The 72089-nt window shown below is 33.9% G+C and overlaps 5 protein-coding genes across 6 annotated transcripts; 3 read left to right on the top strand and 2 right to left on the bottom strand.

Annotated features, from left to right (window-relative positions):
• Nucleotides 1-447: 447 nt before the first annotated feature.
• LOC120196632 (mannose-6-phosphate isomerase 2-like) lies at nt 448-4383 on the top strand. The gene is made up of 5 exons (XM_039198392.1): nt 448-954; nt 2641-2808; nt 2896-3114; nt 3243-3509; nt 3977-4383. The coding sequence occupies exons 1-5, from the start codon at nt 643-645 to the stop codon at nt 4292-4294; spliced, it is 1284 nt and encodes a 427-aa protein (XP_039054323.1). The 5' UTR covers nt 448-642; the 3' UTR covers nt 4295-4383.
• Nucleotides 4384-16395: 12012 nt separating this feature from the next.
• Nucleotides 16396-30595, top strand: LOC120196621. The gene is made up of 4 exons (XM_039198382.1): nt 16396-16416; nt 29010-29253; nt 29376-29439; nt 29906-30595. Exons 2-4 carry the CDS (start codon nt 29114-29116, stop codon nt 30194-30196), a joined length of 495 nt encoding a protein of 164 aa, XP_039054313.1. The 5' UTR covers nt 16396-16416; nt 29010-29113; the 3' UTR covers nt 30197-30595.
• A 1822-nt stretch (nt 30596-32417) lies between these two features.
• LOC120196765 (KH domain-containing protein HEN4-like) lies at nt 32418-46596 on the top strand. 2 transcript variants are annotated; one of them, XM_039198490.1, is made up of 8 exons: nt 32418-32483; nt 32663-33431; nt 35911-36378; nt 36525-36770; nt 36895-37104; nt 45298-45362; nt 45445-45544; nt 45941-46596. In XM_039198490.1, exons 2-8 carry the CDS (start codon nt 32784-32786, stop codon nt 46334-46336), a joined length of 2133 nt encoding a protein of 710 aa, XP_039054421.1. In that variant the 5' UTR covers nt 32418-32483; nt 32663-32783; the 3' UTR covers nt 46337-46596. The 2 variants fall into 2 exon arrangements, with proteins under 2 accessions (XP_039054421.1, XP_039054422.1); XM_039198491.1 differs by lacking the exon at nt 32418-32483 and having other exon boundaries at nt 32606-33431.
• Nucleotides 46597-57904: 11308 nt separating this feature from the next.
• Nucleotides 57905-60996, bottom strand: LOC120196744 (cytokinin hydroxylase-like). Its single transcript, XM_039198474.1, has 5 exons — nt 60591-60996; nt 60255-60481; nt 59850-60091; nt 59258-59642; nt 57905-58404 (listed from the first exon to the last, which is right to left on the bottom strand). The coding sequence occupies exons 1-5, from the start codon at nt 60874-60876 to the stop codon at nt 57979-57981; spliced, it is 1566 nt and encodes a 521-aa protein (XP_039054405.1). The 5' UTR covers nt 60877-60996; the 3' UTR covers nt 57905-57978.
• Nucleotides 60997-68194: 7198 nt separating this feature from the next.
• On the bottom strand, nt 68195-69119 carry LOC120196414 (30S ribosomal protein 3-2, chloroplastic-like). Its single transcript, XM_039198224.1, has 2 exons — nt 68877-69119; nt 68195-68633 (listed from the first exon to the last, which is right to left on the bottom strand). The coding sequence occupies exons 1-2, from the start codon at nt 69102-69104 to the stop codon at nt 68352-68354; spliced, it is 510 nt and encodes a 169-aa protein (XP_039054155.1). The 5' UTR covers nt 69105-69119; the 3' UTR covers nt 68195-68351.
• Between the last annotated feature and the right edge of the window lie 2970 nt (nt 69120-72089).

Here is a 72089-nt window from a genome sequence, read left to right as displayed (position 1 = left end):
AAAAATAAGGAAAATATTTTCTAAAAATCCTTTTTATAAATTTAAAGGGACAAAACATCCTAAAATATATTTTAAGAGATAACTCGATAAAAGAAATATAATTTAGGGGTCAATAATTTTTTTAGAATAAGATGTTAATTCATGAAATAAATTGAAAATATATTATTTTAAGTATTAACTTTTTTAATTTGATAAAAATATCATAAAATATAATGTTAAAAATGTAAGCGATTCCGTTAATAGTATGGCACATTAATAAAAAAAAAGAAGGGCATGGAAATTTCGTGGGAAGATAAGAATAAGACGAGGAAGTGATGGTATAGAGTCCCCACAGCTCTTCTTCTTCTTCCCATCACATCTCGAATCCGGATATTACTAGCTAAAACCTCCATCGATTTCGTCTATCAAAACATTTGTACGCATTATGCCTACTAGTTTCCTCTTCCCTCCCCATCTCCGTATCCGATATTCCCAGTTCTCCACCTCACCAAACGATTACTATTGAAAATTTCCTCCGTTATCTGAATTTGTTTTTCAAGTACCCCTTTCCAACTCTTTAAATACCACTAAACACTCCCAACTTCCCTTAATCCTAATCGATCTCCTCTATTCTTTTTCCTGCTTGTTTTTTGGGCTTCAACAATGGCGAAAGCTAATGTTGATCAGAAGCTGAAGAGGCTAAGAGCATGGGTTCAAAACTATGAGTGGGGAAGAAGTGGGGCGGAGGCGGAGGTGGCGAGGCTCATGGCTTTGAATTCGGGGGCTGAGATTGACCCAAACAAGCCCTATGCGGAGCTTTGGGTGGGAACCCATGAATCGGGGCCTAGTGTTTTGGTTGACGATGATGAACAGAATGTGGGTTTAACATTGAAAGAGTGGACAGAGAAGAATCCAAATGTGCTTGGTGCTAAAGTTTTGGAAAAATGGGGCTCTCATCTTCCTTTCTTGTTCAAGGTTTGTTCATTCTCTGCTTCTTTTAGTACAGACACTTCTGTATAATTACATTGAATTTCGATTATTTTTTTTTTCATTCACAATATTTAAATATTAAACCAAAGAGGTATTGATTTAAATTTACTGAAATTCAATTTTTAGTGTAGTGTTTTGAGGATTTTTTTAAAAATGTTTATAATATTATATTTTTGGGCGGTTTTAATCTTCGGAAAAGATTTGTTCTTCTTTACCGGAAAATACTCCGTCGAAATTAATTTCAACAGCCTTACGAAATTTTCGTCCAATATAATAATTTCTAATATTTCCCCTGCAATTTTATTTTTTTTGAAGGAATTTTTTTTATAAAAGATAAGTATATAATTTAAATATTCATATTTGATTTATTGATGTAATTTAGTATTTCCAATTTTTATTGTTCAGATAGATATTTAAACCTATATTCGATGTGCACTTTATTTTAAAGTATTAATTTAAACTAAAAGTTAAAATTAAAACAAATTCAATAACCAATTTTAAATAATTAGTAAAATAATATATTTTTTAAAAATACATTTGATTATTAGATATAGAAATTTATTTTCAAATATGAAAATAGTGAGATGGGTTTAAACTTTTAGTATATAGTTTTTTAAATAATAATGAATAAATAATTATTACATAATTGAAGTAAAGTATAATTAATAAAAATGTTATAATAATAATAATAATAAGAGTTAATTACATCATATGTCCCCAAATTATAACTCTCATTTTAAACTGGTTATTAAACTTTTAAATATTCTAATTTTATCCTTAAATAATGACTCTCATTCAAAATTAGTCTTTAAGCTTTTGAACTTTCTAATTTTATCCCTAAACTATGACCCTCTTTCTAAATTGCTTTCCAAACTTTTGAATATTCTAATTTCATCCTCAAATCCATCCAAATATGTAATTAGTTTCAATCATAGTTTAACCCAAATTTTGTTTTTCTTCAAACATATAGTAATATAACTTGGTTAACGATTTTATTAACAAGGGATGTAATTAGTATATATGTATAGTTTGTGATGAAATTGAAATGTTCTAAAAGTTTGAAAACCAATTTAGAATGAAAGTCATAGTTTAGAGATGAAATTAAAATGTTCAAAAGTTTGATGATCAATTTAAAACGATATTCACAGTTTAGAGATGAAATTAGAATATTTAAAAATTTAGGGACCAATTAAAAATGATGGTCATACTTTGAGGAAATGTGATGTAATTAACTATAATAATAAATAAAATAAGATTAAACAAATCAAAGTTTTAAAATCAATAAAGAGGAAACAATTGAAAAATTGCTTTTACAAGAGTTTGCATGTGTTAAAACAAAAGGGTTAGATGTCGTTAAAATAAATGAATTGCTTTTGGACGAATTTTATTTTATGTAAATTTAGTTATAGTGTTCAGAACCTTATTCTAATTAATATTTTAAAAAACAGTGAAAGGATTTTTTTCATTGTAAATCTTTTTCGTATTTGATTCAAATTAATTAATTATTTTAAATTATATTTTAAAAACAGTGAAAAAGCTTTTAAGCTGAGTCGAAGCTTATTCTATTCGATTTTGAACATATAATTTCAAAAATCGAAATATTGAATCCATGAACGAATCTTATTATTATTATGGTGATGATGAAGAAAGAAGAAATGTGGTGTAAAATAGGTACTGTCAGTGGGGAAAGCACTGTCCATACAGGCGCATCCAGATAAAGAAATGGCCAAAGAGTTGCATAAGATGAACCCTAATCTCTATAAAGATGATAATCACAAACCCGAGATGGCTCTGGCTATTACTCCCTTCACCTCCCTTTGTGGTTTCATTTCCCTCCACGTAAGTATTCCAATCCTTCCTATTCAACTTAATTGTACACGCACTCTCATATTTGAACTAAATACCTATCCATTTGGTTCTGTTCAGGAGCTTAAGCAAGTGCTTGAAGATGTTCCCGAGATAGTACAAGTGATCGGCATTCCATCAGCAAAGCAAGTCATGGATATTCAGGAGCATGGTGGCGCTGCCACCGAAGAAATTAAATCTGCTCTGCGCTCGGTCTTCACGCAGCTTATGTCTGCGAGCAAGGAGATGACGACCAATGCTATATCGAAACTTAAAACTCGGCTTCTCATAGAACGTCAGGTCAGTAGTAATTTGATCATCATCGAGTTAAATCCGTTTGAAGCTCGAACTCGAATATCGAACTGCATCAGTTAATTGGCTCCAATTCTTAACCATTTGCGGGGGGTTTTGTTTTTTGGATGCATCAGTTGAGGAGTCTGAGGGAGAAAGAAGAGTTGGTGTTGGAGTTGGAAAAGCAATACCCCGGAGACATCGGAGTGTTATCGGCGTTTCTGTTGAATTACGTGAAACTGAAGGCGGGGGAAGCTTTGTATGTGGCGGCGAATGAGCCTCACGCGTATTTACGTGGGGACTGCATCGAGTGCATGGCAACCTCAGACAATGTTGTCCGGGCTGGTCTCACTCCCAAGCATCGTGATGTCCAAATCCTTTGTTCCATGCTCACCTATAACCAGGTACAATTCCCATCTAATCAAGGATCCCATTTCTATGGATTTAAATTGTGGTCGCAACCACATTTTCAGTTGCACTATATTTATCGACATCGCAGACATAACATATATATTATTGTGGGTATCACAATCGTAGAATAATAATTTCATATGACACCATTACCACTATATAACGATTGTTATTCTGACAATGAATCTCTATTTAAATCCTTGGTTAAGGTATCCATATCTTAGGAATTAATATATTTATATTAAATAAAATATTTCTACCCAACATTCTCATATAAATTTAAATTATATAATTATTTTCAATGCTCTTATAATATTATAAGTTGATATTCATTTTATTAGCTTTTAAACCATACTGTTCCAACTCTTCTTATTATAAAATTATTCATATTTTTATAACATGTTAGCATTCATTTTTCTTTTAAAAAAGTTGAATATACCGTATATAATTTCTGTTTTAGGGGTACCCTGAAATCCTTGCGGGACTTCCATTGAGTCCTTACATAACAAGGTACCTCCCACCGTTTGACGAGTTCGAGGTCGATCGTTGCGTTCTTCCGAAAGGGTCATCGGCGGTTTTTCCGGCTGTCCCGGGCCCTTCCGTCTTCCTCGCCTTCGCAGGGGAAGGAACATTCAAAACCGGATCTTGTGGAGGCATTGTTACCGAAGGAGATGTGATGTTTGGACCAGCCAATACTGAGATCACCATTACTGCAACTGCAAGAGAGCTGCAAATTTATAGGGCGGGGATCAACAGCAGGTTCTTTCATAGCTTATGAATTTGAGAACAGTGCCGCCGGCAGCCATTATCATTTTTCAGCCTTAGTGAGCAAATAAATTATTTGTTTTATTTATTTTGCATGTATTTATGCAGCTTTTGCTGTCATTCAATACTTGTAAGGTAATTTTGGGACTTACAGATATAATATAAGTAAACAATTGGATTTATTGCCAATTTGGAGCTGGAATTTATATTAGGCTTTTTTTTTGGCACAAAAGACGTCTTCTAGAGAGAGAACATGTTGCAGAAATGTTCCAAGCGAGTCCAGTGATGCAATTTATAATATAAGAAGTACCTTTCTGTTTTTCAGGGTCCTGCCCTCTTATTGTACCCCAAAAAATTCAATCTAAAAACCAATATACCACTAACATAACTGGAAATAAAATAAAGTATATATATATGTATATATATATTTGGTATAATTAATTTATTGATTAAGTAATTTGGAGTGAGTATAGTAGAGATCTTCAATTCAAGTTATTTTATTCATGATATAAAAATCAAACTTTTAATCTTACTTAAAAAATTTAATATCTTATCCTATTAAACAAATTGATAACTAGTTAAAATAAATAATATATTAATGATCTTTACCTAATGTATATAGGCGAATGTTAAAATCAGTAATCATATATTTTTTCAAGAAGGTAATCTTATTAAAAGCTTCAAAACTTGAATTTTCAACCGTTAAAATTTTATATTTTCGTTTTAAAAGTTCCAAAATTTCCTCCCAAATTTTGAAACTTCCTATACACATAACCTTTTAATGTGTACTTTTTTTAAAGACCTTCTAATGTGTAAATTTAATACTAAAAATGACTTCAAGTTTCCTCCAACAACCTTAAACGACTAAAAAAACAAAAACAACATATAAAGAGGTCTTACAACAACCAAGAAACAACAAGAAAGTCATTCCAAATATTCAAAAGAAAAAAAAATCAATTTGTACTCTATTTTTTTTCTTTCGTTCATGTTGGACACTACCTTGTTCTTTATTGTAAATTTATGCTAGTGTTAAGTGAGTGAGCTTACATAGTGAAAACATATTATTTTATGAGGGTTTATTCTTAGTTTGTTCATTTGTATTTTCTCTTCGAGAAAAAATGTATTATTAATATTTTGGAGTATAAATCTCAATTGATTGTAAGGTTACACCATATCCTCAAAGGTTGATTAGATTAGTTAATTTGGGAAAATTCTTGGTGTGGATAGCTAAGGTTAGCTTGGTGACATTCTTGAGTCATTTCCATTACAGGGGTATTTTGGTCATTTTACAGATCCACGGTATTTCAATCTTTTTCCTCCATTCGGTCTTATTATTTAATTCCAATTTATATCTTTTACTTTAGTCCTTTCGAACAATTCTGACAGCAAAATACCCCCATTAAATTATTCTTCAAGTATTTACTCATTATTCGGATATTTTCGAGTCAAGTGTCTTCTCAAATTTTACAAACGGAATATCATGAATTTTCCTGCTAAGTCATGATCTTAACAATCAAATCTGTACTTAATCGACTTAAGTACGAATCCTTTAAGTATTTTCTCATTCAGGGTTAACTCAGACTATTCGATCTCTTAAGGGTATTTCTGTAATTTCTTAACCAGATAATTTCGATATTAGCTTTTAACGAAAATAATATAATTTAGAGATCCTATGATTAATTGCTTTCCCAAACCTTCTCTGATCTTGAAGTGATTCCTTAACAGACTTATAGTATCTTGCATAAACCCTCTTGGTGTTAAAAACCGGTTATCCATAATTTCCAAGTAAAACTAACATTTCCTTATGCACATGAATAGTTTTAGCAGATCAATAATTCTTTTCAGATTTATTAATCTACTTCCAGAGACAATTCTTGTCATTTTCCACCATAAGGGTAATTTCGTAATTTTACCTAATCGAAATATTCTCATAATTTATCATCTAAGTACCTTTAATGAGATAAATTATAATCTACAATCCATGATTGATTCTTTTATCACTTAATTTCAGAACTTGTAATTTAATTCCAACTGTCCTCCAATTTCTTATAATAGTCATCTGAGCCATATTCAGTTATCTATTTTCTACCGTATTCATATCTAGTGTAGATCTTCATTTATTACACATATAAGACCAAACATTTCCATTCATGCATTTACCAATACCAACATGTTCTATAAAGCATAAAGAGGTAGTAAAGTATTACCTCGATTTCTGTGCAATACTGATCGACCATAAAAATTCCATTCGAATGCCTTTGATCTTCAATTCAACTTCCCATAATTCCTCAGATACATATCAACATAAATTATATCAGAAACGGAGCTTAATTACGATAAACGGATCGAATCGGGTGATAAATCAGTGAAAGACGGCTTACCGAGTTTGAATTTGGCGAAACAGACTTCGGATTCGGATTTAGGACGTCAAAAGCATAAAATATGACTTTTCGGAAATTTGGAATTTTCGGTCAAAATCAAAGTCAACGGGTTTGACTGATAATTTCGAGGCTTTCGGGTTCGAATTTCGAAAAACGGACAGCGGAATCGGATTTGGAACGTCGAAAAATGTCAGGATAGATATACTCGGTCGAAGTCAAAGGTCGTTTAATGCCCGATCAAAGCCAGTCAAAGTTTTGGTCAACAGTGGTCAACTCCGGTCAACGGTCAACGGGTCAACGGTCAACGGGTCGGGTCAACGGGTCGGGTCGGGTTAACGGGTCGGGTAAACGGGTCGGGTTGGGTCAACGGGTCGGGTCGGGTTGTGACCGGTCAAACCGGTCAACTATTCACTAAAACCGATCAAACCGGTCATTTAGACTATCCCCACTCGCAGTGGCGGCGCGTGGGGGCGCGTGGGCACTGTTCCGGCAGCGTAAAATTCACAGAAAAATTTCTAAAATACCCTTATGGCCTAAAGTAAGTAAATGTCTTGGATTAATTAAAGAATCCAAATAAGCATAGGTATTGGCCTACCTTTAAAAGTAATGAAACACAATTTAAGTGAGTAGATCAACCCTAAAGCTATGTCAATACCTGAATGACATAGATATTACTGGAATGCGTGTTCGTCTTCTTAAGTTTGACTCGATGATAAATTTTAGAAGTATTCAACTTAGTTCAACTCTGGATCGCATTCAGTACTAAGAATTGGACGTTTGCACGACAAATCAGCCACAAAGACCAAATTGAATGTAACGGAAGTGCAGCATGTGTCTGAAAAATCAGGAACGCTTGAAATACTCTGGAAAATCCCGAAGTATCTGGAATGGACTTGAATGCTAAATAAATTAAGTAACCACAAGGACTGAGGATTGAATAAGTGAGTTGGATGAATCTGGAAATGTTAATGAACATATATGATGTAATGTTCTTATGGATTATGAATTACAAAATCAAGTACGTCAGTATTTCATGATATGGTGAAAACGTGAACATGAAATAAAGACATTAGAAGATTTATTCAACGTTAATTTCGAAAATGAAATATGAACAAGAATTTGTGGTATTAAAGGGTAAATACCCTGGAAGGAAAATGAATTGACCCGTCGACATAGATTGTTAAGGTTCTGAATCTTCGTTCTCAAGTTGTTCGATTATCCGATCAATTGACATGGATGCAAAGGATTCTGAATACCCTTCTGATTACGTACAACTTCTGAAAACTGTCCGAATAAGATAAGATCATGTTAATTCACATTTTGAATAACTGATGATTCCGTTAGTTAATGAACTTTTTACAATAGTGATTCTAATTTTCGACATTCTATCGGTATATTGAAGATCCATATTTCTCTACTTGCTAAGATTATCCAGTACCTTTGAATAATATTTGTAAACTCTGGTGTGTTCCCTACTTATATGAATATTTTATCTGATTTCTGATTTGAATTCTGTTTTGACATCTGATCTGAAATCTGTTCTGATTCCTAACCTGGATTCTGTTCTGATATCTGATCTGAATTATGTTTTGATTTCTGATATCTCCGTTTACCGACGGATAAATGTTTTATCTGGGGGTTTATTGTTGGAGGAAGATTATCTGCAGACTCCTCGGCTTTGTGCTCAGGGTCTAAATGGCATGTGCGGTTGGGTGTATGGTTCTGGGGAACCTACACATTTATGATGTGAACGGATGGGGGTATATATATATATATATATATATGTTTTAAAAGATCTGTATCTTTTTACTGAATTTTTCGAGAACACACTAGAAAACCTATTCTGATCTCCTCAACTCAGTCATCCGAAATATTTCTCTGAACTGAAAGCTCATTGTCCGTTACCACCCGAAATATCAGTAGAATCTGCTCAGCATAACAATATGTAAATGCTCAGAAGCAATAAGGAAATAAATATTTATCTGTATCTGCACGTTCATCAGCATCATCTGGTAGTTCTGTATTACTAAGCTTTCCAAAGCTCACTCTATTACTCACCTTTTCAGGTTGAAAGAATTGTACCAGTGCATCTATCGACTTCAGTAAGGGAGTTCGTCCGGCGTTGTTGCAGAGTAGGGTACATGTGATTAGGGGGCATGTAATTGTATTTTGATTTATATACGAGTTTGGAAATATGTTTTATTTTTAAATAGTGAAAACTAATTTTATAAGTTACATGTTTCAATAAAAGTTTTAAATTTTCCGCTATTTTTACAATGGGTCGCTCCGGTGGCCCTAATGTGACTTCCCGGATCGGATCGGGCTACCCGCATCGGTCTGGGGGGTTACATTTAGTGGTATCAGACCTGATGGAAGTTTCATTTATGCAATTATGTGAAATGAATGAATTTCGAGGATGAAATTTTTTAAGGAGGGGAGAATTGTAACACCCCAATTTAGGGTCTAAATTTAAGAAAATATAAATTGGTGGATTTAATTTGGTATTTTGAAAGAAACAGGGGATTAAATTGTAAAGTTCTAAAGTTGGCAGACCGTTTTCAGAAGTGCAGAAAGTTCAGTGGCTAAACCCATGATTTAACCATTTTTTTAATATGTTGAATTATAAATCTGATTCTCGTGCGCAGGCAGCAGAAATTTTCCAGATTTCCCTTCTCCAGCAACCCAACTTCCAACTCCGATCTACTCGCCGTCCGACCTCCAAACGACGAGAAGAAACAACCATCGTGTTCGTTGTCAACCAAGGAACAAAACCCCTCAAACCTTTCGTCGTGAATCATCGCCGTTCGTCATGAATTTTAGTCGGAAGTATCGTCGGTAATAACTCGGTTTTAGTTGGTTTTTCATCGATTCACAACGATCGGGTCATCCGTTTACGACACCTCCCGCACCATCGTGTTTCTTGTGCCGTTCCGAGTCCACCGGTGTTCTCCTTTTTCTCCGGCGGCGGCAGCGCGTGTGGAGGTAAAGCGGTCAAAGTTTCCGACGTTTCAAAATCGAGCTTGTAAACCCAAAAGGCTTAATATTTTAATATTTTGATTATTTAAATGAGATTTGGTCAAGGATATTTTTCAATAAAATATTTTATGAAGGTACTCGTGTTTCACCTGAGCAAGGATCAATTAGGTCCGGTATTATCCATTCGTTAGATCAGCCTGAATCGCGTACTACGAGAATTACCCGTAGGTTTCCGTATATTATTTAAATAATATTTAGATTATTTATATTAGGATTCCAATATGGATTTTTCCAATTCGTAGGGTCTAGCGCTGCAGCAGAAAGTGATCGACATACCCAGTAATAGGCTTCCCTATCTGATTTCCCAGACTGTTACAGGTGTGTTTCCTAACAGTATTATATTACTGATTTAAATAATTTATCTGAATACCGAGTATTCTAGACCTGGTCTGTGAGTTAGACTCAAACCTAAGTGGTCACATATCCCATTCAGAGGTTTTTTTTTAATATCTTACAATACATTATATTAATAATACAGATATGTCCAAAATTATAGCAAATACATGTCACCAAACATAACTGAAAAACATATAGAAATATATGTTCGTACAAAATAAGTAGTTGATTTCCACTTATGCCAAATCTGCTAGCTTACTGTCTGCTACTATCTGAAAAAGGGTAAAAACTACAGAATGAGCTAAAAAGCTCAGTGTGCTCCATACAGTATATAAGAAAAATATACAGATAAAATCTTTCAATGAAATCGGTTTATGCAATATGTTTTAATTTTTATTTTTAAAACATGAACACTACCCCCATCCGTTCACATCATAATTGTGTAGGTTCCCCAGAACCATACACCCAACCGCACATGCCATTTAGACCCTGAGCACAAAGCCGAGAAATCTGCAGATAATCTTCCTTCAACAATACCCCCCAAATGACAATGAATGTATTCAATTGAAAACAATGATTAATCACTTAAAACATAACAAATATTTCATACTTAGAAACCATATGCAGAAATACGGAAATCAGAATTCAAATCAATAATTCAGATATCAGATAAGCAGATCTCAGAAATCGGTATGAAATACCTTAATTCAGAAATTATATCAGAATATACAGCAAATCAAATATCAAATACTCGGTATTCAGATAAATTATTTAAATCAGTAATATAATACTGTTAGGAAACACACCTGTAACAGTCTGGGAAATCAGATAGGGATGCCTATTACTGGGTATGTCGATCACGTTCTGCTGCAGCGCTAGACCCTACGAATTGGAAAAATCCATATTGGAATCCTAATATAAATAATCTAAATATTATTTAAATAATATACGGAAACCTACGGGTAATTCTCGTAGTACGCGATTCAGGCTGATCTAACGAACGGATAATACCAGACCTAATTGATCCTTGCTCAGGTGAAACACGAGTACCTTCATAAAATATTTTATTGAAAAATATCCTTGACCAAATCTCATTTAAATAATCAAAATATTAAAATATTAAGCCTTTTGGGTTTACAAGCTCGATTTTGAAACGTCGGAAACTTTGACCGCTTCACCTCCACACGCGCTGCCGCCGCCGGAGAAAAAGGAGAACACCGGTGGACTCGGAACGGCACAAGAAACACGATGGTGTGGAAGGTGTCGTAAACGGATGACCCGATCGTTTTGAATCGATGAAAAACCAACTAAAACCGAGTTATTACCGACGATACTTCCGACTGAAATTCACGACGAACGACGATGATTCACGATGAAAGGTTTGAGGGGTTTTGTTCTTCGATTGACAACGAACACGATGGTTGTTTCGTCTCGTCGTTTGGAGGTCGGACGGCGAGTAGATCGGAGTTGGAAGTTGGGTTGCTGGAGAAGGGAAATCTGGAAAATTTCTGCTGCCTGCGCACGAGAATCAGATTTATAATTCAACATATTAAAAAAATGGTTAAATCATGGGTTTAGCCACTGAACTTTCTGCACTTCTGAAAATGGTCTGCCAACTTTAGAACTTTACAATTTAATCCCCTGTTTCTTTCAAAATACCAAATTAAATCCACCAATTTATATTTTCTTAAATTTAGCCCCTAAATTGGGGTGTTACAATTCTCCCCTCCTTAAAAAATTTCGTCCTCGAAATTCATTCATTTCACATAATTGCATAAATGAAACTTCCATCAGTTCTTTCAAATCTATCAATAGCTTTTATAAAAGTACGATTCCTCCACTTATCCTTAACCAGCTGAGCATACATTCTTATCATAAATTTTTCCTTATTTCAATAAAAGAATTTAAAATTTTCTCGAGTAATCAATCTCTTCAGAATTCTCCCTCAGTCCAAGTAAATAATCAGAACAACTTTATTCTTGTGAAATCAATTCAGCATTGGATACGTGAATAGGCTCGTAGAGCAGCAACATATCTCAATTTCATTTCCGGAGTCGAGTCAGAAATTCTCAGATGAATAACTCTCACATGGCTCATGAGATACTTTACAGCATTTAGACAGATGTTACTGGTATTCCTTTTTGTACAAGTATAGCCTTAGCAGATAGAAACTTTGGTTTACTCAATACAGATAGGGACTCAGCCCTGGAGTTCCGGCTCAGAGAGGTACGATTGCAGTCTAGGGGCATGTACTGATCAGACATATTTTGACATTTGACCGGCCGGTCTATCTTGAAAAATTTTGACTCAAACCTCATTTAAATAATCAAAATATTAAGCCTTTTGGGTTTACAAGCTCGATTTTGAAACGTCGGAAACTTTGACCGCTTCACCTCCACACGCGCTGCCGCCGCAGGAGAAAAAGGAGAACACCGGTGGACTCGGAACGGCACAAGAAACACGATGGTGCGGGAGGTGTCGTAAACGGATGACCCGATCGTTGTGAATCGATGAAAAACCAACTAAAACCGAGTTATTACAGACGATACTTCCGACTGAAATTCACGACGAACGGCGATGATTCACGACGAAAGGTTTGAGGGGTTTTGTTCCTCGGTTGACAACGAACACGATGGTTGTTTCGTCTCGTCGTTTGGAGGTCGGACGGCGAGTAGATCGGAGTTGGAAGTTGGGTTGCTGGAGAAGGGAAATCTGGAAAATTTCTGCTGCCTGCGCACGAGAATCAGATTTATAATTCAACATATTAAAAAAATGGTTAAATCATGGGTTTAGCCACTGAACTTTCTGCACTTCTGAAAACGGTCTGCCAACTTTAGAACTTTACAATTTAATCCCCTGTTTCTTTCAAAATACCAAATTAAATCCACCAATTTATATTTTCTTAAATTTAGCCCCTAAATTGGGGTATTACATAGTGGTTGTAGACTTCATTGAAGAAGTTAAACAACTCTAAATCATTTTTGTCAATTTTTCTTTAATATTTGCAAAAGATTCCACCAAATTTTTATTACCAATTCACTCTCTCTTGGTCACATTTTTTATTGATTGGCTCAATAGTTGGTATGAGAGCTTGGCTCATAATTGGAATGTTTAACAATCTGTTGAACTATGTTTTGATATAACAATTTATGACAAAATGTTTTAGGACTTAAATTGAATTTATTCGAATTTTTTCAAAGTTTTCAAAAATAATTCAAAGTCCATTTAACTTGGAATTGAGCATATGATACTAATACCAAATGTAAGGGAAATATCGGTACTCACTAGGTAGTACCAATACTATGAGCTTGCTCAAATTCCATAATGCAAAAATGGTACCGATACCCAAAGGTAGTCTGATACTATATTACATAGTAGTATTGATACCATAGGCTTAGTATCGATACCGTCAGGCCCAACGGCTAGTAACAACTATTTTTATTTAAAAATAACAAAGGTAGCACCGATACTCCCTATAGGAGTACCAATGCCCTTTGTACTGGGTAGTTTTATTTTACAGAGAAAACATCCCCAATGGCTCCAAATCACTCCCAACCACTAGAAACGACAACAAACTCATTCCAACATATAAATACAAGTTCAAGACACTTGAAGAATGGTCAGAACACCTATCCAAGCATTCAAACACAAAAGGAAGAGTTTTTCATTCTTATTTTCTATTCTCTTGTACATATTTGTTCTTGTGAGCTTTATTTTGTAAACGCCATACCTTTAACAGGTTTTATTTGTTTACTTCTTTTTATCTTTTGTAAAGGGGATTGGTTTTAGTTTAGCCATTTGAAAAAATAGGGGGTTTATAAAGGTTACTCTTGATCCTTAAAAAATAAATAACAAATTAGTAGATTTGTTATAAAATCCTTAGTGAGGAGCTAAGATAGTGGAGGTAGACTTATTTGTGAAGTCGAAACACTATAAATCGCTATGCAAAATTGTCTATATTTTCTTTTCCTTACTCCCTAAATAATTTTTGCGAATTCACCCCTTGTGCATTTTTCGGTTGTTCAAATTGAGCTTCGAAAATCTCAACAATTGTTATCAGAGCTTGACTCATTAGAAGATTTAACAATCTTGATACCATCCTAGAACAAGATCTACTGATTCCTGATGCAACCGACAAGAAGATGGCTTTGACTTTCGGCTCCTTACTATATTGAAGATTCATAACCGGTTAACAAGCCACCATACTTTCAATGGAGCAAACTACGCCTATTGGAAGAATAAGATGATTCTCTTTATTCAAGTCAATGCTCTAGGAGCTTGCAACTCAATCATGGAGGGTTATTTCACTCCACCTAGTGAGATGGATGATTGGAGTGATGGAGAGAAAAAGAAGTTCCAACTCAATAATAAGGCTATGCACATCCTCTTTTGTGCATTAGGCCCGAATGAATATGGAAGAGTCTCTTTTTGTTTCAATGCCAAGGAAATATGGGAAAAACTCCAAGCCAGTCATGAAGGAATCGATGAAGTGATGGAAACTAAGATAAGTCTTCTCAACCATAGCTACGAGAATTTCAAAATGAAACCCGATGAAGACATCAAAGCTTTGACGGATAGATTTTCCATGATTGTCAATGGTCTCAAGGGATTTGGAGAAGTAATCCATAATGAGAAGCTTGTGAGGAAGATTATATACCCTCTTCCAAAGTCTTGGCAATCGAAGAAGATCATTGAGGCTAAAAATCTAAAGTCTCTCACTCTTGATGAGCTTATTGGTTCTCTTCTCACTCATGAGTTGATGGTGAAGAAAGAGGAAGAAGATGAATAAAATAAAAAACAAAAAAATGAGGTAGACATTACCTTCAAATCCACCAAAAAGAGCAATAAAGATTCAAGTGAAGAGGTGGATGAATACGATGATGAAGAAGAAGAGATGGTCAAGCTCTTCAAAAGATTCAAAAGATTCATGACTTCTAAGGAAGTGAAGCATGAATCGAGCAAGAAGAAGAGTCTTCCAGTGTGCTTCAATTCTAAAAAAACGGGGCATGTCAAGTATGAATGTCCCCTCCTAAAGAAAAAATGGATCAAGCAAGAAAAAGGCATTTGTGGAAGCTTGGAGTGATGAAGATGAAGTAGTCAACCTATGCCTCATGTCTATCCAAGAAGGTTCAATGGTAACTTCTAACTCAAATGAATTAGATTCTTATTCTTTTGTTGAGTTACAAGTTGCTTACAATGAGTTGTATTTGGAATTTAAGACCATGAATTCCATATATAAGAAATTAATTTCAAAATTTAAAGTTGAAAATGATTTGGATTTGAAAGCAAACGTTGATTTTGAAAAACAAAATGAAATTTTGAAAAATGATTTAGAGCTTTCAAAAGTCAAAATCAATGATTTAGAAAAAGAAAATTTTGATTTGAAAGTTAAGATTGAGAGTTTAATAAAAGAAAAAAAATTAATTTCTAAAAACAACTCGTTATGTTTAAAAATGGCAAAATGCTCACATTGCCATTTTCATGGTCATATGGAACATGCTTGTCCTATAAAGAAAAGAAAATCTTTTAAAATTAGACAAGTATCGGTTCCTAAGGGAACAAGACATTGAAACTAACGTTCAAGGATCCAAAGCGATTTGGATACCAAAATCTACTTAAATATCTCTTGTAGGTGTGTGGGAGCAATGGTGATGAAAGTGACAATACTCAAATGCTCTAGCCAGACTTGAAAATTAATGAGTAACCTCTAAGCTTAATGTTTTTTTATTATTTGGTTGCTCATTTAGGTTTATGCATGCATGAGTTTTAATTTTAAATGATTTCATGTTTTCTATCTCATGTATGTTGAAAAATGTGTTATGATGAACATTATCTAAAGTTTTAATAAATTTTTCATAATTTTTAGTTCATCATAATGAATTTTGCTCAAAATTAGTTTTAAATGCAAATGATATCTCTCTAACAATTGATATCAATTTTTTAAATGCATAACATTTTTAATAATTTTATGCATATGCACTTAATTTCAACAATTGATATAGCATAAAGTATTTTAGACTTGGATATATTGAATTTCATGTGTTACTAACATGTTTGTTATTCTTTGTTGAAATTTAATTTCTTTTAAGTGTCAAGTTTTTAAAGTCAAATATTTGTTTGGAATGCGCTTTTTGAGGGGGAGTGTAACATCCCAAACTATAGGTTAGTGACTAAATTGTAAAACTTCAGAATTTGGTGATTAAAAAATAGTTGAATAGTTTAAGAATTTATTTGGAGATATTTGATGAAGGTTTGTCAGTAATTATTAAAGGAATTAAAGGGCAAAATGATCATTTGACTTGGAAACGATAAGATAATGATATATATGGGGATAAAGTTGAGAGATTTCTCCAAAAATCTCTTCCTTCTTATTCTTATTCTTCATACGTGAGAGAGAGCCAAGCAAAGCTAAGTTTTCTGATTAGTTGATTATTTGTTTATTTTAAGTATGAGTTTTGATCCTTAGGTAATACTTAAGCTTAAGGAAAACTGAAGTTGTCTTAAAATCAAAAGATGAAGAAGTTATGAAAGATTAAAGAGAAGAGGTTTTTAAGGGAATTTCTGGAAAAGAGTTAATAAAGGAACTTTGAGATGGAATTTGACTTGTCATAGGTGTGAATAAGAAGTTATAAGTGTTAGAAATAAGTTTGGATTACATGGAAAATTTAGTGAGATTCTTAGTTTTAAGAATTTGAATGATATATGAGAGATAATAAAGTGTTGGAATGATAAAATTTAGTTAAAATGGTTGTAATTGAGTTTAGTGGTATGAAAAGAGCTTTGTATGAGGAAATTCAGTGAAGAGTTGATGAATTTTCGGGTGAAAAATCCTGTTTTGGGTAGAGTGTATCGGTACCCTATGTATGTGTACTGATACCCTCTTGAACGAAAAATCATAGAATGCAATAAGGGTACCGATACCTTAAAGAGTGTATCGATACCCCTAAAACAAAAAGTGAATATTGGTTTATTAAATTCATTTAAGTTAATAGCATCGAAGTATAAGGTTTAGGCTTCTGATAATTGTCTTGAAAATTATATTTATGTAGATACAGAGCCTAAACAAATTCCGGAACAATTGACAAGTAGGATTGATTGAGGGAAAGACAAGAAGATATAGGTGAGTGAAATTTAATTTGTACTTATGTTATTGATCAAACATTGGCTTGCGGTGAACCAGTGACAGAGTTACTATAGTAAGAAGTAACTTCTAAAATGTTATGTGATTCTTATGTGTGCATGAATACAAAGAAATGGGTATATTTTATTATATGTGACATGATTTACATGCTTACATGAATATGCAATATGTAATATATGTTATATGATATGAAATAGATGATTACACATATATATGATATGTGATAGAAGAAAAGACATATGTGATTACAAGAGAAATGACATGAATACATGAACATATGAAGTATGAGAATAATGCCCATGTTATATGATATGAGAGCTAAGGGTATAGTTGGCATGCCAAGAGTCGAGGGTTCTACATGGTCCTATGGGACATATATGTTATAAGTGGTCATTCGGGACAAATTTCACATGCCCATAGTGGGATCCCATACGAGCTGTGTTGAAAGCATAAGTGCACAACCTCAATGTACTCACGTACCTTAAGGTTCTCAGTAATGTACATGGGCTTACAAAATGTATCAAAAGTGTTTACATTATTACATGTTATCATGCTATTATCATTTACACTGAATAATCTCTGACATGGTAGAATAATTAGATTATATGTTCATATGTATATGAGATGCATTATTATTATTATTATTATTATTATATTTTATGCCTCACTAAGTCTATGACTTAGCGTGTAATAGTGTGTAAGTGATTTACACGTAGGTACTGAGAAGCAGAATGATCAAAGCTAAGTTCAAAGGAACAACATATCTCTGCTCAAAGATCAGATCAGAAGTAAATTACACAGTATGTCTTGTTATGTGATAAATAGGTTGGCATGTAAACAAAGTCGGTAAATTAAGTATGGATGCTCTGATCGAGTTTTGTAATGTTTTAAATGTATATATGTAAATGGTATTGTATAGTGATGAAAGTTTAAATTTTTATGAGTTTTATATAAGTGGGCCGAAATTACTGTAGCAGGATATCGGTACACTGTAGTAGGGTATCGGTACACTGTAGCAGGGTATCGGTACACTGTAGCAGGGTATCGATACCCCAGTAGTATTTTAGAAAAATTTTAGCATCGGTACTATTCATTACTGTTCTTGGCACTATTTACACAGTATCAATACTATTCATACAATAAAGTATTATTCATAAAAACCTTTCTTTCCTTAAATTTGTTATAACGAACATAATTCAACAGTATATACACGTAGTTATTTTGTAAGGATATTGTTTTAAAAAGTCAATGTGACATCTCAGACTCGTATCCAGGTCGGGTACGGGTTGGGGTGTTACAGGGAGCTTTTGATTTTTCAAATGTTTTAACTGATAAAATTACCACTTACTCTCCAATGTTAGTTTTGAACTTTAAAGTTAAATTATTTTTGACATAAGAAAAAGGGGGAGAAATATGGGTTTGAAAAATTTAATTTCTTCAATGAAAATTTTCTCAATGAAAAAGGGGGAGCTGAACATTTTCCAACAATTGACATCTTTTCCATTAAATATTTTATTAAGGAGGAGTTTTGCCAAAAACAATTTTTCAAATGTTTTGTTGTATAAAATGGGAGAGATTATTGAACTATGTTTTGATATAACAATTTATGGAAAAAATATTTTTGGACTTAAATTGAGTTTATTTGAAGTTTTTCAAAGTTTTCAAAAATATTTCAAAGTCCATTTAACTTGGAATTGAGCGCAAAATGTTTTTATGGACAAGAAGTATCGATATTGTTCTTACAGTATCGATACCTCATGAACAATATCGATATTGTTCATATGATATCGATACCAAAGGTAAGGAAAGTATCGATACTCACTAGGTAGTATCGATACTACCAGCTTGCTCAAATTCCAGAATGTAAAAATGGTACTGATACCCAAAGGGAGTCCGATACTATTTTACATAGTAGTATTGATACCATAGGCTTACTATCAATACCGTTAGACCCAACGACTAGTAACAACTAGTTTTATTTAAAAATAACAAAGGTAATATTGATACTCCCTATAAGAGTACCGATACCCTTTATACTGGGCAATTTTATTTTGCATAGAAAACATCCCCAATGGCTCCAAATCACTCCTAACGACTAGAAACGACCACAAACTCATTCCAACAAATAAATACAAGTTTAAGACACTTGAAGAAAGGTCAGAACACCTATCCAAGTATTCAAACACAAGAGAATAATTTTTCATTGTTATCTTCTATTCTCTTGTACATATTTGTTCTTGTGAGCTTTATTTTGTAAATGACATACCTTTAAGAGGTTTTATTTGTTTACTTCTTTTTACCTTTTGTAAAGGGGAATGGTTCTAGTTTAGCCATTTGAAAAACTAGGGGGTTTGTAAAGGTTACTCTTGATTCTTGAAAAAGAAAGAACAAATTAGTGGATTTGTTGGAAAATCCTTAATGAGGAGCTAAGGTAGTGGAGGTAGACTTAGTTGAGAAGTCGAACCACTATAAATCGCTGTGCAAAATTATCTATCTTTTCTTTCTCCTTACTCCCTAAACCAAATTAGTGCATTTCTCGGTTATTTAAATTGAACTTCGGAAATCCCAACACAATCTTTTGAGGATTCCCAAGGAGAATTCAGTCTTCATCAAAGTCACTCATAGCCTCTACTATCAACTTTCGATATTGGTAACACTCAACTTATCTATAAGCCTTCATATTTTAGTAGAACCAACTATACCAATTGGAAGAATAAGATGAATCTCTTCATTTAAGCCACCGATTTGGAAGTTTAGGACATAATGATGAAGGACCATTATACTCCAACTAGAGAGATAAAGAAGTGGAATGAAAAAAAGAAGAAAAAAATTAAACTCAATGCTAAGGACATGTATATTCTATTTTGGACACTTGATTCCGATAAATATTAAAGGATCTTAAATGCAAGATTTGAGACAAACTTGAAATTACTAATGAAGAATATAAAAAAGATATGAGAAACTAAAATTAACTTTTTCAATCTTTTTTATGAGAACTTCAAGATAAAATTAGACGAAAATGTTAAAACATTATCTGATAGATTCTTCGTAATTGTAAATGGTTTCAAAAGATATGAAGAAGTCATCCTGAATAAGAAGCTTGTGAGGAAGATAATTTATAGTCTTCCTAAGTCATAACAATCCAAGAAGACGATAATAGTTGAAGTAAAAAATCTAAAGACTCACATACTAGATAAACTTATTAGGTCTTTACCCACTCTTGAGACGATGGTGAAGGAGGAAGAAGAATAAAAGCATAAAGTTAAAGTTGTTCTCAAAACCACAAAAAAAAAAAAGAGTGACTCAAGTGAAGATTATGATGAAGAAGTGAAATCTTTTGTCAAATGATTTATGAGGTTCAATAAAGGAGAAAGATTCCAAAGGAATGATCATTTCAAAAACAAATATAAAGAGAAAGATTATATTATTTGATATGAGTGAAAAAAATTAGGCACATCAAATTTGAATGTACATAACTAAAGAACAACAGGTCTAACAAGAAGAAACACAAGGCTAATGTGGTTACATGGAGTGTTGAAAAGTCCTCCGATTAAGAAAAATTATAATGGACATACAATAGATTAATTTTGGAATTTGAAACCATAACTTTAAAACACAAAAGGAATATTTTAAAGTTGAAAATGAAAATGAGTTTCCTTTCGAAACCAATAAAGAACTTGAAAATAAGGTTGAATAAATACAAGTTAAAACCAATAAGTTTAGAAAAAAATCAAGACTTATTTAATTTACTCTCAAAAGTCTATGATGAACATTTCTTTAAATCATCTAAAAGTTTTTGTTATAACAAATAGGGTAAACTACACGAGAGACCATTAAACTATGATGAAAAATCAATGTGACCACTGAACTTTCAATTGAATCAATCAGACCACCCAACTATTTAATTGATTCAATCAAACCACCGACTATTATTTTTTAACAGAGGTGATGACGTGTCCGTTAAGCTTAATTGACATAATTATATATTTGGTCATTAATATTTACATATTTTTATCAATTTAGTCAGTATATTAATTCAATTAAATAAATTTAATTATTCAATTAGAACGTGACACATGTCAATATATAATTGGAAGATTTTATTTATGAATTTTAAATTATTTAATTAAATAATTTTTCTATCCAATCAGGTGGTGACATGTGTCACCACCCAATGGAAGTAAAAATTAAAGGGACAAAGTTGAGCTCCAAGGGAATCAAACCAGGGTCTAGCGGGGAGATGAGAGGGGTAGAGCAAGCGCTCAAACCATTGGGTCAAAGGTCCCCAATGATTTAAAGTTACAATAATTTGTATTTAATTTGTAAAAGTTTGTTAATGATTAAAATTTAAACAAATTATTATTTAAATTAATTGTAAATTATTTTTTTGAATTATAAATATTCAATTTTTATATAAAATAGAAAATAAAAAAAACGTTAATTCGAAAATTGACCAAATTAACCGAAATTTGTTCGGTTGAGTTAATAATTTTCAAATAAATTTCGGTTCGATTAATGGTTAAAGAAAAAAATTCGGTTAATTCGGTTTGGTTAATAATTTTCAAATTAATTCAATTCGATTAATAATTTTCAAATAAATTTTATCTCGATTAACCGAACTGAATTAACAAAAGTTTGCTTCAATTAATAATTAAAAAAACGGTTACTTCGGTTCGGTTAATATTTTCAAATTAATTCAGTTCGGTTAATAAATTTCAAATTAACCGAACCGAATTAACCGAAATTTTGCTTCGATTAATTCGGTTAATAATTTTCAAAAAATATCGGTTAATTCGGTTTGGTTAATAATTTTCAAATAAATTTGGTTTGGTTAATATTTTTCAAATAAATTTTGGTTTGATTAATTGAACCAAATTAACCGAATTTTTTCTTCAATTAATTCATAATTTTTTAAAAATTTGGTTTATTCGGTTCAGTTAATAATTTTCAAATTAATTCGGTTTTGTTAATAATTTTCAAATAAATTTTGGTTCAATTAACCAAACAAAATTAACCAAATTTTTTTCCTTAACCGTTAATCGAACCAAAATTTATTTAAAAATTATTAGTCGTGAATAATTTATTTCATTTTTTAATAATTTATTTAAACAAATAATTTGTTTAATTTTTTATCCTTAACATACCTTTAAAAGACAAATACAAATTGTTGTAACTTTAAACCATTGGGGACCTTTGGCCCAATAGTTTGGGTGCTTGCTTTATCCTCCCCTTGCGTGACCCTGATTTGATTCCCTTAGAGCGCAACTTTGTCCTTTTAATTTTCACTTCCATTGGTGTCACCACCTGATTGGATATAAAATTTATTTAATTAAATAATTTAAAATTCATAAATAAAATCTTCAAATAATATATTGACACGTATCAAGTTCTAATTGGATAGTTAAATTTATTTAATTGAATTAAAATAATGACTAAATTGATAGACTATATAAATATTAAGGAAAAAATATATAATTATGTCAATTAAGCTTAATGGACACGTCACCACCTCTGTTAAAAATTAACGGCGGGTGATTTGATTGAATCAATTAAATAGTTGGATGGTCTGATTGATTCAATTGAAAGTTCAGTGGTCAAATTGATTTTTGACCATAGTTTAGTGGTCTCCCGTGTAGTTTACCCTAACAAATATATCTAAGGGAATTATATTATTGAGAGCTAATGTTCATGGAAAATTTGGTTACCGAAAATCGAAAGGTATAATGAAAAAAATTAACCCATAACGTTTGACTTAAAAATTATTTTGATTAATATTTTTTAAGCACTTTAGCCCCTTACATTTTATTTTGGGTCAATATAACTTTTGATGGGATGAAAACTGCTAGTTAATTAATGATTAATGCTTTTTGTTAATGTGACAAGTCTTACGGGTCTATTGACTTTACACAATCAAATGTAAATGCGTGATGATATGACTTATGTCACATGTATAAAATAATGATGTGACACATATATAAAATAATGATGTGACACATGTTATGTGTCTATAGTGATAATGTATCACTGTTACGTATCAAAAGTGATGATGTGACATATATTGTTAATATATTTTTTTTTATTTTTTAATATTATTTATTTATTTTATTAAATTAATTTTATATAATAAGATGATAACATGTGTCATTATTTTATGAAAAATTAGAAAATATAAATGGAGGGAGAACTGGATCGAGATCAAATTAAAAATTAACATTTTTTGTTAACGTATTACATGAACAATCTAACATAAGTTAACATCCGAGTGACTGAAATGTTATAATCCGAAAACGTAAATGATCAAGACTAAACTTTATTCAAAATTGATTATCAAAACAGAACATACTTAAAACAGAAGGAATCATCAGTATAGTTTACCCTTAAATTTAAAGAAATTATAAATATAATTATTGAAAAAATAGTTTTAAAATAAAGTTCAAAAGTCAAAGTAAGGTGGGATATCGATGACGTGTGATTTTCATGGGCGCCAGCTTTCATAACTGATTTGATTTCTATTTCAACACCTTTTCACTTTATTTCTTTAATTTTTTTCCGATACTCTTTAACAAAATATTTATACACCATTAATTAGAGTTATCTCATCCAACTAAATATTTTATATTGATTTTTTTTGTAAAAAATATTAAAAATAATTAAAAATGTAATGATAATTTTAATTCTATATTATATTATATAATAAAGTTTTGATATTTTATTTTAAGATTATACAAAAATATATAGTAATTTTTATTTTTTAATAAATGAACCCTAGAATTTATTAAACATTTATTATGTATTTTTATTTATAGAATTAAATATAAATTTATCTATTTCTTAACTTAAAAAAAAACGTTGAAGTCACTTATACATATTGTCACGCCCTCAGAACTTTGACGCCTCAAACCGTTAGAATATCATAGTTAAGGTCTAACATGTCGTGCGGCCTTAGACCCTTTAGACGCTCCTCGGTCTTCTCGGCGACTAAGTAAGCCTTACCCAAGCTAAGTGAGCGTGCAAACTCACAATGGTTGGAACCAAGCCCTCAAGGCTTCGGATTGCGGAAGCTTTAAACACCAACGTGGCTACTCCGAGTCACAAGGTCGGACTATCGTGTGGAAGTGCTAACACGAGTGTGGCTACTCTTGGCCACCGAGATAGGCAACAACAAAGAGAACTAAAGAACTCGAAAAGAATAGAGCAAATGCCTCATAGTTTATATTACTCTCTCAAAGAGAAGAATGGAATTGAGTGATTACAAATGAGAAGGAGAGCTCTCTATTTATAGTTGAGCTCCCTCTCAATCGATGGCTAAGATCGTTTTACATGAAGGGCTAGGATTGATTCCCACCTAACCCACCTCCCTTAATTTAAGGAAATCCCACATAACATTATCCTTCTAGAATCCTCCAAGGAACGGGCCAGATCTGATGGTTCTGGGCAAGTCCAATAGTCTGTATTATTCTCTTACATATATCTGCACACATGTCTCGGTTCGAATCCACGAGCCTTGACAACACTGCCCCCATCACCCTCGTCGCTTCTCTCAAACGCCTCGGAATAGATCCTTCACGGACTTGTTAAGCATTCTCCAAGAATTAGGCTAACTCTGGTGGTCTCGGTAAGCTCGATACTCCGTATTGAACCTCTTGGTCGGACGCTTACACCAAACCTAGCAACGCCCTCGTCGCTCCACTCGACGATCCTGGGCAACACCAACTTGGATACTCTTCAGTGCCTTGGCTGGTTGCGGTTCTCCCATACTGACTGTTTGCCTTGGCTTCTTACGCATGTAACTTCCCGATCTTTTACGCCATACTTCACATCAACTTGGTTGCCTTTCGACGCCTCCACTTGCTCATGTCCCCCCATAAGGACTCGGCCTCCCATAATGGTTGTTCTTGCTTCGTCTCTTGCCGCCAAGTGATGAAACGGGCTAACACGCCCACAAGTGCATCTCTGCCGTAGGAACTTTTTCCTAAAAGTCTTGATTTGCCTCAGCTTGAACCCTCTTATCCCTTGCGGCAAAGTCTTGGATCTCATCCAAAATTTCTTTCCCCCGCGCTAAAGGTTAGGTCTTGCCCGACCTATACTCGCATAAAACGTCAAATAAAACTCAAAAGAACACAAGCAATGTGTTAAGATGTACATTCCCATCTGATTTAGTTGGCATTTACTCAAAATTTTTGCATCAGCCCTTCTTGCTCCATGAAGTCTGACACTCCCAGCATTGAACCCTTGTCATTGGAGTTCTTTGCGCCATCATGCATCGGCACTTTCTCACGGCAAAGTCCGATGCCCCTTCTTGCATCCTCCCTTCTAACACGAAGGTTGGAGCTTGCTTCCCACCTTTGAAATGGGTGGTGTCTCCTGCACTTGGCTTCTATTTGCCTTGGCAGAGATGAACCATACTGAGCCAAGTCTCAACTCCCCCTCGATCATTGGTTCGTCCTCTTCTTTGGACAACACGATCCTGGGCTCATCCATTACATTGGATGACTCGACTCTTATCGGGTAGTCTCGCAGCAATTCCAGCATCTTAAGTTTACGCCCATTCGGTTGCTCGACTCTTACCCACAACTTAACATCTTCAGCACTTAAACTTATGCCAAGATTGCACACATCTTCACCAGATCCACCGTCTGGTTCATCGTTGAGTGGATCTTCTCTACCACTCGTGGAACAACCTTCCTCATCTTCCGACTTGCCTTCATCTCGGAATCTCTTACCGCTACCCTTGGCTTTTGCCTTGGATTTGGAAATCTTGTTCTCCTTGACTCCAAACTCTTTGACGGACTTCGCGGTTGTTAAGGCTTTAGACAACTCCTTGACTTCTCTTCGCTCCAATGCCCTTTTGGCCCACGGCTTTAATCCGAACATGAAAGTGAAGAATCCTTCTTCTTTAGTCAAACTTGGGACTTTGAGCATGATTCTTCTGAATCGGCTCACGTACTCCTTAAGTGTCCCTTTATGCCTGAGACGCCTCAACTTAGACCACGCCTCAATCCTAGCATATTGTGAGCGGACTTGCTCACTTTACACCCTCGGCTTAATGGCTTTATCATTCGCAATTGCATCGGGTCTTTTCCTGTACTCGACTGCTTTGACACTTGCAATCTCACCAAGTCTCGATCCTGGATTGACTACTTGAGAACTTGTAGTCGCACCATGCTTGCTCATTGATTCGGCTACTTTGGAACATGTAGCCTCATCAAGTCTTGCCCCTAACTTGATTGCTCGAACACTCGCAATCGCACTGGCTTCCCTCTTGGTTCGACCGTCTAATCATCGACAACCTTGCCTAGTCTTGATCCTTGCTTGGCCGTATTGATCATCTCAATCGAACCAAGTCTTTTTCTTGACTTGGCAACACTTGTGCCTCCGTCAATTCCTCCTACTTCTCCTTCTCTTTCTCCCATCATCCTCATGATGGTTGCAAGGCGACGCTTATCGGGACATCCTCTAATCAAATGAGGACCATCACAGAAGTAGCATTTCAGCTTTTCCTTGCTCCCATTCTTGTTCACACCGGACTTAGCCTTGCCATTATTTCCCAATGGCTTTCCTCGAATACGAATAGTCGATGGCTCAACTTGGCCACTCGAAGAGCTTTCTATATCATCTCCCCACTACACCTTTTCCCGGTCTCCCTCATTATTGCCACCATCCCTGAGCATGGGCATGGACATGGACGACACATCGCTCATTGGCTTGACATCTGCAACCTCATTAAGCTTTCCGACTACAGTTATGGCTTCCAAAAGTCTTTGGGCATCACCTTGCTCTTCCCCGAGCATCGCCCCTGGTCTGAGTCCTTCCAAGAAGGTCTTGAGCGCACCCCATTCACTCATTGCTCCCTTGTATATGAGTAGCTCCTTCTTGAGCTCATCTACCTCGTATCTCAAAGCCGTTACCTCGGCTTCTTGAGAATTACTCCTTCGAACTGTCTCCAACTCGTTGCGTCTCGACCTTGAATCTGCCCTCCATGGACTCCAATCTATCAAGGCGGGACTCCACAACACCTTGGGTCTCCTTGGCCTCATCCTCGCCTTGTTCAAGTCTCCCGACCCTCTTTTCCCACGAATTTGAGATCTCCTCTAACTTGATGAACCTTTGCGTGTGGAAAGCCAAACCTTCCATCAAATAGGCCTATTTCTCGTCGATCGTGAGTTCATCTCCATGTTCCTCATGAAGACTCTCCTCGTCTTCATGAGAGAACGTGTCGTCTCGCTCTGACATACTTTCGGCGTCACCCTTGAGCCTCTCCACCTCGAGAACTGGCTCCTCTTGGTGTACTTTTGTTGCCTCAAGCATTCCTTACGAACTCATCATGACATCCCCATGCTTGGACACCGACGATGCTCTTGAGTCCACCAGACTCTCTTCTTGTTTCCCACCATGGCACTCATTGCCTTTGCGTGCGGAAACTCCTTTCCTCTTGTGTCACATCTTAATTATCAAAGTAAATTGATTGAAAGTAAGTAAAACAAACTTACCCGGTTTCGCACATTCCACCAAATACAATCGAAACGATCGTTGTATGCCCACAACGACTGGCTCTGATACCACTTGTCACGCCCTCAGAATTTCGACGTCTCAAACCGTCGAAATATCAGAGTCAAGATCTGATGGGTCGTGCGGCCTTAGACGCTTTAGACGCTCATCGGTCTTCTCGACGGCTAAGTAAGCCTTACTCAAACTAAGTGAGCGTACAAACTCACAAAGGTTTGAACCAAGCCCTCAAGGCTTCAGATTGCAGAAGCTTTAAACACCAACGTGGCTACTCCGAGTCACAAGGTCGGACTATCATGTGAAAGTGCTAACACAAGTGTGACTACTCTTGGCCACCGAGATAGGCAATAACAAATAGAACTAAAGAACTTAAAAAGAATAAAACAAATGCCTCAGAGCTTATATTACTCTCACAAAGAGAATAATGAAATTGGGTGATTACAAATGAGGAGGAGAGCTCTCTATTTATAGTTGAGTTCCCTCTCAATCGATGGCCAAGATCGTTTTACATGAAGGGTTATGATTGATTCCCACCTATCTCACCTCCTTGAATTTAAGGAAATCTCACATAACATTATCCTTCTAGAATCCTTCAAGGAATGGGCCAGATCTGATGGTTCTGGGCAAGTCCAATAGTCTGTATTATTCTCTTATATATATCTACATACATGTCTCGGTTCGAATCTACGAGCCTCGATAACACTGCCTCCATCGCCCTCGTCGCTTCTCTCGGACGCCTCAGAATAGATCATTCACAGACTTGTTAAGCATTATACAAGAATTGGGTTAAGTCTGGTTGTCTCGATAAACCTGATACTCCGTATTGAACCTATTGATCGGACGCTTACATTGATATTCAGACCCAAGTTTCTAGCCCGTGACAATATGCCCTCTATATAATTTCCTTTCGATGCCTTTGCCTTGTTTCTTCTTCCTCGTGGCACCCGCCCTTTCCTTCAAAGGATTCCTCCAGGTAATCGAATTTCATACATGTATGCATCTCTTGTTTCCATTTCCCCCCTTTGTGCTTCCCCCTATTTTTGTTCAGTTAAAACAAATCTGTTTTTTAGTCAAAGTTCAAAGCGATTCTATTGCCGATCTGATGTGTTTCTAGCTGTAAAAGTTGAACTTCCCTTTTGGTTTTTTTTTTCATTCTTAGTTCTTATCTCTTAATTAATCCCAGAATTTTCGGGCTTTTTAAATTTGACTCTCTCGTTAAATTATATAAATACTGGGTTTTACTTGATTTAATCCCAAATTAGTTTTCCCCTCGAGGTTAGGCTCAAGATCTGTTCTTTTTACCATTAAAAAACTCCGGGTTCTCTTTATTGAATGATTTTAATTGAGTCTTAGTTTTTGGATCTGGGATTTGACTTGTTCTTCTTTAGGGTTTCTTGCATAGGTCTTCTTTTCGATTTTTTTCTCGGGGAAGATGGATCATTGCAATCTTCTACAAAACGCCGTTGTTTCGGCTTATGATCATCACAGGGCCGTCCCTGTTATTTTCCCTAAACCTCGACGAATTGGGGTTCTTGCCAATAACCCCAGCAGGCCTGTGAGATTGCACTTGAGGTATACGTTTCTTCTTTCCTGTTCTCTTGTCTTCAATTTGAATCTTTATTTGTTAATTTTGGGTTGATTTGTTTTGTTTCCAATCATTGTCGTTTAATTGTGTTTTTGGATTTTGGTTTCAGTCATCATTCCGAGATGAGTGATATGAGTGCCGGTGCCGACCTTTTAGATATCATATTGAAGAAGGTATTGTTGAATCCGAGCTCCAACTTTTCATCTTTTTCCAAGTATATGAATATGATTATCATGTTTGAATTTGACTTGTATCCGAAAACGACGGTAAGGATATGATAAGCTGAATTAGCTGTGTTTGGTGCAAATATGTCTGTGATATGAGTTTGTATGATCCTTCAAAAACCTTCTAATACATGAAAATCTTAGAAAAAAGTATATTGCTTTGTTGGATGCAAATCCAATACAACACATCAAAATTTGTCTGAGTAACTTAAGCTATGAGGTTATGATTCTGTTAAGAATAAACATTATTGACAAATCCATCTTACTGTTGTTCAGTATGTATGTTATGAGATTTAGAAATATGGATTAATATTTTTGAACATGAAAATCTTCGAGAGTTGAATATTAGTTGAGTTTGATACTCACACTTCAATCTGTCATAATAAGATTAACATGTTTCTGGTGTCTTTTGCAGGAGGATTTTGGGATAGAACCATATGCAGACCAAGTGGCATCACCACCCCCATTTTTTGGTGGGTCGCCTCCAAGTAGGGTTTCAAATCCACTTGTCCATGATGCTGAATTTGGTGTTGAAAGTTTTACAGCCCTGCAAATTTCATCTCCATTGTCTCCGTCATCCTCATCATTACATAAAGGAGGGTGTACTAGGATGAAGTTTGGCTATAAACTGGCCACTGTTAGAGTAGAAGGATTTGATTGCCTTAACAGAAATCGCCAGAATTCCAGCATCTCTGCTATGGCCTAAAACTTAAACCACAAGTGTACATACAGGAAATCTAAATGCCACCATTCCAGGAAACAAAGCCGCTTAAAAGCTGATAATTTTGGAGGAAAGTAGAGATAATTTCAGTTAAGTAGTGTGCATATAACATGTTTTTGATTGCTAATAGCCGTTGTAAGTAGTTTGATTCAAGGGAAGACAAGGTGGGAGAGGCAAAGAGAAGATTGTGATGTGAAGAAAGGTTTGAATTATGGTCCTTTTGTAATATATACATGTAAGATGTGGGATACAATTGGTAGAAGATTGATTGATATAATGTTGTTGGAAACGGAGATCACCACCATGGGAAATTCTGTATAGATTTTGCTTCGTTGCATTACTCTGTAAATGGTTATGAATGCGAGTATCTTATTTATGTTTATACCAATATGTCTCGTAATCTCTGTTTGTCTCTACTGTATTCGTTGTGAATTATTTTCCAGGCTCCGTTGCTTAGGAAACTGTGTCTGGAACATTAAGTCTACGCGTTGAAAACACTGACTAAAAGTGCAAAAAATAGCAGTGCTGTTAGCCAAGATCTTAATTCTGTTTAGCAAACTGGAATTAAGATAGGGGTACCTGTTAGATATTTAGGATTACCCTTGGTGACAAGAAGGGAAGGAGGAAATGCCAAATGAGCAAGAATGCATGTTTTTCAAAGTCTGTGGGAGGTCTTCGTTTTAAAGACCTTATATGGAACAAATCATGCATGCACGAGAACCTCTGGCTGATTATGATGCATTCTGGATGCCTATGGGTTGCTTGGGTGGAAGCATATATACAAAAAGGGATTAGCTTGGTGGGCATGGTGGAAGATCTTCAAAGTTAGGGGTTGTCTGCTTCATGGTTGTTAGATTACATTTGCGTTGTTTGCTTTACGAGTGGGTTGATGCTATGAAATTAAGAATTTTGAGGATTTTACAAATAATAATAATAATAATTTATTCAAAATTTTATAAATATGCAACGCGTCACATTTTAAGTATTAACTGATTTTTATCAAGTATTTTAACATCCATTATGGATCATACATTTAAAATGAAACGTCGAAAGCATTCAGTAACTACTTTGGAAAAAAAAGTTTAGACATCTTAATGAAAAAGAGAAAAAACACAATTTGGGTATTTTCTTAACAAAGAATAAACTATATAGATATAGATAGTCCCTTGTATTTTTTTTGTCCGTCTGCTTTTAGTCACTAGTTCAAAAAAAGAGTAGTTTCGACACCTTACGTTCAACTTTAGTCCATCGAACGTTAACTCCCGCTTACCTAGGCTCTCCTCAGTAAGAAACCCTACTACAGCATATTTTCTCCTCTCCGCTCAGATAGGTTCCTTTTCCTTCCTCTGGAAAAGAATGGGAAACTGGCAAGCTACTGATGCAGCGACTCTGGTCAGCAGTGTGATCGATGAGCTTCTGAACCAACGAGTCAGCAGCCAAGTTTTAGCCCTCTCGACTGCCTCGAAATGGATTGAAGAGAGCTCTTTCGTTTGTAATACCAACACTGCCTTGGTATATATAAGAGAGAGCGAAAGAAATGAATTAAGAAAAGTGAGACAAAAATAAAGAAACAAAAGCTCCGGATTCTATGAAAAACTTTATAGGTGAGGCCCAGCTAGGGTTTCTTACAATCATGTGTCTTTAACCATGCAAAACACAAACAACTATTAATACCCACAAATTATATGTATCTAAAAGAGAAGGCCTGAAGCAACCCTTTTATAGATAACAAACAACATCCAAAACAAAAGGAAAGGTAACGGGAGAGGTGAACAAGCATACTAATGCATAGCTTCTTACTATATTTTATATATTCACGTGAGAAAGATCTTCATATATTCATGTGAAGAGGTGAAAGACTATTTGTACAAGATGTAAAATTGCGGCTGACGGAGAAGAGGAGGAGGAGGAGGAGGATGAAAAGACACTGATTTTTTTGAAAAAAGTTTAACCATTAACTCAAACTTCTGTTAATATGTTAACGGAGTTATTGGTCGAAGTATTAAAATCAAATAAGGGATTGAAAGTTTGAAACCATTCTTTTTTTTTTCTGAATCAATGAATAAAATCAAATAGACAACATATAAGGGATCATCCGTATAGTTTATCCTTAAGCAATATAGATATATACCACGTTAAACGTTTTAAAATACAAATATTAGCTTAGACATCCCGTGTCGAAAAGAGCTCTCAAGACGAAGGAAAGAAACAAAAACTCTTTGATTTGATCTCATTCCACTCTCTTTCCCTTAATCCTCGATATTACTCTCAGGTAAGCGGCTTCTCCCTTCTTTTTCAACCCTCACCTTTCCTTGTTTCTTCATTTTTCATTTTTGAATCCCGTTCATTTGAAATAAATTGTCTGCATTTCTTAATTATTTTAAACTCCTGTTTCAAGCGTAGAAACCCTAGCAACTAACGCCTGGAATCTTTAACTTTTATCCTTTTCAGGTATCTTAATTTGAGCTCGTATAGGGTTTAATTTTGTTACTGAGAATATATTAGTTGTTTAGTTCTTTTGGGGGAATTTTCTGAGGCAAATCCCTTAAAGAAGGAATTGTTTTGCCTGGAAATGGATGGGGGGAAGAGGAATTTCTTTAGAAAACTGACGAATACGCCCTTTAAAAGAAAACCGGCCAATAATAATAGGAAACTAAAACTGGGTATTAATTCTGCCCACGAACAGTTTTCCGGAAATTTGAATCCTGGAGACATTGTATTCCGTGTACTTTGTCCTTCGAGAAAAAATGGTGGTGTTATCGGGAAGGGTGGGAATATGGTAAAAGCATTAAGGCAGATGACTCGGGCTAAGATTACGGTTGGTGATTCAGTTCTTGGTTGTGATGAGAGAGTTATTGCTATTTATAGTTCTCCAATGAGGGTGAAAGAACAGAACTCTATTGACGATTCTGGTGGTGAGAATGAGAAAGAGGCGGTGGTACAGGTAGCCATGGAGCCTTGCTGTGCTGCACAGGATGCTTTGTTGAAAGTTCATGATAAGATTGTTGAGGAAGAACTTTTTGGTGGGATGGTGGCCGCTGATGATAATGCAGATACTGTTGTTACTGCACGACTTCTTGTTCCAAATAATATGGTAGGATGTCTTCTAGGGAGAGGGGGTGATGTGATTCAAAGATTGCGAAGTGGCACAGGTGCGACTATCCGTGTTTTTCCGGCTGATCTCCCTGCTTTTGCAATGGCAACTGATGAATTAGTGCAGGTATCTCTAAACTCACATTTTTGTTTATTGTATATGTTTCATTAAGAAATTATCATGCTAAAACGTTGAGTGACTCTTGCATACGTCTTCTTTAATGGCTGAAATGTTGAATTCCCTTTATCTTATAATAACTCTTCACGGTATATTTGAATTTCAATACAAACCAGTTGCTGCTTCAATGTTTTGTGAATACTAATTGAAACTCTAATTTAGAAGTTAAAATTATTACTGCCTATACGTCTTGCTTGTATGCTCTAAAATTGATGTTGAATCGCTAGCTTGGAGTTGAATGAAGTGCAATCTTTGAACAGTTAGGCCTTTAGAATTTACATTTTGGCCCATCTCCAATTTCATGGAGGGAGGATGGCCTATAATGTCTAAATATTCTGAAATGTGACTAAGAACATTAGCGTGAGAATGATGTATGAGAAAGATGTTATGTATCTAGGGATACTGAGTTGTCTGCACTGTCTGTATTTAGCATTGGTTATGTGGCATGTGTTGGGCCATTCATGCCCAAATATAAATATCCTTTATATCTTTATGAGTCAGTTTTATACGGGATAGGGCTTCTCTTTAAAGGAATGACTTATACTTGATTAGCCTTATGCTCTACTAAGTGTGAGGAATGCTGCTGTTTGTTCTTATATAGTCCGTTAATTAGTTGCATTTTTGCTCATAAGACTCATATGCCTGTTTGTTCTTCCAAGCCACGTCTTCCCTCCTATTGGCAGCAAGCTAATAATATCTAGTGGGTGGAGTTACTAAATAAGAGTGGCGTTCACTTATTAGGTTTGGGCTTCAGGCTTGCTGAAGCAAGTCATACAAAATAATAATTCTTAGCTCCCTTTGAAACTAAAGTTAATTTTTTTCCGTCACATTTGTGCCTGAGGTCTTTAGCTAAAGTAAATTTCCGTACTGCTCTATATTCAGTTTGCCTTCAAAAAGATTTCCCTTATACACCACTGTCAGTAAAGTTGAGCATGGACTTCTCAAGCCCAGGAGTTCTATTTGATGTGTTGCTAAAGCAAATTCATATCATTTAAGATTTTATGGTTTGTGAAGGGAGGCTTGAATGGCTAGAATCAGTAATTGCTGATGGCGAGAAATCCTGGCTATCTGTTGAAGATCTTTCTTTGGGTTATAAATTAATTAGACATGGGTTAGGGTAATTTATGTGTGTCTTCAAGTTATGACTTTCTTATTTTATAAGTGGGCTTTGCCATAGATGGCCAGGAACTCAGCACCGATTTCTTTGCTTTGGATCTCTTTCATCATGTACATATCAATGTTAATATGATTGAATTCAATTAGATTATTGATAATTTATAACGATGGATTGACTTAAGTCGTGATAAATGATTTTATACTATATGTACACTATAGGATGCGATGCGATATACTAGTGGAACGTATTAATATTTGCTTCATGTGCCAGACGAGATGGTGATTTGGGGTAGAAGAAATCATGAACATATTTTGCATTGTAATGTGTTAAAGCTTGATTGATTTCTCATTTTAATCTGTCCTTGTGAATATGTATAGTTGGCTGCAGTTTTACTGGTTCGTATAGGCTCTAACCTTGCTTTTCAAGCAGCTAGCCAGATCTCTAGCCATTGCTTGTCTTGAAGATGTATTATGCCATTGTATCTACAGGTTGAATGAATCTGTTTGAGCAATTTATTGTGTTCAGCAAGGAAGAATATTCGGGGGTCAATTTGTTTTTCAAAGATTTAAGATGCCTATAGCAAATTTGTTTTAAAACTACCATGCCTTTTTATCAAGTGGCTGAAGAAGCGAAGGACGAGCCTAGACATGCTTGAGAGGTGGGTGGAGTCATGTTGCTTTTTACTTTGTCATATCGGCATGGGAAGGTACCGAGTGACTGATGGTACAGAAAACAGCAACATTTTAAGGATATTTTTATTTTGTGTCTGTTACTTTACCCTTCTGTCTATGCCTTTTATGTTGATGTGATCAACATATAAATTTTGGAGGCTGGTCTTATATATTATTAAGTTTTGTTTCAGTGGGAAGGCTTGGGATGTAGTTTGTCAGCCTATACGTCTGATTGTCAGATAGTTGTCAGTAGATTGATTTAGTGGGAAGTCAAAGATTTATGTTGGCCACTTTTTCTCCTGTCATGGATTTTTAGTGCTATGATTACTGAAATCCTTGCCCTGTGTTTCAATAAACTTATTTATTTCTCATTTCTTGTGTATTTTCCTAGTTGCTGGGCACAAAGCCTATAGGTAATACTGGACCATTCAGGGTTTGATCTCTAAAAACTGTTGTCAGTTGATTGTTTCTTACAAGTCTGTATTTTTTGCAATTCCCTACAAACTGTAGTTTATGGAATTTACTACCAGTGTCAGGAAAACGAGAGGCATTGGTCTTAACCATTCATGGTTTGATCTCTGAAAAATTGTTGTCAGAAGATAGTTTCTTGCAATTCCCTAATTTTTGGAATTTACTGCAGATATCAGGAAAACGAGATGTCACAAAGAGGGCACTCTATGAAGTTTCCACTCTCTTGTATGAAAACCCACGGAAAGAAAAGCCTCCTTTGAGTTTCCCTGAGTCTCATGCAGGCCAGAATTTCTCTCCCAATGCTCTTCCACTCAGCAATTCTATGTGGTCTCATCGGAATTTTTCTCTCCGCGATAGTCTGCCAATGCCATGGATGGGTCCTCGTCGAGACCAGCTATCTGGAACTGGGCCAGGTAGCTTCAACAGTATTCCTCCGGAATGTGGTGTTGAAGCTTCATCTGAGTTTTCAATGAAAATTGTGTGTTCAGCTGGGAAGATTGGTGGTGTAATCGGCAAGGGTGGCTTTAATGTTAAACAGTTACAGCAGGAAACAGGAGCGGGCATTCATGTCGAGGATGCATCAACTGAGTCGGAAACTGAGTCAGATGAGCGAGTGATCCGTGTCTCTGGAATTGAGGTCTTTTCTATTTTGATTCAAGCTTCATTCCTTTGAGGAAAAAAAGTTGACGGTTTTTTTCTTTTAAATATCAACTCTTCCCTGTTGACTTAAGCTTTGTATATAAAAAAAAAAGAATGCTAATGATAGTCCATATATTTTTCTAGGTTCTTGGGAACACTCGATCACCGACAATAGATGCCATTCTACAGCTTCAGAATAAAACTAGTGAATTATCCGAGAAAGGTTCAATTACTACTAGGTTACTTGTTCCGTCAAGCAAGGTTGGATGCATTCTTGGTCAGGGAGGCCATGTAATCAATGAGATGAGGAGGAGAACCCAGGCAGACATTCGTGTATGTTCGAAGGATGACAAGCCTAAGTGTGCTTGTGAGGATGAAGAGCTAATACAGGTAATCCTGTTGAAAATATACTCGTCAAGGGTGTTTCTGTAATTGTTCTATTCATTTCCTGAAGGCCTAATATTTTCAATATTTCAGCTTTGTTTTATGTAAAGATTCATTTTTTTCCATTCAGATATCTGGCAATTTTGGCATTGTTAAGGATGCTTTGGCTGAGATTGCTTCCAGACTTAGAGTAAGAACATTGCGAGATGCGAATGCTGGAGCCAAAACTGCTTCTGTTGTGTCTGTTCGTGGATTTGGTCCCTCAAGAAACATGCCTGATTGTCAATCACCTCCTGCTGCAATAGGGCCTGGTCACTGTGGTGTATTTGAATCTTCCAGGGTATTCACTTGCTTTAGTTACTTCAATGCTTTATCTTCCTAAAATTCAAACCATAATTTTCATTGACTCCTTTTTTGGTGATCGGATCATATCGAGTGAATTGGTATTCAGATCATTTTTAGGTTTGGTGATTTGGGTTCCAGTAATTTTGGGTCTGGCTGATTTGGGTTTTAGTCGTTTTTTTTTTGATAAGATTAGAAGGCCTCATTAAAAACCTCCTTCTTGATTAATGGATCTTGAGAGCTCCTTAATCATTGGAAGGAGGAAAAGAGCGCCTTATATTTCATTTAAAGAAAATAAGATTACAACCTCGATAAATCTCTTCGAAATAACCCTTACAACATTACGTAAACCCCACCCGAACAGGAATCAAAAGCTAAACTGAAACAGCAAACAACATAAAAATTAGCCTATTCCAGCCTTTGCTAAAGCATCGGCGTCCATATTAGCTGACCTAGCAACCCAATTTATAACCCCTCCCAAAGCTCTAAGATTGTCAACAATATCCCTAACAACGGAAGCATAAACACCTGGGCATGAATTAACATTGTTGATCCAGTCTACTGCAACTCTGCTATCACTCTCAACAACCAGCCTATCTTTGACCCTCCCTTGAGCAGAAGCATATAATGCAATACCCCTCTGAATAGCTTTAAGTTCAATCATAGTCGGAGGTCCCGGACCAGCTGGCTCTTGAAAAGATCCTAGGACTGAACCTGAATGATCCCTCCAAATACCTCCTATACCCGATTTCTTCCAGTCACTACTAACGGCTGCGTCCACATTCAATTTTAAAAAACCCGAAGGGGGAGGTCCCCAAGGGAGTGAGGAAGACTTCATAGAGCTGTAGGGCGAGTAGGAATCTGCTAATGAAGGATCCATAATCAAGGAATCCTTATGAATAGAAACGTCCTTGTGCTTAGCTAGAAACCAAGAAGCCAACCTAACCCGTGATAAGAAAAATAACTCTAATTGATCAAGCTTTCCCCTTTCAAAGACAATAAAATTTCTGGCCTTCCAAATGGTCCAAATGATAGCCCCAGGAATGAAAGCCCAAATAGAAGAATTTGATTTCAACTCATCCCAAGCAGTAAGAAAGGTTTTTGCATCAGCAGGAAGCACATAACTAAATCTCCAAAAATTATAAAACTTGTACCACATAGCCCATGCAACCGAACATGTAAAGAATAAGTGCGTGGAAGTTTCCTCAACCAATTTACAAAGAGGGCATAAATCATCTTCGATACCTTGAACCCCTCTTCTGATCAGTTCGGATTTAACAGCTAGCTTGCCAAGCACAACCTGCCACATTAAAGACTCAACTCTAGGGGTACCAAACCTCTCCAAATAATGTTATTCCAGAAGCAACCATCATCTGATCCAGAAGCACACCTTTTAATACAAGAACTGACTGAAAAACACCATCCCCATTGCCTTTCCAAAGTAAAATATCGCTGGAATCTTTAGACAAAGAATAGGGAGAGATAAAGCTCATCAAATTACACCATTGTTCAACCTCCCAATCATTTAAATTTCTTCTGATTTGGACATCCCAAACCCAGCCAGAAGGAAGGAATTCCCCAAACTCACAAAGTTTACCAGATCTATTAGAAGAAACCGAAAACAATCTAGGAAAGAGAAACTGAAGCGGATAATCTGCAGCCCAATTATCTTGCCAAAAACGAATAAGCTTACCATTTCCAACATAAAAACTACACAAACTTTGAAACTTAGAGCCAAAGGAGTCTTGTTTGTAATGATTGTTAACCACCGATCTCCAAAGCCAAGAAGATTGAGTAGGAACCTTGCTATCAAACAGTAACCTTGAAGAATCAATGTTGTATTTACTACAGATAAAATTCCTCCAAACAGAGTGTCTCTCATTTGCAAATCTCCAACACCATTTCCCTAGCAATGCTCTATTCATACTAGTCAGATTCCGGACTCCCAGACCACCCTCGTTCTTAGGTTTACATACATCATCCCATTTAACCCAGTGAATCTTCTTTGAACCATTTCCCCCTCCCCCTCCCCATAAAAAATTAGACATGATCGAATTTAGAGTCTTAAGGATTGAAACTGGAATCTTGAACATAGACAAGAAATATGTAGGCAATGAGGACAGAATCGATTTGATCAAAACCAGTCTCCCTGCTAAAGAAAGTGTAGCAGCCTTCCAACCCGCTAATTTAGTATGAAAATTCTGCACCACCGGTTCCCAAATAGCCGATGCATTCTTAGTTGCCCCTAATGGGAGACTGAGGTAATTAGAGGGGAAGCTCCCCACCGAACAACCAATAGAGGCTGCCCAGGTCTGAACCTCCTCTTGGGATATATTAATCCCAAACAAACTGCTTTTCTTTAGATTAAGTTGCAGCCCTGACATAACCTCAAAAACTCTGAGTACCCTCTTCACATTCATTATCTGTGTTTTCGAAGCTCCACAGAAGATAATTAAATCATCAGCAAATTGTAAATGTGTGAGCTTGAAAGACCCTTCCTCCTTACCAACTGTCAAACCAGAAAATAGTCCTTCAGAAACAGCCCGCAGTATTAATAAATTCAACAACTCCCCTACTAGATTGAATAACAAAGGTGAAAGTGAACACCCCTGTCTTAGTCCCTTGGCCATCGGAAATTCCTCGGTTGGAGACCCATTGACTAACACTGAAATGGAGGCAGTAGAGACACATTTCCTGATCCAACTAATCCAAGTCGAACCAAATCCCATCTTTTCCATCACCTTGAATAAGATAGGCCAATCAACCGTGTCATAAGCATTTTTGAAATCTACTTTAAAAACACAACCCTTTAGCCCTTTCTTCCTCCAATAATCAATGCCCTCGTTAGCAATGAGGGAGCAATCCAAAATTTACCGACCGGGTATAAAAGCAAATTGTGATTGGCTGATGATCTCTCCCATACAGCTTCTAATCCTCCTTGACAGACACTTGGAAAGAATCTTGTATACACCTCCTACTAGACTAATAGGTCTATAATCATCTAAACTTCCAATGTTAGAACCCTTAGGAATAAGGGTAATAAAGGTATGGTTAATACCATGTTCCCAATTTTTCCCCCTGTGGAATCTGTGAAAAAATTGCATGATGTTACCTTTAAGTTCAGACCAAAACCTTTTAAAAAATCCCAAGTTCAATCCGTCGGGCCCCGGAGCCTTATTACTATCGCAAGACTTTAAAGTCTCCCAAACCTCCTCCTCTGAAAATTCCTTCTCTAAAAAAATGTTTTGAGCCATGGAAATTCTAGGAAACGTCAACCCAATGTCTTCCACATCCAAAGTAGACCGATTATTGAAAATATTAAAAAAGTGCTCTTTAACAGTGGCCTTAATTACTGCTGGATCATGAGTAATATTCCCCTCAATTAACAAGGCATTCAACGCATTCCGTTTTCTTCTAACTGAAGCGCAAGTATGGAAGAATCTAGTGTTTCGGTCCCCATCGTTAATCCACTTCTTTCTGGAATTTTGATGCCAAATTTGTTCCTCAATTCTCAGGAATCTCCACAACTCTGATCTACAATTACGTAACTCCTCGATTTTCCCTTGAACCGAACTGTCCTGCAACATCTGAACGTCCTCCTCTAACTTGTGAATTCTCCTTTCCAAATCTGAGATAGAGGCTCCCAGAAATTGATTTTTCTGCCCTGTCCAATTCTTAATGGCAACCTTAGACTTCTTCAAAACACTTAGGATTCCAGCTTTTCTCCCATCCTTCTTGCAATCTGCTATAGTGTGACAGACCATTTCCTCAAAACCTTCTTCCTCCATCAAATAATTATATAGTCTGAAAGGTTTTTTCCCCCAATCAACTCCGCCATCTTGTAAAAGAATAGCATTATGGTCTGAAATAGACTTAGGAATAAGTGACTGAATTACCTCGGGAAAACCATCCAAGAATTTTCCGTCCACCAAAAACCTGTCCAACCTAACAAAAGTCGGATCATCTTGGTTATTGCACCAAGTGAACCTTCCCCCATTCAAAGGCAGATTAATTAAACCTGTTGACTGAATAAACTGAGTGAAGATCCTCATTGAAAGTATGTTCTGAGCTCTGCCCACCTTCTCATCCTCACACAAGTAGACATTAAGGTCCCCTCCAACACAAACCGGCAGCTCCTGTCCAGTAATGAACACGCTCAGTTCTTCAAAAAAACTTTCTTTTTCTCCATCCACTGAGGGTCCATAAACATTAATGAGAATACTTCTGAACTGATTAAACCTGAACTTCCCTATAACCGCAATGAATCTTCTGTTAATGCTGTGGTTTTCCATTTCAAACACATTTTCATCCCAACAAAATAATAACCCCCCTGAAGAACCAGTAGCTGGAGATTCAATAACCCACTGAAAAATATTCAATCCCTTCTCAAAAAAGACCTATGGATGTTCTCTGTTTTAGTTTCTTGTAACCAAAGAAAAGAAGGATGATAGTTGGAGACTAATCTTTGAACTGCTCTTTGTTTCTCTCTTTTTCCCAAACCCCTGACATTCCATGAGATTATAGGTAGTTTATCCTTCATAAAAACTGATGAATAATCTAGTTTCCCCAAGATGGCAACTTAGTTTGCCTCCTTCAAACCTTTCTCTAGCTCAATGATTTTATCCAAGAAAGCTTCCTTCCCCTGTGTAAAAGAAACCCCCAGAATCTGACTAACTTGCCATGTAGCTACTGCTTCATCCAAGTTTTCCGAGAAACCTGAAGACGATGCTGTATAAATATTGACATGTTCCAAAGCTTCTCTAACCAGAATTCTTTTTGCCCTTCTCTTAGTAGGGTCAGAATTGTAGATAGGCAAATGTTTTCCCTTAACACCACCTTCGGACTCTTCAACCAAACTCCTGGCCCCAGCTTTATCCACTAAATTTGGAACCTCACTGCCCCCTAAATTAGGCTCTGATGTTGTAGTAATCTGGAGAACCGTCGTATAATCCTGTTCATTAGCCTTCTTTAGGCCTATCACATCCTCTGTAGCATTATTTTCTTTTTGATCATTCCCGTACCAGTAATTCCTCTCCTTACATCTTCTGTAGACTCTTCTAAAGCTAGCCATTTCCCTCCTCTGAAGAGGCTCACTTTTTGTAGAAAGGGAACTTCTACGCACCACCCTCGTTCTGCCCCTTGATAAGCTCTTTGATAATTCTGAACTAGGAGCTGTCAGCTTAGAGTTAGTGTTATTAACCTCCAGATCCGCACTGCCGGGCGAACCTGGAATAGAGCTGAACCCCTTATATTATTTTCTGACACAGCTTGCTTCTGCAATTCCCCTGTTCTGGACCAACTTACCAAATTTATTAATTGTATACGCTGGCCCAGAAGGAATTATGTTTGAAGCCTCCAAACCACCCAGTTCAAAGTTCTCAGATTGGGCTTCTGGCCCATCAGCCGAACTTTTTGAAAATCTGATACCCAGACCTGCAAAGTCACCTCTGATATTCCCAAGGTTCTGACCATCTGACACTCCTTCATTAATATTTTTCCCATGTTTAGTAAGTCTTGGAAGATGTTGTTTTTTCCCATCAGTACCTTCTGAACCAAAGGCCATGCCCTTTTCAATCCACAAGTCAACCTTTTGTCTGAGCGTCTCAGCTGATTTGACTGAGCTTTCCTCATAATCTGACTTCCCTCTATAATCGCCTTCCTCAGACCCTGTCTCACTAAACTGTTTCCCAAATGTTCCGGTCGTCGGAGAAAATTTAAAAAAAGGATTTGAATCTTCACTAGCTGATCCAACTTTAATGGAGACTCTATACGATCTGCCATAGGAGCCGAGAGTAATAATATCGGGAACATCAAAAGGACTAGCAACTCTCATAAGAATTCTAGCAGACGTGAGATCATCCCTATTCTTTGTGGACTCATGAATTTCTACGTTATTCCCCCATCTCCCAGCAACTTGTACCAAAAAAGATTCATCCCAGCATAACAGAGGCACCCCAGATAACTCGAGCTGGCAGAAAGCCATTGGCACTCCTTCTTCATTCAGTAAAGGGGCCAATCTGTCAAACCAGAAGCCTATAACACCTCTCTTCTTTGTCCATGCCTCCGACATCTCCTCTTGAGATTTGAAGATGATAGCACAGGAGTTACGGGCATAACCCCAACCAGCAATCTGAACTTCATAACCGTTACTGAGGAAAAACTCATAAACTGACTTAAAATCAAGAGAGAGCTTAATAATCCCCGTTAAAGATCTTCTGACCCAACTCCGACCCTCAGTTGGGATATACATTTCCAATACATTCTTCTTGGTTTTCTCCCTATGGCTCCCTTCAGAAAATTTCTCCCTATACTCCAATGCATTCACCCTCGTAACCTCAGTAAGTAAAGCATCTCTGTACGTTCTATCATCTCTAACACTCCTACTGGATAAATCTACCTCTTTCAACTTAGGAGGTCCTGCTGTGGACAAATCTGGAACCAACTTACCTGGACTCTTGTTTGCCACAATCCTTGGACGAGCATCATTGTATTTAGCAACTCCAACAGAAATCCTTCTCCCATCTATCAGTGAACCATTCAACATCTCGATTGCCCTCTTCAAACTAGATTCCCTCTCAAACTGAACAAAAGCGAAAGTGGAAAATCTGTATTTTGGATTTTTGGTTTCTTTCGGGATGAAAACTCTCTCCACAGTCCCATGGGACGAAAAGATATCCCTAAGCTCCCGCCGAGAAACTCTCCTACTAAGATTATCGACAAAAGCCTTCCAGACCTCGTCGGAAACTATTTTCCCTTTTAACTTTTCTCTCTCTACTTTTCTCTCTCCCATATCTTGTCTCTCAGATCCGATTGGTTTCCAGGCCACTTAGAGAAGAGCGTGATTGGTTTTAGTCGTTTTAGGTTTGGATAATTTTTTAATTCCAAGTTACTTATGTCTGGGTCATGCATTTTTAGAATCAATTTAGGTTGTGTTGAGGTGTAGTTACTTCTGATGATAAATTAATTATTTTGGTCATTGTTAATCAAATTTAAATTTAAGTTTGAGAAAACAATAAAATTTATGCTAAAAATCTAAGTTTCAGGTTTAAGTTGATACTGGTTCTGGTCGTTTTAGGTCATAAGTTATTACGAGCCAAGTCATTTTGAGTTTAGTTTGTTGACTGCATAAAATCAATGGGGTCATTCAGTCAAGATAGCTTTTCCCGAATTTAGCTTTCATTGTCATAACAAGTCTGGTTCTATCTAACAGCTTATAATATTAACTTCTAACCAAACCAAGATAAAGTTTTTTGTGTACTGCATCCGTATGAATTCTGTGATTGTATTTGTCAATATCATATATAGGCAGCATTTTATTTTCTTTATATTTGGAACAATAACTTATTTCTATTGATACAAAAGAACATTGAATTTAATCTTAAAGGAGTTCAACATATAATTCTTTATATACTAAGGATACATTTCAAAGTTAAATGTTTCACTCCTAAATTTAAAAATGTTTACCATTACTTGGTGAATATGGAGCGGGGATTTAAATAGTGGCTACAATCTGATGGTATGTCCATAATATCGCAGTTTAGGTTCTCTCCGTTGTCAAAATTCATGGTCGTTATTTGTCACAATTGATTTTGGTAACGTTCATTACATCCTTAACTGTGATAAATGTGACCAAAAACATGTCTGCGACATCAATTTGAATCCTTTATATGGTTATAGCTTTTCTTTGAAGTCTACTGTTTTCTGCTATTCCTTGGACGATGTACCTATATTGAAAGTTAAATTATACTTCCAAACATGTGAAAACTAAAAAAAGAAAAGAAAAGAAACCCTGGCATATCACTGTACTTTTAATAACTTCGAATTTATGCTACAAATTTTACTCGATAGATAAATAGAATTCAATCTTTCAAGTAATCCATGTGCTAAAAAATTCTAATGAAGATCTGTCCTGGTCTTATTTTGCTGCTTATTGTTAGTTTGCAAGAAATATTAGTAATCATCAATAATATTCCATTAAACACACCTATAAAACCCATGAAAGGGTATGACCACAATAAACCTATAAAACCCAAGCTTGTGAAAGACATTATTTCCTGTTTCAGTACTTTGTTGAGAAAGTGGTTGTCAAGAGGATAGTTTTCTCCTTGATGCACGTCTTTGAGCTTTGGATTTGCAAGATGTCTTATGATTTGGTTAAATAGCTAAAAGTATTCTTTATGCTATTCTGAAGGGTGGTGGTGGACATGAGTATGACTATGAACCTCAGAATTATTTTGTTCCTCCAGCTGCTGCTAGGTACTGGTGTTATCGGAACTTTCTTGGTGTAATTTTCATGTTTAACTTAATGGATTTGGTTTGTTGGATTCTGTTTTTGCAGATACCCAAATAAGAACAATGCTCCTGAGGCTAAAGTTCCTGAAAACATTTCAAGTTCTGTACTAGGCGTCAGAGGAAGTACTATTTTCACTAGTAGTGAGGTAATTGATCCTTAAATTGGTAGACAAGAACTTGGAACCTCGTATAGTTTGGAGATCTCACTTGAAAAAAATGAGCTAGTTCAGATCTATCAAAGTTTCTGGCCTTACTTTTTCATTGATGGTGTTTGTCTTTCAGTAGGAAAGGTGGCACAATCTTGTTTCGAAATGGTATTTCTTTAACTGTTTAATGAAAGGAATGCACTGAAATCCTAGATTTCTTCTTATGGAAAGTGTAACATCCCACACATTATTTATCCACATTTGGTGTTACATGGTTATTAAAAGAAAAATATTGTATGAATTAGTATTTTTATATAGGAGTACGTCTTTTTAGGTCAAGCGCAATGTTAAAGAAAGGTATAAGATTTGCTAACTTGTTTCTGTTTGCAAGTGTAGGTGTCCAGATCAATGCTAAAGCTTGATGATTCTCAAAATGGTGGCCTTGAAGAGTTCCGTGGATCTTATGAGTGTAAAACTGCCGCTCAAAACATTTTCCCCTCGTTCATGGTTTCTTTTGGACAAAGCATGAATGCACAACAGGGTTTGTATCCTAATCCGAATGTTCACCAAAGTTCTTATCAGAAAATGAATGCTCAATATGGCCCCTACCAAAATGCGAGTACTCAACAGACCTTCCAAAACAGGCAAGCTCATCAAAGTCCATATTATAATTCGACTGTGCAGCAAAGCCCCTATCCACTTAATTCTCGGCGAGGGCCATATGCCAACTTCAACGCTAGACCAAGTGCTTACCAGTACTACAGTGCACAGCATGGCTCCAACCCGTATTAAATTCAGTAGGCACATTTTTGTACTATATTTTTACTTGAGTTTTAGAGATTACATAGGCTGTCACTTTACTAGATCCTTTTGATTTGATTTAAATATTAAGTGAAGGACAGTTATATTATATCGGTGAAGTGTAACATTAGGCCCTTTCTCGCCTTGTTTGGACTTGTGTGTAGAAAAATTGAATTATGATTGTTTGACATCTGAAATGGTAAACCAATGCTGTTGGTCTCTCATAATGGATCATATTTTGGGCTGTTGTCTATTTGGTTATGTAATTCTTCTGTTAATTTTTTGATTATATGTTCGTTTGACAGCATTAGTTGAGTGGTGCACATAGGTGTTGAAGCTGAAACTACAAATTTCTCTCATGGACGAGTAGTGAGCTAGAGCTATGGCTAAACCTTTGCAAAGGAGAGCCTCGCTTCCTTGTTGAAGGAGCCGGTTTATCATCGTTCCTCTGCCTGGACTCAGGTTGGTGTTACTAAGCTACATTATACCTTATATTCGGATTAATAATCAAATCAAGTAATTTATAATGTTCAAGTACAAATTCCTAAGGTTGGTAGGTGTTTTTCAGTTTTCACACTATCACAAGCTTTCTCTACCTAATTTTCCATGAGCGAAATCTTCTTATTTTGTAATTTTGCAGAAAAGATGAAACTGCTGCGTAACCTATTTTTAATTGTTTGCTTCATATGTACTTCATGTCATTTCTTGTGTTACAAGAAAAGTTGAAAGTTAAGATATAATTCCAGCCGTTGAGTTTAACAATATAATTATGCTCATGCACATAAATACTTCTATCATATTGATCGAGAATACTATCATTATAAGTATGTATTTAATGTCTCAACTATCATTACATCACATTTAATTTTACATAAAATTCAATGTTAAATATAAACTATAATATTTGTAACTGTTGTGTTCCATTAATGGTTGTATCCAATTGAACTGCATTTGGTGTTGGACTCATTTTTGATGTTAATGGAATCTGATTGTTTTGTGTATAGTAGTTACATCTCTTTTCAATTCATGACATATCATAGATAGTGACACTTGATATCCTACCTTGGTTTGATCCGTAGACTTAGCAATTGTATTGTCAAATATGCAAAAGCTAAGCAAACAGTAAAAGAATCCCATGGAGAATGTGGAGACGTGATAAAGCATAATATTATGGTATGGCATTTGGACAAAACACGGTTTGACCTTAAATTTGGTTGCATTCTTCCATTTGGTACTGGGGAAGTACAATGGCTATTGTATTTGATTGCAACACAAAAATGGATAAGGCTGCTATCATCCTTGTAAATTGTCTTCCGTCTCATCCTCACCCAGGCAAGTGCTTCTCCCACTTAAAGCAACTTGTATGAACAACTTGTGGTTGATTTATCGTCACTAAATTTTCTCGTCTTTTCATCCCCGTTCTCAGGTAAACCCCTAGACGCATTTTCTTCTTTACTAACTTTTCATTTTATTTCAAATATGACAGTTTCGTACATGTATTTATAAAGACTAGCCAAAGAAATATAAACCTTGTGGTGACAAGTTTAGGTACCCAAATTTCATTTCTTAAAATCATGATTAATGTTTAGCTTAGGTTTTAATTTGGTATCTCATCGTTAAAGAATTAACAAAACCGTTAAATGTAGTATTTTTTGTATTTTTTTTCAATAATGATGTGGTATTACCTTATGTGATACATCAACATCACTATTAGTTTTTTAATGGCGGGTAACAAAATGAAACCTAAGCCAAACATTATATATGATTTTAAAACAAAATAAGGTTTAGGTATCAAAATGGAACAAAAATAATAGTTTAGACATTAAACTTGTAGTTTACCCAAAAATCTACATATAAAGTTGAAAGAGTAATAATTCTCGTAACACTTTTTTCGGTGCATTTGGGAATCGAAATACACATGCGTATCAATAACGGTCTTACTTCAGCGTCAAGTCATAGCAGATACCGATGTGCAGCAAAGTGTTGTCTATTTCTCATTCCAACAGTTCCACCCTTTTCTCTTTCTTTTTATTTAATTCAAAAAAATTAAATACCATACACCTGTATTGTACAAATATGATGATAAAATTAAATTATAGTATAATTATAAAAATAATTATTTAAATATTAACGATATCTTTTCTCCTACAATAAGTGATAAGATTGTGACGAGTATTATTATGATGATTTTATGAATAAAATAAAATAAATAAATTACTGGCTTGAAATTTTTATCTCACATTGATGATGTAATATTATCTTATGGTGGCATATCAATTTTACCTGTTAAATTTTAGTTGATGAGATACTAAAATAAAATTTAAGTTAAACGTTAAATATGATTTTGAAAGAAAAAAAATAAAGTTTAAATACTTAAATAATAATTTAAACACTGAATGTATAGTTTATCCAAAGGCGCTTGACAGGTGTCAAGTGAAGACCTCATCTGGGGATTCCTTAAGTTGTAGATTTTTGTGGAAAATCTATCTTCAAATCAAATCACAAACACCATATATGATATATGACTTTGGGTGATGACTGATGCGGGAAAGTAATTTTGAGTGAAGTAAAATGAAATTTTAGGCTAAACAATATGTTGGTCACTCAACTATTATTAAAATTTCATTTTGGTCACCAACTCTCTTGAACTGTTTGATCCATAATATTATGTTTTTATTCTAAAATGGTTGTCCGAAGGTAGTGATATGATATGATATGATATGATATGATAATACTTTTAATTTTCAAAATTGATACGTCTTGTCAAATTGATCCTAATTCAAAAATAATCCAATAAATCAAACCTTAAATATTTATAAACCATCTCTGTTTAACACTTATTATAATTCTAAACAATTTAATAGATTTAACCCTCCATACAAATTTCAGCAGATACCATCATCTTATTATTGAAAATTAAGGAAAGTATGAATATATTCGAGGGGATCAAACTTTTGAGCTAGGAAAAGGATCATTTAACTACCGCGACAAGATGAATAACAATTAAGATAAATTACACTAGCAACCACTTAATTATAGGAGGACTTTAATCTCTTAAATTGATCCTAATTCAAAAATAATTTAATAAATTAAATTCTAAATACTTATAAAACTATTTTTGATTGGCCCTCATTTTAGTTTTAAATAATTTAATAAATTTAATTCTCTAAAAAGATGGCAACACGTGTAATCATTTTATTAGTGAAAATTAAAGAAAATATGAATATATTTGAGGGGATCGAACTTGAGACCTAGGGTAAGCAACACTTAACTGCTGCAACAAGTTAAATAATAGTTAAGGAAAATTGCACTCATGACCACTTAACTATGGAACGATTTCAATATGATCATTGATCGTTCATTTTTTTTTCAATCAAACCACTTAATTATTTAAATAATATCAATTAAACCATCTGTCAGTAACATTTGACAGAGCATCTATACAACAATTAACAAAAGTGGTATTTAACTTTTGGATTATAACATCTTATATATATATGGTAATATAGTTAATTAAGTACAAGATAATATCTGTTTAGAAATAACTTTCAACATTTGACATTGCACGTTCACACTCTTGGCATTCATGATGCTCGAACTCGAGATCTCAAGGAATATCAATAATTTATTAAAAATAAATTTTTAGAAGAAATTTTTTCTAATAAGTCTGAAGTGAAAACAAGATAATATATGTTCAAAAACTCTCAATCAATTAATTAATAATAAATACTCATACCTATGTATACGCAATACTCGAACTCAATATCTTAAAAAATAACAATAATTACTTAATTATTAAAATTGTTTGGTTCATGTTAAATGAGATTCACGTACAAACTATATTACTCTAAACTCCATATTAATAATTTACAAGTAGAACCTTAAAAAAATAGTTCCACTCGTACGAAATAATTACCTTTGCAAATTAAACTAAATTATCACGTGGGCCGTTGAATATGCCAAACTAATTCCTTATTCGAGATAGCCAATTATTTGAGCAAAGCGTGAAGTAGGGAGTGATTCTTTTTATATCTTTAATTATTAATTAATCATATAATGGTCGCATGACACATTACTTAAAGTATATTAATAAGTAATTGAGTAAAGTACACAAATAGTCTTCGACTATAGGATATTATTTTGTTGAGTCCATTTATTATTAAAAGTTATAAAATTATCATTCGATTTTAGAACATTACTTTATCGAATCCCTTGACTATTAAAAGTTATAAAATGATGACTATAAGACATTGCTTAGTTGAGTACCCTAACTATTAAACGTTATAAAATGGTCTTCCAACTATTCATGTTTCAAATCCATCCTTTTTTTGATAAAAAAAAAATTGTCTGAGCCGGACATTAACTGGCTGACTGAGATATGATAGTCGTTTGAGATTATATAATCAGATTTTAGCATATCTCAGTTAACATGTTAAAGTCCAGCTCATATTACCATAAATTTTTTTAACGAAAAAGGACGAGTTTGAAATATATGAATAATCAAATGATATTTTTTTATAATTTATAATAGTTTAAGGACTTAATAAAGTAAAATCCTATAATTAGAGGACTATTTGTGTACTTTACGCTAAATAATTTAGGTGTTTATGGGGAAGATCGATTCATGTTGAGTAGTGCTTAAAGATCTGGAAGAATCATTAATTATTTTCCCATTTGACTGCCTTTTCCTTTGATATTCTTTTTTTAATTTATAAGTGGCCATGCTTCTCTATCTTCACCTTTGTCTTTTCTATGATTGCAAGGACTGAAGTTTTTCATTTTTTAAATAAAGAGAAAGTGAAGGCCACTCAAAATCACTATGAAATTTAATGTTAATTATGATTGAAATAATATATCTTATGATACATCACAAACTTAATTAATAATTTAATAATTTATTTCTCAAGATACTTTTATTTAATTTTATTGTATGTTTGAAAATTACATATTAAATTTTATATTAATTTTAAATCATTTTAATTGAATTTTTAAATTAAAGTATAAATTGAATCAAATCCTTTAATTAGCCTAAGTGTTGTTTTGGTCTTAAATTTTATAGTGAACATGATAAAATTATTTATTAATTTATGTGTTCAAAAATATGTTACATCTAAATTATTTAATATTTTTTTTGAATAATCTGAGCTTATTATAAGATAATATCTATTTATAAACCTTTTTAGACATTAACAACACACGCTCTGCAGACTCAACTGTTCAAACCTGAGATTTCAAAGAGAATTATAGAACAATACTCGTTTTTATCATTGAGGCCTCTTAATGAGTTCAACATTAAAATTGATGATTAAACAAAAAGATGATCAAGAAAAATATTTTAAAATTTATGAATCAATCTAAAATTTAATTTATAATTAAAAGATGTTTTTCGTAATTAACCCAAATATGATTGTCAATTATATTACAAATTTATAACTGAAATATTGACGTGAGAATTTTTTCAACATTAGAGATGAAATAAATAATATTCTTATTAAAAACTAAGATTTTATTTATTTTAAAATTTTTAGTAAAATAATATTTTTTATAATGAAATATTATAAAGCTTTATTTAAGATTCAGCGGAATAGATTGAAGGAGACCCTGAATGGATCCAAGTTAAAAATATAATCAATAAATAATGATTGATAATCCACGTGCAACCTGAGGATTTACCATCAAAGTCAACCATAAGTAGAACTAAAGATAAAGTCAAATTCGTCTCCACCTTCAAAGTGCGCGTGTGCATGAACATGAGATAGAGAGCATTACTTCGATATATTTTATATATTATATTCATATAAAATGTGTTTTTTATATCATTTAAAAAGTATATTTAATGCATCGTTTTCCTTCAAAGTGTTTTATATTATATTTATATCAAAACTAATCTTTGTTGGTCTAATGAAATGAAATACTGGATTTTTTAAACAAAGTTTAGAGGTTCGAATCATATCGTTTGCCAATGGAGTAAACTGGGTTGAGATGATTATCATCGCCTCTGTAGTACCTAATATGAATTAGCCGATCAATAAATCAGATATTAGTGATTAATTCAAAAAAAAAATTGTAAAACTAATCTTTGTCGATAAACATATAGTTGGTTGGTAGTAAGGGAAAAGTCAAAATTGATTGTAGCTGAGGAAAATTAAAAATCTTTGAAGGGTTAAAATATAATTGTATTGTTTATTATGTTTTGTTTTAATTTAATATGAATAAATTTAAATTTTATTATACATGAGGTTAAAATGTAATTTTGTGATAATCTTTGAAGTGGTTTAAAATGATTTTTTTTAAGTTTATCAAAATAGAGTTACAACTTGAACACACATAAGGTTTATGAGAAATAAATGCCCACTAAATACTCAAGACATACTTTGATAACTTGTCTGTAATCCAAAAATCTGATGATGAGCTCCTCGATCTAGAACATAAGAACGGGGCAAAGTAACAAATTCTGAACGTTCAGCTCACAAACTTAGTGTCACACAAATAACTCTAGTATATTACATGCATTCACCATATGAGCATGCTAGCAGTTAGATCATGAACAAACTGATGCATCAAGCATAAAACACAAGTAAACATCATGGTATAGTTCAGGGTCAGATCAGTATCACGAAACTCACTCCCCTATTTTCTTATGGAGAGGTATATTGGATAAAACTCGGGTCACACAACATCAACATCTAACATTTAAATGACACTCAATGCTAAGTACCTAGGGTGAGACCTGGGTCGCAAAGCATCAACGTATTACCCGACTAGTCTACTCTTTTTGAGTATGTGGGACGTGTCTGGGCCACAGAGCATCAAAGCAACGTCTAATTAGAATTTAGTATGCCCTTCACTTAGTTGGATATATCCAAATATTTCTTATACGACTAGACGATCGTCATACATACAAGTAACATGGGCGTCCTCATCGTTTCCCGAGTGTCAAACAAAGGTAAAAGTTTTAATCTTACCTCATAGTGTTCTTATGTTTACAACACAATTTATTCGATGTTTCCACTTGCAAGCTTTTTAATAATGGAGTTTAACACCCTTAGACCCTTCACTCGAGTCTCTACGCAAAGTAGGGCTCATAGTCTCTTTCTTTTCGAGGGTACCGATACTCAATCCTATAGTATCAATATCGATCCTTGAGTATCAATACTTACCTTGGGTACCGATACGATTTTTGCTCTCGATGAGCTCCTCGATCTAGAACCTAAGAAATACGCACATTAACAAATTTTGAACGTTGAGCTCACAAACTTAGTGCCACACAAATAACTCAAGTATACTACATGCATTCACCATATGAGCATTATAGCAGTTATGATCATGAACAAACGGATGCATCAAGCATAAAACACAAGTAAGCATCATGGTGTAGTTTAGGGTCACATCAACATCACGAAATTCACTCCCCTATTTTCTTATGGAGAGGTACATTGGATAAGACCTGGGTCACACAATATCAACATCTAACATTTAAATGACACTCAATGCCAAGTACATAGGGTGAGACCTGGGTCACAAAGCATCATCGTCTTACCCGGCTAGTCTACTCTTCTTGAGGTACGTGGGACATGTCTGGGTCGCAGAGCATCAAAGCAACGTTAAAATAGAATTGGATATATCCAAATATTTCTTATATGACTAGACGATCGCCATGTATACAAGTAGCCTGGGCATCTTCATTGTTTCCCAAGTGTAAAACAAAGGTAAAAGTCTTATGTAATCTTACCACACAATTTATTCAATGTTTCCACTTGCAAGATTTTATCAATGGAGTTTCACGCCCTTAGACCCTTCACTCGAGTCTCTACGCAAAGTAAGGCTCTTAGTCTCTTTCTTTTCGAGGGTACCGATACTCGATCCTATAGTATCAATATCGATCCTTAAGTATCAATACTTACCCTGGGTACCGATACCATTTTTGCTCTCGATGTTTAAAAAATCCTCTAGTATTGATATCCCTATGCAGAGTATTTGTACTATCCTCTTAAGGTATCAATACTCTATTAAGTATCAATACCAAATTTACATTTGATGTTTAGAAATTCACCTCAATATTGATACTAGTGTTGATACTTCCCTTTAGTGGTATCGATACTACCTAGAGTATCGATACTAATTTTGCATTTTGAAATCTGAAACCAACCCTTGGTATCGATACCATGCCTTCGATATTGTTACCCGATGAACAATATTGATAACATATTAACAGATTATCGATACTACCTGACCAAAATCCCTAATTTTGGCCTATATGACAATTAGTATCGAAACTGTTCTTCCAGTATTGATACCCCAAACCCAAAATACTATATTTTTATTTCACGAATAAGTCACTCACACACATTTCCAAAGCGCTCTCAAGTCTCCTAAATGTTATTTAAAGCTTATGTAAGATCAAGAGGATCATAATAGGCCATTTCTATGCATGAATAACATAAAAAACACCCTATCCCTTCCATGAACACAAATGCAGACGTAATGCCTCATGAACTCATGCAAATAACCAAGCTACACATACTGATCTACAAGCATTATAGAAGAGTTAGAGGCGTGTTACCTTGATCCTAAGCTGCAAGAAAATACCTCAAGCTCACCCAAGCACAAGCTTCTCATTGTCATTGCCTTTAAAACTTTCTCCCAACTTTTTCACTAATCACAAAACAAGGAATGAGTTACTAACTCATCTAAGAACTTAAAAGAGGTATAATGATGATTTCCAAACTCTAAAAATGGATTAGAATCATCATAGATCCATAAACCCAAAACCTCTCTAAAATCCTTACTATGGCCCCCATGGCTAAACCTGAAGATATAGAGCTTGAATGAAAGCTCTAGAGGTGTTGAATAAGCATCATACCTTTACAAAATCGAACTAGAAATATGGAGCAATAAAGATTTCATCTTCAATGGTCTTGTAAGAGAAAGAGAAGAGATGAATGAGATAGAGAATAATAAAGGGGTGAAGAAAATGAGAAAAGGCATTTAGCTTTCACCATTTTCTCCTGTCGTTGATTTCATCCCAATTAATGAGATTCAACCATATTTTCAAACAATGAGTTAATTGCTTCCTTGGTATTTTCTTCTTTGGCATCCGTTCAAAAATATCCTTTTTGTGGCTATTTGGACCCAATCCTAACCCAAACAAGCCCAAAGTTGACCCAATTCCTCAAGATATCCTAATATGCTCATTCATAGCCTACTTGGGTCAAACCGAAACTCTTGACTCGAATTTGAGGTGTTACATGTATAATGTAAATATTTTCTTCTAGAGAATCATTCAAGAATGTTGTATTGACATCCATTTGTAAGATCTCATAATTGAAAGTAGTCGTAACAGAGAGGATATGGATTGAATTGAGCATTGTTACAAACAATAAGGTTTATCGGTAACTTATATTTACATGTAACCTTTAGTACTAAGTCTAGCCTTATAGGTTTCAAGTTTTCCTTTTACATATCTTGTTCTTTTGTAGACCGATTTACACCCTATGGGTTTTATCAAGTCTAGAAATTCTCAAATTGAATTAAATTTTAGTGAATCCATTTCAGTATGCATAGATTTCTTCCAAATCTTGAAATTAACATGTATATCATTTTCATATGTGAGTGGATCATCCTCTTCATCTTCAACAATTGCATCTGATCTCTAAAGACTCAAACAATTTCTATATGTTGTAAGTTCACTTGGAGTAGGTTCAAACCTTAGAGCTGACGTTGTCTATAGATACAATCACAAACCCTAAATATGGATTTTACTATTTGATTTAACACTATAGAATATTACTTGAAAAAAATACAATTTACTAAATTGTTTTCATAATATTTACTTTTTATTGTTTACTATACCAATATTGAAGTTTATAATATTTTATTTTGGTAAATGAATTCAGTACAGCTAGGACTTCACTTTTAAATCAACTAATAAGGATAAGAAAGAAGAAAAAAATATGTTACTAAAATCTTATAATTGTTGCATGGCATAAATAAGATATTTATAAGAATATATAGAGGGTGGTTATAGTTATTTTTGAATATATATTATCTTGTACTTACTCCAGACATGCTCGTTTCTAAGATTTTAGTGGCCTGGGATGAATATAAAAATTAGGCCTCCAATAATAAGTATCGAAAAAATTAAATTGTAAGAGCAAGAAAAAATAAATAAATTTGTTTGTAAATTATTTTTTAGTACATTTAATAAACTATCTAATAAATACATAGCTATCTCAAACATTTTCGGGACCCTAAGCGAAACTAAAAGATATATCCTTATAAAATGAAAGTATATTATAATACTTTGAATAATTAATTTAATATTACGTTAATAAATCGTATAAAATGGATTAAATTAGGGGCTTAAACTATAAAAGTAAAAAGTATGATTGAAAAAAATTAATGACCCCAATTATAAAGGTAAAAAGTGGTATTAAAAAATTAGGGGCATCAATTTTAAAGGTAAAAAGTGAGATTGAAAAAAATTAGGGTCATAAATTATATGAGTAAAAAATGGGATTGAAAAAAGAAAGAGCTTAATTATAAAGGTACAAGGTAGAATTGAAAAATTTAGGATCATCAATTATAAATGTAAAAAAATGAGATTGAAAAAAAAAAATTAAGGGCCTCCATTATCAAGATAAAAAGTAGGATTACAAAAATCAGAGACCTCAATTATAAGGATAAAAAACTAAAATTAAAGAAAATTAAAAGATTAAATTATAAAATAAACAATATTATAAAAAATTAGGAGCCTGAGGGGCATGAACAGTTGCTCAAGGTGCACCCCTAATAGAATAATAATAATAATAAATATAATTTTAATGAAAAGCAAAAAATAATTTAAAAATATCATATCAATATCGTTCTTAATTTTTTAATGATGGATAACCAACAAAATTAAAATGTAACATTAAGTATAATTTAAAAAAATAATTGAATAACCAAAACAAAAATAAAATAATAGATGGGTGACTAAACAAATAATTTATTATTTTTATATATATGAATTTTACAATTTTAGGTCTCGGGCAAGAGGGGACCTTGGGCAAGTGCCCCTCTTGCCCATGCTTAAATATGAGCCTGACTCCAGATTATAAAAAACGAGTCAGATTATAAAAAAAAAGATGGTGACTATGGGCAAATGCCATCTTTTTGAAATAATCATTAATATCTTAACTATTGACTGATCTATTGGTCGACTAGTCCAGATCAGATTTTACAGAGAATCATTAACTAGAATTATAATATTCTTAAGCACTAATTACCATTTAATTATTTAGCTTTAAACACAAAAAGGAATTGAAGTTCAAAGTTGGATTTGTTTTCACCCTCTCCACTTTCTTGAAAGTGTATATCTAAAAACAAAACCTCAAAAAGGAAAAGAAGAAGTCTCCAAAATTAGAATAATCAATATTAAAAACTTATATTTGATGTGTTGATTATATATAAATTCATATAGTATTAATGAATCGAATAATGTTGCTTCATTAAAAAAAATTAAAAAACAATAAAGATATGGCAACATTTGATTCATTGATAATGTATGAATATATATATATATATATAGTCAGCGCCTAGACGTCTCCTCAAATCCAAAGGATTTCCACTTCAAAATCATCCGTCTTTCATTTTCAAGGATCCTCCAAGGGCTTCAAATTCACTTGAACTCCATACTTAGGCTTTATAGTCATGATGACGACCGGAGCGTGTCGATAACTTTTCGAAATCGTGAAACTAAACCGAGAAATCAACATTGCTAAGATGATCTTCGCTTCCATCATCGCAAAAGATTGGCCGATACAATTACGAGGGCCGGCGGCGAATGGTATGAAATGTCGACCGGCTGCAAAGGGTCTCGAATTAAATCTCTCCGGATTGAATTCGTTCGCATCTTTTCCCCATAGTTCTTCACTGTGATGGATGGCCAAGACCGGTATCCATATGGACAGTCCCTTGGGGATGAACAGATCGCCTAACGTTATGTCTTCGAAAGCCATTCGAGGCAGCACTGTTGCTGGTGGATATAGTCTCAATGATTCATTTATAACCATATGCAGCTGCGAAATCAAAAAAGAACCAAATATTTAACTTGAATATTCCGTTTTCTTTATTTTTTTTAAAGCCCTGATAAATAATTCTAATAATTATAATTTGGCCAGCGAAGCAGCTAAAAGCTAAAAAGTTTAATAATATTGGGAAGGTTTTTTTTTTAGCTTTTCTTTATGGCAATAAAAACCATGTTGAGTGTACAAGTTGCAAGGGTCCTGGTGGAGACTAGCAAATTGCTATAATATTCCTTGGTTATATATATATATTTTTTAAAAGACTTATATCTAAACTCACACACACGTATAAATTATGTTGTTCAGAGTCACTAAAAAAATAAATTTTTCTTAACACTGAGACCACTCAAAGAGTTATATGAATTTATATTCCAATGTGCATGCTTTGGTTTGTTTTATAATATTCTAACTAAATGGGTGAGTTAATATATAAATTTATATTATTGATTCAAAAATATTATGTACATACAATGATAAGTTTTTTAAAAATTTCCAAAAAAAATATAAAAAAAAGGTTCAAAACGACTTTTGACCAAAAATATTGCTAGTGATGGAATAGTCTTTTTCATTAAAGAAAAGGGGAAAACCCCATTAGAAGAAAATAAAAGAAAAACAATTGAGGGTTAGACACATTTTTAACACATAAATATGTGTTATTTTATATAGAAAAAGAAGTTGTTCTCTTGAAGGATTGATGTTCTAGTAGTTTGCAAGGTATGTGTGCGTTGTTAATGATTAATGAAAATTCTATACATATACGATCTTATAATCACTCAGATCATTCAAGAAAAAAAAATTAAACATGAAAGTTGAAGTAAAACGAAAAATGGGGTCAAACATTGCTTACCAGAGTTAGTTTGGAGAGTTGATCAACAGAGGGGACTCCACCATTGCAGACCAGTTTGACCTCAGCTCGAACCTTTTGTTGCCAATGAGGATTAGTGGCCAATAACATGACAGTCCAAGTGAGTAAAAGAGCCGTTGTTTCATGGCCGGCAAAGAAGAAAGTCTTGCATTCATCCATTATCATCTGTAAATTTAGCTTAAATTCGTTTCCACCGGATCTCTTCTTCTCCATCTCATTAAGCAGATTACCTAATAGATCATTCCCATATGAACTGCTTCGACCGATCTCGAAACAATCTTTTCGGCTTTGTATGATCTCCATTAGTAATCTATCAACCTCCATCTTCAAAGACTTTATTTCTCTGTTATATTTGGTTGGATAAAACCTGCAAAAAGTTTTTAAGGATTTCACACATTTGTCACTATTTTACCTGCAAAGAATCACCGGTCCGGTTCTTCGGTTTCGTTTTTTTTTAGTATTCGTGTTCGATATTTATGTCTAATGTTTATCCATTACATATGTTAATACTCATTTAACATTCACATATGGAGTCCAACTAACATACCCAATATGACTTGAAAAAGGTACTCACCGGCTTCCTGGAAAGCAAAGGTGCCTGCTGGCTTGAGCACAAAGGTGTTGCAGAGAAGTTAAAAGATGGAATATTTGCTTGCCTTTCTCGTAACTGGTATCGAATTCGGTTCTTGAGATTATATCAGCAGTGAGTCTACCCATGTGCTCGTCGATTTCGAACTCTTTTTGGCCCGATTTCACTGCATTTTCCAGTGATTGTAGCATTCGTTTAGTGCATTCCACCATGTGTGTTGAATAACTCTGTTGAATTCCAATTTCAAAACGTTAGAAAATATAAGATACCCCTGGAGCAATATCTTTTTTGTGGTCTGTAAAGGAAGAAACAAGCGTCGGGGTCTGGTTCCGGTCGACGGGGATGGAATAGTCCGAAGATAAAATGAAGGTAAAAGCTATATAAGATTACCTTAAGCTTATTTCCCATTAATGCTGGAGCAGCAATATGCCTTTGGTGGTACCAATCTTGGCCGTTGGCCATTAACAAGCCTCTCCCTGTAAAATGCTTTGAGCCTTGCTGTTGCAGCCATGATTTGCCTGTCACAAGGTGGTGCTTTGTCATCAGTTCTTTGATCAATTCAGTCTCCGTCAAACACATCCTTGGCTCTATTCCATGCCAGTAAATAAATCTTTTCCCTGGAAACAAACACAAACATCAGCTTCTTTTTTTCCCCCAGAAAGAAAAGGAATCATGAACTGTCACCATATATGGTAAGATTTCATTACAAATCATAAAAGCCACTACCATATGAGTTAGACCACTTGACATAATGCGGCAGAAGGCGGCCGACGATGTCGTGGTGGACGGAGTTCATGTCGTTTACAGTGGACCGTGAGGTTAGATTGAACATCTCGGTTATGTTTCCGGTTAATCCCCAGGGTTTGGGGCCACCAACTCCTTGTTTCTCCATGATGTTCTTGATGCGTCTGGGGATCAAAAAATAACATTGGAGAGTATCCAACACAAGTTTGAACACTAAAGAAATGAAAAGAACGGAAAGGGTCGTTAAGCACACCACCATAGCTGCCATGGTAGTGATCTCTGCAAATCAAGAATTGCAAGTTATATAACCAAAATTATATAGTTAGTGTGAAAACGGGAGAGAGTGTAAGTGAAAGGAATGATAAGGAAAAATATTATTTGATGGGTTTAATGATCATTAAGGTATGATGGCAATTTATAGTACACACAAACCCCGGTATTATTTATTTATTTGAGGGAGGAAATAAGAAAAATAATATATATTGGGCTTTTCCGAACCAATGAATTGGATTTGGAGTTGCACAGATGGCATGTGGTTTAAGCACTGACAAAGGGGAAAAGGTAGGTTTTATTAAGGATTAATATTTAAGATATCTTCTGTATATAAATTTATATAGTAACTAATTATGTGCTGTTATATTTAAAATTTTTAATTATTTATTTTTATTTAAGAGATATTAACGATAAAATTATTAAATGATTTCAATGATTAAAAATAATATTGATTTTTTTAAGATTTTAAGTTCTAAGAGTATATATATCATCAATACTAAAAATTAAAGGTGTTCGTCATTTAACTTATATCTAGGTTTGAGTTGCAGATTTTATTTGTTGTGTGTATAGCAGTAATTTACATCTATCATAGACGTGTAACTTGTAAAAATAAATATTATATATATATATATATATATATATATATATATTAAATTCAAGTTGCTTGAATTGGTCATAGGATTGTACCATGGCGGGCAATAATGCCAATGTTGGACCCTCGTATGGAAAAGTAATAAATTGTATTTGGTGTTTTATCTTTTTTATTTTTAATATAAGATAATAATTATTATAATAATCAAATAAATAAAAGAGAACACTAAAATTTTATGTGAAAAGTATTTTTCAAAAAAAATTATAGGTAAAGGAACAAAATTTTCACTAATGCAAACGATAAAAAGAATACAAGAGGATTGCGATTTTGCATAGCTCGACTTTACTTTTAACCTTAATTTTTAATATCTATTTATAAAGATAAATACTGATTGTAAAGGAAATTTACCAAAAAAATTTATTCTGACTAGATTTCCTACTTTTAATCTAGATCTAATAGTAAAATTATAGTCTTACCCGTATTCAAATGAAATTAGCATAATAAAATTACAGTCTTACTCCAACAATTTTTATCTTAACATAAATTCTAAAAATATAAGGAATTCAAGACCAAAAAAAAATCAAATTCGAAGAAAAATTCCAACTCAACAAAAAGACTGATTTTTAACCTAGATGAAGAACATGTTCTCTACCTTAGTAATATTAGTATCCATCTCTTACAAAACTTCCTTAAGGGTATTAGTCAATATCGAACAATAACCAAATTTAAACTATGCTCATTCTGGGAATACAAAGTATTTTCAAGAGCAACATCATATAAATCACGATCTCGATTCTCAACGATATTTTATTTAATTATTTTAAACAGAATAGAATCAACCTTCAATATCCAATAATGACGTATCATGCTAGTTAAATCTCTACAGATGTCTAATTTCTTTTCTACGTTTGTTTCCAATAGTAGACTATTGTAAAAAGAAAAAAAAACAATTATATTTTTGGTGTTAGTGATCTTCGTAACAAATTTAATTTTTTTTCTTCTTCGATTCATTATACCCATAAAATTGAATTTTTTCTATCTTTTAAAAATGTTATGCTAACGGTTTTCTTTTTCAACACACAATCCTCTTTTGCTTGATTTAGTTAAGACATTTTTAATAATAATGTCACAGAAAGAAAGAAATAGCAACTTATTCGTCAAAAATTGTTGAACCCGCATAATGTAAAATTTGACATCATTTTTCTATCCTTCTAAATTTTTATAGCTTCACCTTTATTAAATTAGTTGTACCCTTTTACATTTAAAGTTCCTAACGAAATCAAATTTCTTCTCAAATTTAGAACATGTCTCACACCACCAAATTTTCGAATAATGACATCAAATATCTCAGTTTTGATTGTGTTAATATCTACAACCTTACAAGAGGCATAAAGTGATCTTGTATTGTTTCAAAATTTCTTTCAATAATAAAAATTAATTATGATTAAAACTTATAAAAATTATTACCATGATTAAGATTCCAATCCTTACTTGTTATAGAGTCGTGGTTCCTTTGTAATCCTCAACATCCCTTCGATTTATATTATACGACTTATAGCACTTGCTTTAATACGGCAGAGCTATATACAGTGTTGGAGGGGTCTTGTCCCCAATTTTTTTGGGGCCAATAATTTGTTGATATCTTTTCGTTTTAAAACTGAAAAAAATATTTTTCGATTCATTTGTTTTCAGATTTAAATATTTATTAAGTATATATAAATTTGGAATTAAATAAATTAAACATGACCTATATTTTCTTGTTTAAGTATTAGTCAATTTAGACTCTAACCTCCCAATGTTTAAGTTTTATTTTAATAGTCTAATAATTAGAATATAACTTTTATTTTATTATTATTTACAGTTGACTCTCTCAAATTTTAATTTTGATTTCGTCTATTATTACAATTTCTGAATCAAATATGTTCATAAAATTAAAATTTATTATAATTATACAAATATAATAATTATACTATAATATTCAAACACATTATGCATGTTTATCATCTAATTAATATATATATATATGTGAAAGTGGTTTGAATGAAAAATATATATTCCGACCGCGATTAAATGCTTTACACAATCATTTGTTATATAGGTAAAATACATCATTCCCCATTGAAATAATTTTTCTTCTTTACTCACCGTACTTTAATTTTCTAATTTACATATTAACTTTCAAATTGCTCTTGTTTTGATCACTTTGAATTATTTATTATTATTTTTGTATGATGGCATTTTTTTATTATTTAATTTAAAATAATTGAAAATATAAATTAAAACAGAATGTGGTCGAACGTCACCGTCGACCACTGTAGATGGAGGTCGTTCGATCTCACATTTCATGGGTCTTGTTCGCTCACCTCATGTCTGAACTGTGGTTATTTCACCATAAAATGTCCCAAAATCGATGAATCTCAATTGAAACGTTCGGCTTTTACTTTCAATCTCTAATTCATGGGCTTTAGAGCAAGTTCCCGCAAAATGGAGGGCTAATTCAGACTTAGGGTGTCGAGACAAACGACCCATGGAATTTGGAACCGAACGACCACCTTCTAGGGCGGTCAACGGTGATGTCCGATCACCTTATGTTTTTATTTTATATTAAATAATAATAAAAAATTCATGTCATATAAAAATAATAGTAATTCAAAATGATCAAAATTGAAATTTCAGTGAGTAAATTAGAAAAATTAAAATTATAGTAGATAAAATAGGAAAGAGAATATAATTCAATGAGAAATAATGTAATTTACCTTGTTATATATACGGTATCCGTCACAGACAAGCTTTTAATGTAATTCCTTTGTTGGATTTCTTTATCTTTGAAAACATGTCAGCAAATTAATTTTTTATAGAAAAAAGTGCATCAAACATTTTCAAGTAAATGATTATTATTTTTATAGTTTTGAGGTTCGAGCACGATATTTATAAAAATATTTAAATATTTATTATTAAATATTAAATTTTTTTTAAACTAATATTACCTAACAATCATTTTTTGAACTTCTAATCAAAATCCAATGCATAAGGGAGTTAGAATCAGTGTTTAAGAATCTGAATGAAATCGTCTTTGGATTTGTTCTTTTTCCTTTAAAGTTTATGAGAATTAAGTGTGGCAATGGGTCGGCAGGGTCAAGGTTATAGGCAAGTCGGTGTGTAAAATTTATGGGTAAATCTAAACGGAAAAAAGGGGGTTTGAACAGCTTTAATTAAGAAGATTAACAAATGTCACCGATGACGGAAAGTGAGTAGAGAAGATCAAAAAAATCTATATTAAGTGATTCAAGGGCTTTGTACATCCGTTTTCATATTCTCTCCATGTAAAGGCGGGAACAATTCCAATTTTTATTAGTCAGTCAAAAAGGATGGGAAGATGTAGACATGCCAATATTAGAAAATTTTCATATACGATAAGTATAAATAAAATTTCGGGATAGACATTATTGATAAAATAAATTAATATAAAAAAAATTGCATTTTAGGTTGTATATATGAAAAATAAGATTTAATTTCATTAGATTCAAATTTTATTATAAATTTTAAAATATTCTAATTATATCTTCAAATTATCAATTCATATCGTTAAAAATTATTCATTGGGTTGGGAGGGTCACCATCGCTTCTTCAATATTCAATCCGAATTAATCGGTCAATAGATCGGATACGTTATATCAAAAAATATTCATTTGATTTTGGTAAAACAAACAAAACTATTTTTTTATTATAAATTTTCATGATTATAAAGAGTGACTCAATAATAATTCAAACACAATTTTCATGATTTTTATATCGTGTAAGTGATTTTTTTCAAAGAATTTTAAAAATTCTTATCCCTTTTTAAATTTAAATAATACAACATCAAATTTAAAATTAATATTTGCTATTAAGTATCGATACTTTTGAACAATACCAATATTGATCCAAGCATTATTCATACTCTTTGGGTAAATTTTCAAAGATTTTTAATTAAGTATCGATAATGAACAAAAGAGTATTAATACTTATTTATGAGTATCGATACCTCTTAGTTAGTTTCAAGTGTTTAAAATTTTGATTCAACTTTCAGTGTGTTAAATCAATACATATATTATCCCTTCATTATCTGAATAATGAGTATCGATACTTGTAAACAACTTTTAATGTAGAAAAACTTTTGTCCAACAATCATACTCAATTTCTCGACAATTTTAACGATTGAAAATCGATAAGAAAGTATAATTAAAAGAGTCAAGCTTCTACAAGTAATAGAGATAATTTAGAAAGCAAATATCAAATTTAAGAGGCATTTTAGCTTAAAATCTGTATATTCTTGTAAAATACTTGTTAGTATTAACTGTATTCTTTTTGTTCAAGTATTTGGGGTGTGTGCTTAATTTGCAAATATTCTAGTCAAGTGAATATTTTTTCTCTCTTTTTTGAGAGAATCTTAAAATTTGAGTAGGATATGTAAGGTTAAACCTTGTACTCAAGGCTTCATCAAATTAGTAATTTTAAGAAAATTATGTGATATAAAGATAAGATAATGAACGTAGACTTTGTTAAGAAATTCAAATCATTATAAAGATACAATAATGAATGTAGACTTTGTTAAGAAATTCAAATCATTATAAATTATTGTGTTTATTATCTTGTTTTTGCTATTTCTTTCAAAAACATTTAATGGTTAATTCATCCCTTTTGATTGTTTTACTTGATTGATTATTTTTAACAGTCAATATCAGAACATGTCTTTAAAGATGATCTAACAATCAAGATATCATAGGTGATCTCAATCAATCATCAACGTTATCTACGAATGACTTATAATTCGAATTTAACAACTTTTGGAGAATCACAATCTAACTCAAAAGCCTCCTTACTCTACTGAGAAAAATTACTCTTATTGAAAGACTAAAATGATGCTCTTCATACAAGCCAATGATCTTGTAGCTTGGTACATCATCATAGATGGCCTCTATTCCTAAAATGGTATAAGAAAAACTCTTAATACCAAAGAGTAAAAAGGAATAAAACGATGAAGATAGACAGAAAGTTCAATTGAATGCCAAACTTACACATTCTCTTTGTGAATCTAGTATGGATGAATATAGTAATATCATCTTACTCTAATTGAAGACGAGACAAGTTGGCGGTCTCTCATAAGGTAATGAGCTAAGTTAACAAGTTTAATATTGGAATTCTCACCCTCAAGGAAGACTTCAATACTATGCTGATCGATTTACAATCATCATCAATGGGCTTAAGTCATATGGAAAGACATACACCAGTAAAGTGGCGGTGAGAAAAATGATTCGTAGCTTGCAAAAGTCTTAAAAAGCTAAAGTGTCAACTATACAAGAAGATAAAAACTTGGAGAACCTATCACTAGATGAACTTATTAGTTCATTGCTCGGTCATGAGAATACAAAAGAATTCACTTATTTGAGTACAAGTATTTTATTTTAAATAATAAGGAAGATAATGTTAGAGATCCATTAATTGATCAAGTAATCAAGGATACTCATATTATCTCATCTTGTGTGAGTTCGAATCTCGACATTTATATTGAAAGTGTAATGCCTCTTTACTTAATAAAGAAAAAAAAAATCAAAGTTTGACGTTTATGAATCTCTTTTAGTTCTTTAACATTGAGTGTTAATATGATTCAGGGTTCACTCCCCATATGTTTAGGTGATCTCACTTCTTTGAGATCTCTGAACTTGTCTTCCAACAAATTGCATGGAGCGCCTTGTATACAAATAACATGAAAAAAACATGACACTGTTACTGTACTTCGTAGAGGTGAACAAAATTTGATTCGGGTTAAAAAAAATCAATTTGATTTGATTCAACTTGTAATTTAATAAACTCAATTAGACTCGAAAATATTTCAAATAAAATTTGTGTAATAAAATATGATTTGAATAACTCAAAAATTTTAGTAATTATTAGATTGATCTTCAAATTCGAGTCGGATCTTAAACTCTGCATTATATATGTATATCGGATATGAAAAAGCATAAAGAAAAACTTATATATATATATGCATCATATATGGTTATAAAAACGTTTAAATTTGAATCAATTAATACAATAACATAATAAATATTTACAATTAAATTTAAACAAAAACTCGAACAACTGGACTAAAAAAATTCAAATAAAATTTGAAATATAGAATAGGATTTATCAATTCAACCAACTTGATTCAACTTGATTAAATTAAATTTTTTTGACTTGATTCAACTTGATAGAATACTCATCCCTAATTTAAGCATGTATAGCACCAGGTGACCATTTCATTCTTGTATGGATGCACTAGCATGCACAGTGAATCAACATTTATATCTATAATGCAGGATATGGATAAGCTAAAGAGCCATTAGCTAATGGACCAATTGGAGTTGCTGATTCCAGTTTGCTACGGAACGAAGACTAACATTTTACGGTTAAAGCAAAATGTATATCATCGATCATAAGAAAGAAATGATACGATAGTTTTGTGAACATGCTTCAGAGAATCAAAACAAAGTATCTAAAAGAACATTCATACATTCATTAGTGTATGCAAGAAACTCTAATTGCGAGTATGAATGTTCTTGTGATAAGCTTTATGTGTGAATTGGTGTTTGATTAAAGAACATTTATACACTAATTTACACACTGATTCATACAAAAAGCTATCACAAGAACATCCATTCTTACAGTAAGAGGTTTCATACACACTCATATATGTACGTAAATAGGAATCTTTAAGCAAACATTGATTCATACAAAAAAGGCTATCACAAGAACATTCAGTCACCCATATTTGATTCAGCTCAATTTAGCAAGCTAGGAATGCAATTGCAGCTAGAACTAAAAGAGATTGCACAAAACTTTGTCAGTTGAAACACTTAGGATAAATTACCACCACTTGCCTGCCATAAATTGATAATGTCGGTTGCTTGATTGAGAAGGTGGACCCTGTGCATGTGAGATATCCATGGCTTGCTTTCAAGCAAAACCTTGAGCTCTTCCCAAGCATCTTTCCTAGGCCAAAAGTAATATGGACTCAATGGGATAGAACCATGCCCTGGTATCACTTGATCAAGGGCTATCCCTATATCTTTTTCCATCCATATGAACTTCAGTACTACCCTTGGCTTCTCCAATGGCATCACTACCACTCCAAGCTTCTACATTATTCAAATAAACAAGAAAAAACAAAACCAAAAACAAAGAAAACACATGAATCTAAGTCCATCTCTGGTTTTACAAGGAAAAAGAAGATAAAACCTCAAGAAACTAAATTCAAATACAACCCTTTTTTCTGGGTTTTACAAGAAAAAGGGTAAAGAGAATAAAGTTCTAATTAAACCCATTTTTTCTCCCAAAAGAATGAAATTGAAGGGGGGGGGGGAAGGGACCCAAAGCTTTACCTCTTTCTCAGAAGAAGATTCAGAGGGGGAATCATCCAGTGGGCGCTCATCAGAAAGAGCATGCGGTTTAGCTTTGACTTGTAAAGAGATTATGGGTTTAGGAAAATCCAAGGTTTTAGGGGGAAAGGGGAGAGATTTAACGGGAAAAAAGTTTTGGTTTTGAGAAGGGAATGAATTGAAGGGTTTAAAATAAGGGTTTGGATTCGTTTGGAAACATGTTACCACCATTTTCCCCCTTTTCTTTTCGGATTACTTCAGACAGGGAATTCTCAAATTTGCTTGTGCTTCTTCTATGTTTTACTGCAACAGTGAGCAATGTAATATTTGTGGGAAAAGGGTCGGGTTGTCGGATTTTGATATAGAAGTATAGAACCCGGTCTACGAGTTTCATAATAAAGTAGATAGGTTGATGGGCTGGATCGTACTACCAACATTTTCAAGTTTTTGCCTTTTTTTAAAATGGATTTAATTTGAGTGATGAGATTTAAACGCCCATATCACGGATAGACCTAGAGAAAAATTCTTATAATATAGTTTTTATTAAAAATATGTTATCGTTCCTCTTACAATTTTATAAATTTTTTTACTTAAAATTTATATATTCGTCATTCTTAATATGAAATTTTACGTTCATTCTTTCTCGTATGTAAAGGATATTTTATGGGCATTTATTATTCACTTAATATTAACTATTTTAATTTTTTTTACATAGATGATTATATGGTTTTATACCTATTTTGTTTTAAAAATTAAGTGAAAATAATTTCTTAATTACTAATTTAAATAATTTACATTTATCCATAAAATGTCCTTATATGGGAACATGAATTTAAATCTCATCACTCACCCTACATATTTTAGCGTTCTTTCTCTCTTATACAATGGCTCAACGCTTGAACCACTCATAAAATGATAATTTGTTTATAAAAATTATTATACCTCCGAAGATGTCCTTAGAAATATTATCTCATGCCATGATTCATATGAAATCTCATACTTTTCAGACGACAATAGTCTCATGATTAGACCACCTCTAATATTCTTACGTGATTTATTAGAGTTAAACATGTTCCAATAAATGTAATTATCGTGTTAAATCAACTTATAGATAGTCATCGCCATCATAGATCTAATATCAACCGTCCTATAATTAGAGTATTTATGCCTGGGGAAAGACTGCAAAAGGATCCTACAGACTTTCTTTTCTTTCTTCTCTCTCATGTTCTCCTTTATGCTTCCATCTCTCTCACAAAAAAAACCCAGCTAACGAGCGTTATCTCACTGACATAGACTCTTTGTCCAAACCAAAAGGGATAAACCACTAATGACTCTTTACCCCACGATTTATCATAGTCAAACCTATTCCAATATTCATAAGAATCTTGTTTAAGTCAGCCTACAAGTAGTCATTGCCATCATATATATGACACCTACAATTCTAAGACTGAATTATTTATACCTCCAGAAAAGATTGGAAGAGGATCATGCAGATTTTTTCTCTTTTTCGTTCTCACACTACATCAAAACTGTTTTGTAGCGGCGTTTGTAACAAAAATGTCATAATAGGGTTTTTGAAGTGGCATTTTTCAAATAAACGTCGCAATAAATAATACTTTAGGATCGTTTTTTGAGAAACGCCACAATAATGTTAATCAATAGTGGCGGTTTTTGTATAAACGCCGCAAAAAACATGTGATATAATGGCGTTTTTATAAAAACACCGCAAAATGTTAAATATATTGTCCTTTATTTTCTCCTACCTGAACCCTAAAAGCATTTCACCTCTTCTTCCCTCACAGCTTCTTCTCTAGTACAACAACAACCCTCACACGATTCTAAGCAACGCCATCTTTTGTTTGTTCCGGCGACAAAATCGACCCTCTGACCGACGAACTATAACACAATTACACGGTTTGATCCCTTTTATCACTAATGATATTTTTCATTTTTGTTTTTGTTGGTATTCTGAAAATGGGGAAAACCCAGAAAAATAACGTAATTGAGAAAAAAAGAGCAGGTGTTGCCTTGAGTAAGATAAATTATCGTCGGAATGTCTATATGGCGTATTTGCTCTGACGATGGATCAAATTATTGTTGGGAGTAAATCGGTCCAGTCTCGCCGTCGAAACTCGACGATGACTCGAAAGGAACTCCTATTACTTCATACCCTTCCATGGTCGATCTCCTACTTGAATGTAATAATCTATGAATCTTTCAGCCGCTATATTTTGTTTTTGTACGCTCACTCAAATTTCATAGATCGTACGCATGTAGGATTTTCAAAGCTTATTGAGAACGATGATAAAGGAGTTGATAAATACCCGATGTTTAGAACCGAATTTGGTAACTCTATGGCGTTGAAAGAATCTTCAATTGCAAAAGAAGTATCAATCCTCAATGAAGACGACGTTGCCTTTACTGTTACTCCAAGTAAACGTTTATATCATCTATTTAAATTTATTTTAATGTTTGATTCAATTCCCAAGCCACATCCAATCAAGTTTTATACTGTAGGTGGAGGGTTGTTATCTGTTTCAAGTGAAGCACTGAACCGCGTAAGGAGTCTTCTTGGTGAACCAGAGGTAGGGGATTTATTTGGTGAAATGGATGAAGAGTTTGTCCATATAGAGTTTGTCCATAGATTTAGATGTCAAAAGAATATGTTTGACGGTGATGAAGAGTTTCGAAATGCTCCTAACCAAACAACCGGGTTTGAAATATTCAGAATGTTGAAAAATATCAATTTTACTTATGGAAAGATGAATCAACCAAGTAGTACACGCTTAAAGAAAAAGGCAAAACAGGTCAATGAAGAGGTTGAAGTTGACCAACAGAGTGATGATGAGTCCGATGAAGAGGATGATCCAAATGAGGTTGACTTGTGGAAAAATAGGAGTATATTCTTCGAGTTGCCTTATTGGAAGAATTATATTTTGAGACATAATCTTGATTTAATGCATATTGAGAATAATGTATGTGAGAATATTATCGGGACCATTCTGAATAATGATAGAAAATCTAAATATAATCTTAAGAGTCGACTTGACTTACTAGACATGAGAATTCGACATGATCTTCATTCGTAATTACATCCTAATGGAAAATGTTTTTTTGCCGCCTTCCATTTTTTCTCTTTCGAAGAAAGAAAAAGAAGTTTTTGCACGGTCTTGAAGGATATAAAGGTCCCAGATGGGTATGCATCAAACATTTCTC

Source organism: Hibiscus syriacus, unplaced genomic scaffold, assembly GCF_006381635.1.
Source record: "Hibiscus syriacus cultivar Baekdansim isolate YM2019G1 unplaced genomic scaffold, ASM638163v2 tig00117034_pilon, whole genome shotgun sequence".
Lineage (NCBI taxonomy): Eukaryota > Viridiplantae > Streptophyta > Magnoliopsida > Malvales > Malvaceae > Hibiscus > Hibiscus syriacus.
Note: the sequence above shows the minus strand (reverse complement) of the source record. Positions and strands in the feature narration are given on the sequence as shown.

What these genes read in the sequence shown, in the direction of transcription:
- LOC120196632 (XM_039198392.1), top strand. Translation starts at nt 643, where the DNA reads ATGGCGAAAGCTAATGTTGATCAGAAGCTGAAGAGGCTAAGAGCATGG. An exon ending in ATCTTCCTTTCTTGTTCAAG is followed by an intron (nt 955 to 2,640) that starts GTTTGTTCATTC and finishes GGTGTAAAATAG; the next exon opens with GTACTGTCAGTGGGGAAAGC. An exon ending in CCATGCTCACCTATAACCAG is followed by an intron (nt 3,510 to 3,976) that starts GTACAATTCCCA and finishes TTTCTGTTTTAG; the next exon opens with GGGTACCCTGAAATCCTTGC.
- LOC120196621 (XM_039198382.1), top strand. Translation starts at nt 29,114, where the DNA reads ATGGATCATTGCAATCTTCTACAAAACGCCGTTGTTTCGGCTTATGAT. An exon ending in CCTGTGAGATTGCACTTGAG is followed by an intron (nt 29,254 to 29,375) that starts GTATACGTTTCT and finishes TTTTGGTTTCAG; the next exon opens with TCATCATTCCGAGATGAGTG. An exon ending in TAGATATCATATTGAAGAAG is followed by an intron (nt 29,440 to 29,905) that starts GTATTGTTGAAT and finishes TGTCTTTTGCAG; the next exon opens with GAGGATTTTGGGATAGAACC.
- LOC120196765 (XM_039198490.1), top strand. Translation starts at nt 32,784, where the DNA reads ATGGATGGGGGGAAGAGGAATTTCTTTAGAAAACTGACGAATACGCCC. An exon ending in CAACTGATGAATTAGTGCAG is followed by an intron (nt 33,432 to 35,910) that starts GTATCTCTAAAC and finishes AATTTACTGCAG; the next exon opens with ATATCAGGAAAACGAGATGT. An exon ending in CTATTTTCACTAGTAGTGAG is followed by an intron (nt 45,545 to 45,940) that starts GTAATTGATCCT and finishes TTGCAAGTGTAG; the next exon opens with GTGTCCAGATCAATGCTAAA.
- LOC120196744 (XM_039198474.1), bottom strand. Translation starts at nt 60,876, where the DNA reads ATGGCAGCTATGGTGGTGTGCTTAACGACCCTTTCCGTTCTTTTCATT. An exon ending in CAAGTGGTCTAACTCATATG is followed by an intron (nt 60,482 to 60,590) that starts GTAGTGGCTTTT and finishes GTTTGTTTCCAG; the next exon opens with GGAAAAGATTTATTTACTGG. An exon ending in TAATGGGAAATAAGCTTAAG is followed by an intron (nt 60,092 to 60,254) that starts GTAATCTTATAT and finishes GGAATTCAACAG; the next exon opens with AGTTATTCAACACACATGGT.
- LOC120196414 (XM_039198224.1), bottom strand. Translation starts at nt 69,104, where the DNA reads ATGGTGGTAACATGTTTCCAAACGAATCCAAACCCTTATTTTAAACCC. An exon ending in AATCTTCTTCTGAGAAAGAG is followed by an intron (nt 68,634 to 68,876) that starts GTAAAGCTTTGG and finishes TGAATAATGTAG; the next exon opens with AAGCTTGGAGTGGTAGTGAT.